This window comes from Pyrus communis, chromosome 13 (genome assembly GCF_963583255.1).
Source record: "Pyrus communis chromosome 13, drPyrComm1.1, whole genome shotgun sequence".
Lineage (NCBI taxonomy): Eukaryota > Viridiplantae > Streptophyta > Magnoliopsida > Rosales > Rosaceae > Pyrus > Pyrus communis.
This window is the reverse complement of record NC_084815.1, coordinates 7208466-7279865: the sequence shown is the minus strand read 5'-3', so window position 1 is coordinate 7279865 and position 71400 is coordinate 7208466. Positions and strand designations below refer to the sequence as shown.

Sequence of the window (71400 nt, the reverse complement as noted above, 5' to 3'; positions counted from 1 at the left end):
TTTCAAGTTTAAAATGGTGTTAAGTGGGAAATTAGGCCATAAGTTAGACCACTTCAAGTTTAAAATGGTATTAAGTGGGAAATTAGGCCATAAGTTACACCACTTCAATTTCAATATTGCATTAAGTGGGAAAATTAGGCAATGGTGCTTGGAAAGGAAAAAAATATTTTGTGGTGGTGATTCATTCTCAAAGCCTATAAATAGGCTTCTCCATCAAGGTATCAAGCATCAAGGAATTCACAAATACAATTCTCTACTCCAAAATTAGAAGAGAAGTCCCCAAATCCTTGAAGCTTTGAAACTCCAAAGCTTCCAACCATCCAAATTCCCAAGAATTCCGAAGGATCAAGAAAGCTCTCTTCGTTCTTCGTTAAATCCTCTTTCAAGATCAAGCCCCGACGGCCCTTGAAGAAAGTGTTCATCCGTTCATCCTAAGCATAAGCCCCCAACGGCCCTTTGGATCAACAACCTCAACAAATCCACACATCCAATCGTTCTTCAAGATTAAGCCCAAAAGCCCTTGAAGATCCGCTTATCCATCAACCTTCAAGATTAAGCCCAAAAGCCCTTGAAGAAATCCACACAACCATTATTCAAGATCAAGCCCCGACGGCCCTTGAAGAAAGTGTTCATCGTTCATCCTAAGATCAAGCCCCAACGGCCCCTTGGATCAACAGCACAAACAAATCCACACATCCAATCGTTCTTCAAGATTAAGCCCAAAAGCCCTTGAAGATCCGCTCATCCATCAACCTTCAAGATCAAGCCCCGACGGCCCTTGAAGAAAGTGTTCATCGTTCATCCTAAGATCAAGCCCCAACGGCCCCTTGGATCAACAGCACAAACAAATCCACACATCCAATCGTTCTTCAAGACTAAGCCCAAAAGCCCTTGAAGATCTGCTCATCCATCAACCTTCAAGATCAAGCCCAAAAGCCCTTGAAGAAATCCACACAACCATTCTTCAAGATCAAGCCCCGACGGCCCTTGAAGAAAGTGTTCATCGTTCATCCTAAGATCAAGCCCTAACGACCCCTTGGATCAACAGCACAAACAAATCCACACATCCAATCGTTCTTCAAGATTAAGCCCAAAAGCCCTTGAAGATCCGCTCATCCATCAACCTTCAAGATCAAGCCCAAAAGTCCTTGAAGAAATCCACACAACCATTATTCAAGATCAAGCCCTGACGGCCCTTGAAGAAAGTGTTCATCGTTCATCCTAAGATCAAGCCCCAACGGCCCCTTGGATCAACAGCACAAACAAATCCACACATCCAATCGTTCTTCAAGACTAAGCCCAAAAGCCCTTGAAGATCTGCTCATCCATCAACCTTCAAAATCAAGCCCAAAAGCCCTTGAAGAAATCCATACACCCATTCTTCAAGATCAAGCCCAACGCCCCTTGAAAATCCGTTCATCAACTGTTCATCCTTAGATCAAGCCCCGACGGCCCTTTGGATCAACAACTCATCCACAAACCTACACCCTACGAAGATAGAATCAGAGGACCAAATTTGAGAGAGATCGTAACCCCAAAATCATAAACACAAAAATATTATTTTGTACACGTTATTCTGGTTTCTTGTTTCAAGGAATCTTTCGTGTTCACAAATTTGGCACGCCCAGTGGGACAATCTCTACCTCTCATCTCTGTCTCCGTTCAAGATATTCAAGCACAGTCCATGGCTTCAAACAAAGAACAAGTCATGACTATCAGCACTACCTCCATTGAAAAACAGTTGGTTCAGATGAAGGAAACAGTTGCAAGGCTGATAAAGACTGCAGAGGAGAAAAACTTGCAAACCGCCGAACTCATCAACCGTCTGGAGGCACAGCATGGCGTCAAAGTGAAACCAAGCTCTCTTCCAACTAAGAAGACTGAAGAAGGCTTTAACCCAAATGCCTACGAACTCATGTCAAAGGCTACGCATGACTTTGCCTCATCTTCAAATCTTGGAAAGAAGGTTTCAAACACCGTCAACGACAAAGATCGCGACCTCACCGAGACTCAAAAGAAGTTGAAGGAGCATGGTTACGGAGTTGACAACAACCAAAGCACACCTCCAAAATCAATGGCATCAAGCAAGGGACAAGCCGTTCTTGTAACCACCAAGGGAAGAAACATAAGCACTTCCGCCACAAATGGAGCATCCATTGGTGCCACAACCACTTCTCAACATGCCGCTGCAAAGTTGGTACTGCTAAGCAAGCAAGAGCAGCATCAAAGGCGCGAGTCGGTCATCCACCTGACCTTGATGGGGGCACCAAAGCATGCTATTGAGGCACACAAGATGACACCCCAAAATGGCCAATGGGGTTCTTCATCAGCACTATGGATGTCTGAAGGAAAGTCATGTCTATTGGTTGCACAAGTCATGACCATCGGCGTCACCTCTGTTGAAGAACAACTGGCTCAGATGAGCGAAGCAATTGCAAAGCTTACACAGACTGTGGAAGAGAAGGACTTGCAGATTGCCGCACTTGTCAACCAACTAGATGCGCTGCCCGACATGAAAGTCGACCCAAATGTTGGCCTATTAAAGAAAGAAGTCGACGAAGAAGAGGAGCCTCCAGTGGGGAAAGTCGAAGAGAAGCTGAAGCTAGACCAAGCAACGGCGTTCATGGAATCTCTCTCTATCCAGCAGCTACAGGAGATGATCGCAAGCACTATCAAGACATAGTACGAAGGAAGCTCGCATGACTCCGTACTGTACTCAAAGCCTTACTCCAAGAAGATTGATGCTTTGAAGATGCCAAGGGGTTATCAACCCCCAAAATTCATGCAGTTCGATGGAAAAGGCAACCCGAAGCAACATGTCGCCCATTTCATTGAAACTTGCAACAATGCTGGGACAGAGGGAGACTACCTTGTCAAACAGTTCGTACGTTCGCTGAAAAGTAACGCTTTTGACTGGTACACCGACCTCGAACCCGAGTCTATCAACAGTTGAGACCAGCTAGAAAGGGAATTCCTCAACCGTTTCTACAGCACTCGTCGTACTGTAAGCATGCTAGAGCTGACCGGTACGAAACAGTGGAGAGATGAACCTGTCATCAACTACATAAATAGATGGCGCTCCTTAAGTCTGGATTGTAAAGATCGGCTTTCTGAAACCTCTGCCATTGAGATGTGCGATCAAGGCATGCAGTGGGGACTACACTACATCCTTCAAGGCATCAAACCATGAACATTTGAGGAGTTAGCCACCCGCGCCCATGATATGGAGTTAAGCATCACCCGTCATGGGAAGAAAGAACAGATCGCCGACTACAAGAATGACAAAGTTTTGGGGCCCAAGGTGGATAAGGCTGCGTGGAAACCCACCAAGGAAGCAATGACGGTCAACACAACTCCAGTCAAAACCTATACACGAGGCAAGGCGATTCAAACCGAAGCTTTTCGTGATCAATAGATACGTAGACGCACTTTGAAGGAGCTTGAGGAGAAGACTTATCCATTCCCCGACTCTGATGTGGTTGCCATGTTGAAAGACTTGCTTGACAAAAAGGTGATCGACCTACCTGAGTGCAAACGGTCGAAAGAGATGAACCGTACTGACAGTCCAAGGTACTGTAAATTCCACCGCTTCATTGGTCATCCGACGGAAAAGTGCTTTGTGCTAAAAGATCTCATCATGAAGTTAGCTCAGAAAGGGATCATCGAGCTAGATCTTAATGATGTGGTGAAGTCAAACTATACCACCGTCACTTCTGGCTCTTTGAACTCAAAATCTTCACCTCAACCGCTGGGGGCATGCTCCAAAACCATGTCAGTCACGTCAAGTGAAGTTGAAGGATGGACTTATGTCACTCCAAAGAAAATGCACAAGAAACATAGGTCTCCTCCACAAGTTCACCAATCGGAAAGGGGGCAAAGCAGCTACCGTCAACCTTCAAAGCTACATGAAAGTGTTGAGGATGAGGAAGTTATGACACAAAGATCGTCCGTTGCCATCACAATGCGTGATTTCTTCCCCAAAGACTTCTTCAATCACTCGGTCAAGACTCCTTGCTATGAAGATTGCAAGGAATGCCTCTCTAAGATCGTTTGACAAATTCAAACACGCTCCTCGTTCGCACGAGCCTAAAAGGCGACAACCAAAGCTCCTCGTTCGCACGAGCCTAAAAGGTGACAACAAACGCTCCTTGCCTGCAAGAGCTGAAACTGCAAACGGCACCAAACGCTCCTTGCCTGCACGAGCTGAAACTGCAAACGGCACCAAACGCTCCTGGCCCGCAAGAGCATAAACTGTGTACGGCAAAATCATCAAAAAAAAAAAAAAAAACCATCACTCATTTGAACTACGTCATGACTTGATCCCTCCTCAACCAAGGGTACGTAGGCAACTTGAAACTTCAAAACTTCAAAACTTCAAGTACAGTCACATCATCAAAAAAAAAAATAAAAAGAAAGGGAAATAACACATCTTGGTGATGTATATGTTTTATCTGTATTTAGCACAATACACTAAATAAAATAAAGCATGTTCATTGATCTCCGAGAAATTACAAGTGCGTACAAAAAAAAAAAAAAAAAAAAGAAAAAAAAAAAAAAGAAAGAGAGATGGAGCTTTCATAAAGGTTGTTCACGTGAAGCCCCACTACTTGGGAAAACTACAAAAGCGGGAGGCATCAAAGAAGAGGCCTCAATACTTGGTGGAACGCTAGATGAGCCAGGAAAAAGGTGCCTCTGGAAGAAAGCAGCAAGTCTTTGACGGTCACTTTGAATTCGACCACTGGATTCTTGCAGCTCATCAAGCTTCCTCTTCATGCCCGTCGAATAGTTATTTGCAAGCACATGCAAACTTCTATTCTCGTGCTTAAGCTGTTTGATCTCTTGCTTAAGAGTTTCCACCTCCGCCATCAATGATTCCACTTGGCGGGATCGAGCAAGTAGGCGTTGGCCCATGTTGGACACAGAGCCTGCGCACTGAACACTGAGAGTTAGGGACTCTTGAACGGCCAACTCATCGGACCGTTCTGAAAGCAGCCTACTATCTTTTGGAGTGAGGAAGTTCCTAGCTACTATCGTAGCTGTTGTTGCGTCCTTCATCACAGAATCTTCACCTGTCAAAGGGCCATTAGAAGATAAGAAAGAAGGGCACCATACATTTACCTGACGCGGCGCACTCGGATCACTGCTGAGACTCAAATCTAAGCAAATGTTAGACGGGTTAGCCATTGTCAAAAGGTTAAAAGAGAAAGGTGGATGGAGTAAAATCAGAAAGGGCCGAAGACGATTTTCACAAACGGGCGATCTTCAAAGTGTGCATGTTGGAGGTGATCGATACCTCTATAAAAAGCCAAGGCGACACGACCACCGATTCAAAAAAATCGGATTTTCCTGCGTGAAGTTCGGCGACGCTTTCGCGGCTTTTCAGATAACGCGTTCAACTTTGTCAAAAGATCTCTGACAAAGTTGAAAACACGTGAAGGTTATCATCCCAACTACGCGCCTTTGTCAACAAGCGTGGTGACAGAGCCGCACCCGTGACTACTTTTTCGAAGAGGCGCTCACTCAGAAATCGAAGAGACGCTTGTTAAAAAAATCGAAGAGACGTTTGTCGACAAGGGTAAAAGAACATAACCACCACTTGCTATTGGGAAATCCCTATATATGTCGACCTTCATCTTTTATGGCAAGGCAGACCTGAAAAACAAAATGCCCAACTCTTCCTCACCTCTGAGGGCGCACTCCCAGCAAAGCCTCTCGAAATACTCAATTTTTTTCTTCTTCCCCAAAGAAGATACCAGATGCCTGGAGTACAGATGAGGCAGGAGGAAACGGTAAATCGAAGCATGTGGAGACAAGCACAACAAATATATGTGCTGATTCATTCGCTGCTTCTTCAAAAGCAAAAGTATCTCATATCATCAAGGGCGAAAGCAAAGGTATCTCATATCATGCTTTTTCCCTTTCTTTTCATTTGCCCTTGTTCTCACCTGCCAAGACAAGGACAGAGAAAGCAATATGTCGGAACCTCCACTCAAACTTGCGCTGCCACCAAGAAGTGAGGGTCCATTCAAATGCAAGGTTTGCATTCAACTCCTGCATCAGAGGACAAATACTACAAGAGAAGATGCCACACCTGCATAAGGAAATACCACTTCTGCAAAGGGGAGCAAGTAAGGCAAGTAAAAATGATACATCGAAGCATGTGGAGACAAGCACAACAAATATATGTGCTGATTCATTCGCTGCTTCTTCAAAAGCAAAGGTATCTCATATCATGCCTTCTCCATGTCCTTTCCTTTGTCCTTGTTCTTACTCGCATGGCAAAGTGAAGAAGCAATCAGCCGGCACTTGGAGTCAGTCTTCCGATCTGGAACCAACTGCCTGGAATCTATTCCCTGGTTGCTTACCTAGCGTTGCTCTCGAGTAGTCATCTTCAACGGTTGATACACTTCCAGAGAAGGGACCACTTATGCAAAGGGGAGCAAGTAAGGCAAGTGAAAATGATACATTGAAGCATGTGGAGACAAGCAACAACTGCATATGCTGAGCTATCCTCTAACCCTCTTCAATACGAATTGGAGAGATTGAACAAAGAAACAGAAAAAAGGAGTAAAGCTCAGACCTTCGGAGGAGACCAAAAGAATCCTGCTGCCCAGTTCAAGAGTAGCACAAAGGAAAATCAACGATTGGAGGAAACCAGAAAATCTTCCAGTCGAACTCAAGATCAAGCCTCGATGGCCCTTGAAGAAATTTCCTGCTGCCCAGTTCAAGAGTAGCACAAAGGAAAATCAACGATTGGAGGAAACCAGAAAATCTTCCAGTCGAACTCAAGATCAAGCCTCAATGGCCCTTGAAAAAATTTCCAGCCCAGTTCAAGACTAAGCCTGTGGAAAATCAACGATTGGAGGAAACCAGAAAATCTTCCAGTCAAACTCAAGATCAAGCCTCAATGGCCCTTGAAGAAATTTCCAGCCCAATTCAAGATCAAGCCTCGACGGCCCTTGGGTTGACATCTACATTAAGGGACTTCAAAACGCATCTTATACACGTGACAAGCACATGTCTACGACGCGCCTTGAAGTGGGGGCATTTGTAGACATCGAAATTTCAGTAAAAAACAAATGTTCACCAATGCATTAAAGTTTTGACGTGTCAAGGCATACATGGCATACGCCACGTGTTGTACAAATTGTACACATGGCGTGTGACTCAACAAAATAGGAAGAAATACCCTTGAAGGATTAAACAAGTTTTTCTTCTCATTTTGGGCAATGACAAGGCAAGTACATTTCAATCCATTGAGGATCAAAACAAGTTTTTCTTCTCATGTTGGGCAATGACAAGGCAAGCACACTTCAATCCATTACGGATCAAAGCAAGTTTTTCTCATTTGGGCAATGACAAAGCATACACATTTCAAGTTTAAAATGGTGTTAAGTGGGAAATTAGGCCATAAGTTAGACCACTTCAAGTTTAAAATGGTATTAAGTGGGAAATTAGGCCATAAGTTACACCACTTCAAGTTTAAAATGGTATTAAGTGGGAAATTAGGCCATAAGTTACACCACTTCAATTTCAATATTGCATTAAGTGGGAAAATTAGGCAATGGTGCTTGGAAAGGAAAAAAATATTTTGTGGTGGTGATTCATTCTCAAAGCCTATAAATAGGCTTCTCCATCAAGGTATCAAGCATCAAGGAATTCACAAATACAATTCTCTACTCCAAAATTAGAAGAGAAGTCCCCAAATCCTTGAAGCTTTGAAACTCCAAAGCTTCCAACCATCCAAATTCCCAAGAATTCCGAAGGATCAAGAAAGCTCTCTTCGTTCTTCGTTAAATCCTCTTTCAAGATCAAGCCCCGACGGCCCTTGAAGAAAGTGTTCATCCGTTCATCCTAAGCATAAGCCCCCAACGGCCCTTTGGATCAACAACCTCAACAAATCCACACATCCAATCGTTCTTCAAGATTAAGCCCAAAAGCCCTTGAAGATCCGCTCATCCATCAACCTTCAAGATCAAGCCCAAAAGCCCTTGAAGAAATCCACACAACCATTATTCAAGATCAAGCCCCGACGGCCCTTGAAGAAAGTGTTCATCGTTCATCCTAAGATCAAGCCCCAACGGCCCCTTGGATCAACAGCACAAACAAATCCACACATCCAATCGTTCTTCAAGATTAAGCCCAAAAGCCCTTGAAGATCCGCTCATCCATCAACCTTCAAGATCAAGCCCAAAAACCCTTGAAGAAATCCACACAACCATTATTCAAGATCAAGCCCCGACGGCCCTTGAAGAAAGTGTTCATCGTTCATCCTAAGATCAAGCCCCAACGGCCCCTTGGATCAACAGCACAAACAAATCCACACATCCAATCGTTCTTCAAGACTAAGCCCAAAAGCCCTTGAAGATCTGCTCATCCATCAACCTTCAAGATCAAGCCCAAAAGCCCTTGAAGAAATCCACACAACCATTCTTCAAGATCAAGCCCCGACGGCCCTTGAAGAAAGTGTTCATCGTTCATCCTAAGATCAAGCCCTAACGGCCCCTTGGATCAACAGCACAAACAAATCCACACATCCAATCGTTCTTCAAGATTAAGCCCAAAAGCCCTTGAAGATCCGCTCATCCATCAACCTTCAAGATCAAGCCCAAAAGTCCTTGAAGAAATCCACACAACCATTATTCAAGATCAAGCCCCGACGGCCCTTGAAGAAAGTGTTCATCGTTCATCCTAAGATCAAGCCCCAACGGCCCCTTGGATCAACAGCACAAACAAATCCACACATCCAATCGTTTTTCAAGACTAAGCCCAAAAGCCCTTGAAGATCTGCTCATCCATCAACCTTCAAAATCAAGCCCAAAAGCCCTTGAAGAAATCCATACACCCATTCTTCAAGATCAAGCCTAACGCCCCTTGAAAATCCGTTCATCAACTGTTCATCCTTAGATCAAGCCCCGACGGCCCTTTGGATCAACAACTCATCCACAAACCTACACCCTACGAAGATAGAATCAGAGGACCAAATTTGAGAGAGATCGTAACCCCAAAATCATAAACACAAAAATATTATTTTGTACACATTATTCTGGTTTCTTGTTTCAAGGAATCTTTCGTGTTCACACCAAAATTGCAAATAAACATACCAATTAATGATTTTTGTAAATTCAAACGTACTCGCAGACAATATATACATAATGTATTGTACCTAATAACAATTCGTCAACAACTATACTTAAAAAGCAGCAACAAAAAATATAATTTCACAAAAAAATTGAAAAAATTACACTAAGCTTTTGTGTTGATCACCAACTATTTGAAAAAAAAAAAAAAGAACTATGATTGAAAAAAATAACTGGAATAAGAGAAAATATAGTCTAATTACTAATATCTCTACTAAATAAGGAAAATATAGATAAAAGGATAAATTCAAAAATTATTTTAATTTAAAAAAAATGTAATAATGACATGTAATTTAGCTTGAGGCTGTTATTGGTCAAACCACTTTAATCAAATTTTAAAAAAGCACAGATGTTTGATCTAAATAATATAAAAAAATTGTACAGAATTCTAATTTTTTTTTTTTTTAAGTCGTGCGTTTTCTTTAATTAAGCAGGCAACAAAAAGAATCTTTTGCCGTTTAGAAATTTTTTTGAACAATTGCCGGTTAGAATTAAAATTGCTAATCTTCAAATTCCTAAACCTAATTAATTAAAAAATTAGTGCCGGGATAACTCTCTTCTATCACTTTGCTCCTTCTCTCTCATTTCTCACATATCTGTTGCCGCCACTTCTGTCTCGCTCCGTCATCTTGAATCTGCGCTCCTATTCTACAACGTCGTCGATGCGACTTCCTACTCCAACTTTGAAATTACCTTGCAGTCATCACCCTCTGGGCTTTAGATTGGTTTCTCATCCCGATCATCTGGTTAAAACGGCCTTGCAGTCACCGCCCTATCAATTCAAACACGAAAACCCCAAATCTCCACAAATACCGAGTTGTTTCTCTCGCAGCCCCCCTCCTTCAGCCTCGATCCGCTCTGGCTCTCTCTCCTTCGGCCCGTCTGTTCAATTCCTAATCACAAACCCGCAACGCACCAAAGGTATATCGGTTTAGTTATTTTCTTTTTATTTAATATAATTTTTAATTAACTAGATGCCATTTTTTGTGATATTGGTTTGATGTTGATTTCCATTCCATTTAGATTTTGGGGTTGCCTTGAATGATTTCATGTTTTGTGTTTGGATATTTAACTTGGGTTTAAATTGTCTTAGAAGCAACGAGATTTTTATGTGCAGGGTCAATGTTTGGTTCTTGTAATTGTTTAATTTGGGTATGTTTGAAAGATTTTTATGGTGCTGGGTCAATGCTTGGTTCTTGTAATTTTTCAAAAGTACCAGTTGAAGGGAATTGAATAGGTTGTCAAACAAGGTTAGAAAATGGCTTCATATTTTTTATTTGCTCGTGTTTGTTAACACTGATGTTAATGCTACTTTTCATTTAGTGATATATGTGTTTTCTAAAGTGAGTTACAGCAAAGAAACCTACCATGGGCAAAGAAACCTTCCAATGTTGTCCAAGAAGCAAGTCTTTTTGGCACCTTGCTTCACATTCAGCAGGTAACCATGTAGATATTACTATGCTAGTATCATTTGGTTCTGAACAGTGGCAGTGGTTTGAATTTATTGTATATTGCATTTTAGGATCTTGTTCTGGAGTGCAATTGGACTTGGATTGAATGTCAACACAGAAAATTCGAGACTTGTACATGGAGTTCTTATGCTAAAAACAGTTGTTGTATGGCATCAGTCATCTCTTAATCTTAATTATGTTACATTGACACTACATGTTTTATTGAAAGAATCCTCTTTGTTAGATTTCTCACGTTTGTGTAAACTCTAATAAAGCTCTGTAGTTTGTGGTTTAATCAGATGTTTGATATACCTCAATTGGATGAAAATAACTGAGTACTTTAGTCAGCTATTACATAAGAGACTAAAAGCAAACCTCTCAGTACTTGAGGGCTACTAATTAATCCCAGATTTGAATTGCTATTAAATATTATTGTGTAACTTATTGTACCTTCTTTCATTCATTTTGATTTGCATCTTATTAAGGGACTAAAGAAAACCTCTCAATTGGCAGGTGGTTTGAAATGTTAATTACAAGGTTGGATGAACCATTGTCCTGGCCTCTAAGAATCTATGTATGGTAAACGTCCGATGCTTAATCAAACTTACTCTATGTTGATACTAATATGATGTTAAGTTTTCATTTTTTATTATACTACTATGGTGTTATTGTGCTGTGCCTCATTGTCTACTATGGTGCTATATCGTCCAAGGTTTAAGGTCGCAATCGATGCTCTTCAGTAACCACCTCTTGCTTGATGACAAATGCTCACATTTATGATATTGCTAGTATTAAACAAGAAATATATAATTGCACTCATAATATAATCTTTTTAAATGTTTGAGTTTGCATATGTCACTAGTAGAAAAAACAACTTGCGCGACGAACAATATTTTGTCGCACAAGACGTACTTGCACGACGGAAAAAATGTTTCGTTGCGCAAAATAGATAGGATAGGGAAAAAAAATTGCGCGATGAAAATGTTCGTCGCGCAAGAATACTTCGCATGACAAATACTTCTTGTCATCGCGTAAAGTTAGGAAGAAAACGCGGGGTAATTTTCTTTTGGTGCGAAAAACTTTTGCGACGAAAAAGGGACAATTGCACGACCAAAGGTTCGTCGCGCAAGTTCCTATTAGTTTAGACCATTCACTGCAAGTGAATCAAAGGAATCAATACAGCATTTAATATAGATGTTTGCGCGACAAAACCTTCGTCGTGCAAAGACCCTAACCTTCCTATAAATATGCGGTTCTGCATCCTTATTCTTAACAATTTTGTTCTCCTTATTCTTTAAGAACAGATGGAGGATAAAAATAGGGATCAGAGTGTGCCCGTCGCCAACTCGAATGATTTGAGGCAACATTTTGAGTTCGCGCATGCGATTGTTGTAGCCATAGGGGATAATTGTCCCACTGCTGAGTGGTGTTCTTGGAAAGATGTGCCCCAAAATGTGAAGAAGGCTGTGATGGATGAACTATTAGTAAGTATATAGTTGATGGATCAATAATTAAGTTTGTAAAATTTTTAGTTATATGTTGGAATTAATTATTTGCATATATGTTTAATAGTGTAAGTATACTCTTGATGATCATATGAACGAATAGTTGATGAAGTTAATGGAGGATGCGTTGGAGGGAGGTTACAATCGGTGGCATTATGAAGTCTTACGGAATGGACCAGGACCATCGCAATAGTAGTTTTAAATTTATGTTTTGTATGACAATATTTAAATTTAAGGTTTTTTTTTTTTTTGTATAAGTTATGTATTTGGACTTAACTAGGTTTTAATTCCTGTTTGATTTTCTTTATTGAGGCCTAATGTAAGCATCTTATCTTTGGTTTGTATGTGTTTTCAATCTTCAATGAATATCGTACTTATGCTCAAAATAATTGTATGGATTAAAGCATTAATTATTTATAGAATAAATATTTAAGGTATTAATTATTTATAGAATAAATATTTTAGGTACTAATTATTTATAGAATAAATATTTAAGGTATTAAATATTTTTAGAAAAAGAATATTTAACTGAATATTTGTTTGTAATTATAAAGTTTACGTAAACATAGATATATATGTTTACGTAAACTTTATATTTCCAATCATTCTATTCGTCGCTAAATATATTGCACGACACTATGTTCGTCATGTAAGATTACTTTGCGCAACAAATAGCACATTTTTGTGCGCAAAGCACGATCAAATTGCGTTCAAACCTTTCCATTTATTGCGCATTTATGATGCATTTTGTGCGACGAACATGTAGTTTTGTGCAACGAATGGTTTCGTCGCGCAAAGGTATCCTAGCGCTATATAAACACAGTTTTAGAACCCTAGTTTTCAAAAAAAAAAAAATTGAAGGTTCTGCCAAAAAGAAACTTGTAGTGCGATCAGAAAGGCATCGACGGAAACAAGTGCCGAACTTTGAAGGTAAAAATATGGTTTAGGCGTATGTCAAATTTAGGTATGACATTGGGAATTTGGTGCGGAGGGATTGTTCTACCGAGTTTTAGTCTTGGAAAAAGTCCCTAAGGAGTTGAAGAAGTCCATGCTGAGAGAGTTATCGGTAAGTTTGTAGTAAATAATGAACAATTATTTGTTAAAACGTAATATTTTTTAAATTACTAATTTATTCTTATTGGCATTAATATAGGTTCATTGGGATGTTGATGAAACTGAAGAGAAGCAATGGATTTATGTGGATGGGCTTTTCAAGCAGAGTTTCCGATAGTGGAAGTTTGATGTGTTGAGCGCGAGGGAGGATTGAAGTTGAGGAGGGTTGTTTTTTTTTTTTTTCTTTTCAACAAGATTTTGTGGACTTTATATTTAATTTAATTAATTAATTTATGTTATGTGGATGAGTATTAATATTTACATTAATTATAATTTCTATTTGGGATAGTAAATTAGTTTTATTAATTAATTTAATGTTTAATTAGGTTTGAGTTTTTAATTTATAATAAAATAAAAATTTACAATACATACAAATAAAACGGAAAAACATAAAAAAATATATATATATAAAATATGCATTGTGCGACGATACATGTTTTTGTTGCGCAATTTGTTGAAAGAATAAATTATAAAATAAATAAAATAAAATAAAAAAATGGTAAACTTGCTCGACGAATGTTTTATTTTTATTTTGTCACGTAAATATTATTTACTCGACGAATGATATGTTAGTCGCGCAAAGGACATTTGCGCGACAAAGACCTTGTTCGTCGAGCAAAATCATTCGTCCAAAAGTGAACTTTATAATCTGGATTCAGGTTGTGCAGAGGCAAACTGCACAAAAATTGCAAATTTAGCTTCTGCACTTATCCCCTTCGATTTTGCTCAATCCGGCATCCATCATTTCCATTTTCTCTGAATTTTATCATCTAATACTCCCTCCATCTTCTTCTCTAGGTTGATCGAGCTATCTGGGTGTGTCCGGTAAGCCCTGTTTTTTTTTTTTTTTTTTTAGGGTAAAAGTATTAATGTAAATTCATACTAACACCATTAATTTCATTGTCTATAGGGATATTGTGTGTGATTAGCGATTGGTGGAGAATAATTGAGAAGGTATTTTCTTTGTTTTATTTTAAAAAATATCAAATTAATTAAATTATGTTGAACTTAGTTTGTTATGTTTATATTGTGTTGTGAAATTATATTTATATTATTTGTTAAATTTGCACATCACGTACAAATATGTGTTGTGATGTACGGTTAATTGAAATTAACTTTGTACTTGTTTTTTATTTTTAGTAAAACTTAGTTTCCTGTTCAAGGATTAGTTAGATTTCGCACATGGATGCGAAAGCATAATTGTGGTCCAATTAATTCTTAAATTGTCCTATTATTTGGACAGTTTGGGAATGCACAATTATGGCGCATAGTTGATGGTTGAAGGATTAGGTTTCGGTTGTGGAGATTTTCAGTGTCATCTATGTACGTTCTTCGGGTGGCACATAGGTATTTTATATCTACGTCGTACACCTGAAGAACTATACCGAGATGCTGCAGAAATTCATCCACATCGAAATCTAATCTGATGTAGTTGTAAATTACATGACGACTATGCATCCCGAATAGGATAGGGCCCTTACCGAAGGCATAAAGTGACATTATCATTTTGTATGAAGTTGTTGTGATTGTTGTATTGTTATTGTGGTTCCAAGAATTATGGACATGACGTGGATCCAAAACCCGAATGGATACGCGGAAGAATACTTGGATGGAATCGAGGATTATATTGACTTTGTACGTACACACAACCCGGGTGCAACTAGAATCTGGTGTCCTTGTAGGAGGTGTAACAACGCGTTAAGGGAGACAATTGAAAATGTTCGATTTTATTTAGTAAAGAATGGAATGATTGAGACATATAATACTTGGAACCATCATGGGGAACAATTAGACAATGCTTCGTCTTCAAACGCCACAAGCATGGACAATGTTAAACTTATTATGGATTCTAATGAACAAGTCATGGATATTATGAATGATGCTTTTCCATTTGCATTGACAAACACCAATTAGGAAGGAGAAGATGACGTGCCTACACCAATGGACAGTGCAGAGTTCAAACAATATGAAAAACTATTAAAAAATGCCAACCAAGAGTTATACCCTGGGTGTGAGAGCTTTTCCGTTCTCACGGCCATTGTGGAACTAATGCACGGAAAAAAAAAGTATCGTATGTTAAACCAGTGTTTCGATTACTTTTTGGGGGTTTTCAAGGGAATGCTTCTGAAGGACAATTGTTTGTCGAAAGACTATAGACATGCGCAAAAGGTGTTGAATGGTCTTGGATTAGGTTATGAAAAAATTCACACTTACAAAAGCAATTGTATTTTATTTTACAATGGGTCGAGGTTCAACATGACATCTCAGAATAGAACAACTAAGATCCCTAAAAAATTCATGCCTTATCTGGCCCTAAAACCTAGGTTGCAGCGATTGTATATGTCGATGCATACTGCCACAGACATGAGATGGCATAAGGAAAAACGGGTAGACGACGATGTGATGAGGCATCCTGCAAATGGGGAGGCATGAAAAGTGTTCGATCGAACGTTCCCCTAGTTTGCTGCTGATCCTTGGAATGTTAGATTAGGACTTGCCACTAACGGATTCAATCCGTTTGGGGTTCTAAACCAACACCACATCACTTGGTTGATTTTCATATTCCCATATAATTTGCCGCCTTGGAAATGCATGAAAAAAGAATACATGATGATGACTATTTTGATAACTGAGGATACTGGTAGGTAAATTGATGTTTACTTAAGGCTATTGGTTGATGAGCTAAATGATTTATGGATAAATGGTGTGCGCACGTACGACAAGTCCACTGGGAAGATGTTCAGTTTGCGAGTAGTAGTTATGTGGATTGTTAACGATTTTCTCGCATATGCATTGGTTTCTGGGTGGAGCACTAAGGGTTATATGGCATGCCCTGTATGCAAGGATAATATAACATCTGGTTGGCACACCGGAAAAGTTTGTTATCTTGGTCATCGGAGATGGTTGCCATGGGACCACGAGTGACGGGAAAAGGATAAAGAGTTCGACGGGAACACAGAGCATCGCCTCAGACCTAGAGAATGGTTAGGTGATTAGATTTTGGAACAGCTTAACCGTTTAGATTTTGCTCCTTTCGGGAAAACAGTGAGTATGACCAGACCTTTTACACATATGAATTGGACGCACAAGCCTATGTTTTTTGAGCTCCCGTGTTGGTCGAAACTAAAATTGAGACACTACCTCGACGTTATGCATGTTGAGAAAAATGTCTTTGACACATTGGTGGGCACCATTCTAGATATCGAGGGCAAGACAAAGGACACGATCAAAGCTCGTCTTGATTCAGAAAGAATGGGCATATAGAGGGGTTTATAGATGAATAGGGATAGTGATAAAGCCAGAAGGGATCTTGCGTTTTTTTCCATGAAACCGAATGACAAAAAAGAGTTTTTAAAGTTTGTATCGTCAGTAAAGTTTCAAGAAGGGTATGCTAATAATATCACGCATTGCGTGAATGTTGACGGGGTAAAATTTGCTGGACTAAAGAGCCATGACTTCCATGTGTTTATGCAACGCCTACTTCCTATGGGTATTCGACACCTATTGCTGTAAGATGTAGTGAAGCCAATCATGTTTGTTGTCCAGATTTTTTCCCAACTGACGGCAAGAACGTTGCAAAAGACGGATGTTAATCAGTTGTGCCACGACATTGTCCAAGTCCTATGCAAGTTTGAGTTGATATTCCCTCCAGCTTTCTTCACAAGTATAATCCACGTGATGGTTCACTTGCCCAAAGAGGCATTGCTTGCTGGTCCTGTCAATTATTGTTGGATATATCCAATAGAAAGGTATATAATCGTCATCATTTGTTTATGCATCATTAGCCCACGCTTACTAATTTGTATCGTATCGTTTTGTTTTGGCAGGCTTCTCAGGGAGTTGAAAAAAAGTGTACGCAAAAGAGCGAAGCCCGAATGATCAATTATAGAGGCTTAGGTTTAATATGAGTTGCTTACTTTCTGTGGAACGTATTTAAAAGATGTGGAGACGACTTTCAATCGTCCTCAGCGCAATAATCATGGGGGTGTGAGAAATGAAAACTTTCTATTTTTGCCCAAAGCGCACGACCATTTGGGGATCATGCACGTGGCGAGTCATTTTCCAAAAATGACATGGAGGTAGCGCATTGGTTTGTATTGAACAATTGTGAAGAGATAATGTCATACTTAGATGAGCATGAAGAGATGATGAAGTGAGAACATCTATCACATTTGTATGCCACGAAACACCGAAAATTGTTTCCACAGTGGTTTCTCGAATATGTAAGTTATAAGTATTTTGTATTTGTGATATATACTATAGTATTTAATTTTCTCAAGTTAATATGCGTATGTTTTTGTATACTATTACGCAGTGTTCTAAAACGCGGTCTGGGTGGCCGCCTAGGCGCTGGGCGTTGGGCCGCCCTTGCGATTATTTCAAAAAGGTTCAAGAAATCGGCATGGGTATTAGGCAGTGCCTAAGCGGCTGACTAGGCGAGCTAGGCGCCGAGCTAAGCGGCCTCCGCGGCGGTTTTGTTCAAATTTTTCGTCTCACTACACCACGATGGTGACGAAAGAGAAATCGAGAGAGCGTGAGGGAAGAGCAAACGTGAGAGAGATATGTAGAAGGAATCAGAATAACAGTGCAATTGCAGGAAAAAAAACGAGAACTTTGACCTGGAAGCCCAGATTTCTTCGCCGAAGAGGATTTCTTCACTGTGCTTTAGGAAATTGACTGGAGTCATGATTAGGTTTTGGAAAATTATACAGAGCAAGAAGATGGAAATTAGGCGGAAAGATAGGGAATCAGGCAGAACAATTGAAGAAGAATGAAGGGAGAGGAAACAAGAAACTTAATTAGGTGGAGAAGATAGGGAATCGGGCGGAGCAATTGAAGAAAAAAAGGAGAATTAACAGAAGGAAAATGGAAAAAAGAAGAAGAAGAAGAAGAGGGAACCGAAAGAAAACGATAAGGATGAGGAAAAGGAAAGAATAAAAAAGAATAGAAGATTCCGGTTTTCAAGGCGTCAAAATGGACTCCTTGGTTTGGGAGTCTCTGATTGTCTTGGTTGATGTAAGGCATGGGTCTTGGGAACTAGGGTTGGAGGGAAGGGGTCACACCACACATGTGGTGCTTTATGAAATGGGAAAGGATGCATATGCACCTTTTCAGAATTCTTTTTATTATTAACCACCTAACCAGATTTTTACTTTTAATTTTTAAAAATTAGATACAGTCATTTAAAATGTCTTAAGTTATATGGTATATATGCTTAATATGTGTTTAAATTCTAGACTTGCTAGATATTTTATTTGCATTTTATCATTCTTTTATTATTTTATTCATATATTTCATACAAGTATAATTTTTTGTAAGTGTCAATATGCACTTATTTACAAGATATACAAGAAATTTACCTAAAACCGCCTAGACCGCCTAGGCGTCCACCTAGATCCTGCCTAGCCGCCTAGGCACTAGGCGCTAGCCCGCCGCCCGACTAGCGCCTAGCGTTTTTTAGAACCTTGCTATTAGGTGAATAAATTGAAAGCATCAAATTGCCCCACTTACAGTGAAGAGTTATATAACTTGACGTTCGGCCCGATTCGCGTTGAATTGTTCTCGGGTTGCCATGTTAACGACGTCAAGTTTTTGGGGACTGCACGAGATGACAAGTTGTGTACGCAAAACAGCGGTGTCCAAGTCCCAAGTGGAGGTAAAAGTACGGACATTGATTTCTATGGCAAATTAACAACTGTCGTGCAATTGCTTTACAAAGACCGATACCAAGTGATCATGTTTTAGTGTCGATGGTTTGATACAAACCCAGATAGGCAGGGAAATGTTAAAATCAACCATGGCTTACTATATGTGAACATTAACAGAACTTGGTATGATGACGACTCCTACATTTTGGCAAAACATGGCAAAACAAATTGTGTATCTAGATAACCCTAAAGCCGGGAGAGGTTGGAAAGTTGTTCAAAAGATGGATCAGAGGAACGTGTATGCTATACCAAAACAAGACCCAATTGACGATGATGTCGACACCGTCACTAATCAACATTTAAAATCTTCAATAGAAAATGATGCGGAAATACTTCGAGATACAAATCTTACCCAAGAACCATTTCAGTTACAAGAAGTGTCTTCAATCGAAATACCGATTCAGTCAATTACATTTGACCTCAGTGATCTTCCACGATACGATGTTGCAATGGGCCCGAACGACGATAGTGACGTAGTTATCGAGGAGGAGGATTGGGAGACCGAAAATGATGATAGTGATGATAGCAAAAGTTATTATAGTTTGGATGATGAATAATGCAATTTATTTGCGACTTGCCATGTAAAACAAAGTGAATGATTTTTTTTGTAATTTAATTATCTTATGTTATAAATAAATTGGTTTTATTTGAATAAATATAAATTTTAAAAAATTTACCCAGGTAAATTTAATTTTCACCTCATTGTGTGACGAACAAAATATTATTCGTCGCGCGAATGTCATTTGCACAACAATTAATTACTCTTCATCGTGCAATGAGCTGGAAACTGGGCGTGCAAAAAGATAATTTGGTGAAAATTTGATTTTATTGCACGACGAATATCTTCTGTTCGTCGCCCAATAACCTCGAGATTAAACTGAAATCGCAAACACCTTCCCACTTTCCCCTCACCTCTCCTCTCTGTAAACTCTCCCTCCGACATCCATCTCCCTCGCACTCTCTCTTCGTCCTCCAACAACCCTCTCTCTTCCTCCTTCGGCGCCCCCTATCTATTCCTCCTTCGGCACCCCCTTTCTCTTCCTCTTTTGACAACCCTCTCTTCCTCCTCCGACAGTGCTCTCCCTCTGAGGTAAATTTCAATTCACTTAACTCTAGTCAAAATAGGAATTAGGGTTCTACAATTAGGGTTCTAATGTTTGAATAATTGCTTTGATTCGATAATTACTTTGAATTAGGGTTGTAGAACTAGGGTTCTAATCTGACCAAGAAGAATGGATTTTAAAATTCACATCTATAACGCACATGCAAACACAAAGTGAAGTTTAAAACTCCAATTTAGAAAGAAAAAAAAAATTTAATCCTCAATTCGAGCCATAAAACCCTAACTTCAGGAAGCCCTCATTTCAAAATTCCAAACAATAACATAGATATTAGAAAGATACACAAAATAATTACCTTTGATGCTCGCTGCTTCTACCTCCCGGGTGTCGCCCTTCTCAGAAGGTCAACACCTTTAACTCTCTCTCTCTCTCTCTCTCTCTCTCTCTCTCTCTCTCTCTCTCTCTCTCTCTCTCTCTCTCTCTCTATATATATATATATATATATATATATGTATGTATGTATATCTATATGTATATTTGTATATGACTAAACTTTTGTGTATAATTGAATGTAGGTATGCCATGACAGTTTTTTGTATATTTTTGTAAATCTCTGTTGGTTTCTTATATTGCATGGAATGCAGATTGCAATAATGCAATATTTGCATGAACATTTGTCAGTTTTTCTTTTCTCTTTCATTCGATAGTGTTAGATCTTGTGTTGTCATATAATAGAGGCTATTTTTAGGTTCAGTTTTCATCCTAGTAGGAAGAATAGGAAATCTGCTTGATTTAATATTTCTATTAAAATTATTTCTCTTAAGTGGTGTTTTAATTAGGAATTATGTTGTCATTTAGTAATAGTCATTTACTATGATATATTGGGCTAGCAACTTGTGTTTCTAGTTCTTATGGTTGCTGGCTAGGCTCTGTAAATTTTTGAACTATCTAGTCCAAAAGATTGTTTCTTTTGCGAATGCTTCACTAGTTTTCTTGCCATTCCGACTTTTGGTATTCCTTTCGGACTAGATAATTTGTGTTTGCATAATTTTGTGGTTGCCAATATTTGTTTATGGTACTTTATGTCAAAGTATCAAACTTGTTTACATTAACGTGGTATTTAATTGTAAGTCACTTAGGTGTGAATCTGACACAATATTAATTGTGAGGTGTGTGTTGTATCAACCATTGTGCCTTTATTTATAGTAGTAGGATAGGTTAAATCATTACCCTCTTAGGATTACAACTCTAATAGGATATTAACTACTAAAGGGAATATTCAAAGATATCCCTAGATACTCTAGGATTTACACAATCACAATCCTATTCTAAATATGACTAACACTCTCCCTTGAGTGTGTAAATACTCAAACAAAACATCACATCAGATCTTCAGCAGATAAGGTAGAATAGTTGATAATGTCAGTGGCATAACGGGCGAATGCGAGTCTCAAATTTAAAGAAAGTATGCATTGGTAGTAAAACTCAAAAAACCTCGCTATCGTAAAACCTAAGGCAAGTGAAAACCAATAAACTAAGGAGAAAAGTGAGAAGTATGCATAATGTCTATAACAAACATCAAACAGGATGAAAGTAGTGAACTCAACAGAGTATGATCATCCCTGGATGGGTACCTCATGAAACAAAGCTTCATCAATGGAGAGCAACTACAATTCTCAAAAGCTTCACACACTCTTGATCAAGATAGTGTGAAGCAAAATCAATTTATGGTGCCCAACAAAGCTTCAACACAAAAGCTTCACCTACAAAAGCTTCAAAACAAGAGCTTCACCTACAAAGCTTCAATACAAAAGCTTCAACACAAAAGCTTCACCTACAAAGTTTCATCTACAAAGCTTCAACACAATAACTTCACCTACAAAGCTTCAACACAAAAACTTCAACACAAAAACTTCACCTACAAAACTTCAACACAAAAGCTTCAACACAAAAACTTCACCTACAAAGCTTCACCTACAAACCTTCAATACAAAAGCTTCAACACAAAAACTTCACCTACAAAGCTTTAACACAAAAACTTTACCTACAAAGCTTCAAGATGTCACTACAAAGCTTTATTATGAATTCATACTTATAATGTGCATCAACACATGTCACTAAACTCAATGGTCCAGGGTTTAAGATGAAAAATTTGCCCACGAATGTACCATGACTGATTTTGCATCACAAAATTAAAATCATCTCCATTTGTGAGTCCAACATCAAACCACTTCCTACCATAATGATTCACATAAAACGTGTTCTTGACTTTATTATTCTAGAAAAGACGAAACTTCCACTTCATAATCCTAGCCTTGAAGTGTTGACCGAACATTCAAGGATAAACAATGAAGTACTCACCTTGGTAACACCACGTTCCATGGTGAACATACCAAAAGCCTTCTCTATAGCACTAAGTTCATGCACAAGTTGTGGACCAGGGAAGGGTTCACCCACCTGGAATGTGATGCTCAGTACAAATCCTAAGCGTCTTAGGGTAGGATAAGCTTAAAGCAAGAGCTTTAGAATTGGCCATAAAGGTAAAGTTAGGAAATAGATAGTAGACAGAAAGGCAAGAGAGATAGATGGAATTAGAGACAACAAACAAGGTTAGAGCAACCCAAAATAAATACACCAGCTTAGGGGGAAGCCAACCGTCATACAGGCACAAAAATGAAACAAAACGAAACAAAATAATTATAAAAAATCCAAAGGGAAACCAACCGTAATAGTCATGATTGCCTACAAAGATCGAGGATTGGGTTTAGGATAGCTAGGTTGGTAAGGAAGAGTAATAATGATTAAAACCTAGCTTGAATAGTAACGTGTGGAGAACGAGGCCCAAAAATCTTGACAACCCAACCGCCCCACCTAACCCTAGTAGAACCATGTGCATTTTTGTTCATGCCCTCTGCATGCACATAATATGGACGTCATGCACATGTCTTATGAAATTTACAATTTATCCACAAATTCCTAATTAATTATCTTAATACAGGGCTTTTAAATTGGAGTAAGTAAACTTTTGATATTTTGCTATGTTATTTTAAGCATAACTAAAAGGTGGTGAACTAATGCATGAATGCCTAGCAAAGTGGGCCATAAAGTGGTGCCGAAACTTGTTATCTTGGCTTATACAAGGAAGGGCAAAATTGTGGCAAAAAGGACAATTGGAATTATGTGTTGTGGGCCTAGGAATTCTTTTAAGCACTTGTTGCCAAAAGGGACAAGACTTACCCCAATTTTTAAAGGTTTTTTATCTTGGAAAAAGCACCAACCACATCTTAGCGTAAATCCCAAACTAAAAACTACTACTTGCTTAGCAATTTTTGGCTTCCATGGTTTGTTACTAAATGAATTGGTTGGCTTCATAATCTTAGTGATAAGACAAAGTAGATATAAGGTTTTGTAAAATTTACTATATCATTTTCCTTTGTCATTTGGGTTCCCATAATATTTTGGGATGAGCTCTTAATAATTTGATTTGCACTCTCTTACATGGTAATGATAAGACCTTGGGTGCCGTCTATTACTACCATTCATTGCTGGTAATGATGAGACCTTAGATTGTCCACAAAGATTGAAGATTCGCTTAAAGTGTAAACAACCTTACCGAAATCAGGAATCAACCTTACCGAAACAATGACAATCAAAGAGCAATATGCAAAAATTGGTCAATTTCAAAAGGTTATGTTGGAATTTAAACAGTATTATTACAAGAAAAGTAAAGGAAAAGAAACAAATTTACTCTACCTATCTTCACCACATAATATATCACAAAACATACTTACTTCATGATGCCATTTGCACGAATTACAGCTACTGAATTTGTCATAGTCAAAGAAATCCCAATGTGATCAGAACGTGAAAGAACCATGTGGACTTCCACATTCGTTGCATGCTTTCAGGGTAGCATTTTCATCACAAACTTTTATAATTCTAGCTCTTACCTCCCTATCCACCCAAAATGTCGAAAAACACCGTTGAACCATCTCTTCACATTCCACTACGCTCAACCATCCCAATCTGTGATGGTTGAGAGAATACAAAAGCTTGAGGCCTTCTTACTTCGAATCCCCACCGTAGCACACCAAGATCACACCATACACGTACATTGCTACTTCATGACCCTTTGAGATCGCCATCTTTAGAGACTCAATTTCGGATTCTATTATATTGTCTTGGAAGTAGTATCGCATCCCTAGCCTATACAAGACCTCGGAATTGCCAAAATCCCTGCATCTTTTCAGGAACATGGACACATTTTCATAGCTGCTCCATGAATTAAGCAGATTGAAACTTTCAAATTTGCTAATGTCGAGTGTTCAAATATGCGATCGTCTTGGGCGATTTGGTTGAACTTTTTGCAACTTATCTTTGCTGAAAACAGGTCATTAAAATAGCGTGAAGCAAACTTCATGAGTATTTGGACAAGAAGCTTGTCCAAAAGAGATTATACGAACGATGAGGTGGTTATGGCTTTCTTCATGTTCTGGTTTTGGATTAAAACACAATTTTTACAAGAAAACTTAAATAGATGGTTTATACTTCGACAAGAAGCGGAAGATTTGTATGGACCCAATAAGGCGTTAACATTGCCTTCAAATGAAGTAAATAGTAAATACAAATTCATGGATATTAACAAATACATTTACATATGGGTTTCTGTTATTGATTACAAGTCCATGTAAACCCAATGCATGAATTAATAACAAATAAGTTTTAAAGATGGGTTTATGCTATTAATTACAAATCCATAGTCCAAATACATGAATTATACAGTCACTAATTCTAGAAATACTGGCCAATTGTTAGTTATATGTTATTGATTACAAATCCATGTACAAATACATTGATTATAAGGTCAGTAATTCTAGAATAATGGCCAATTGTTAGTTATATATTACAGACCTTCATTGTTCCGAAAACATCACTACCAAAAGCAAGTATCAAATATGAAAAGCATCACTACAAAACGCAAGTAGTACGTGATCTAAGAAAATGGCATCAAAGCTAGCAACTTCTGCTCCAGCTTCCGCTGTTACTTATGCACACGATATGCACACTACATGCACTCATATGTACACTATATTCATGATCTACAAAAAACTGGAGATTGGGCAGGGAGCTGCTTCTGGCATTTATAAAATACGGCATGTTATTCATATACTGGATACAATTACAACATAATCCACAACGATCACATATATAAGGTTAGAGTGATGGTCAAATATATGTGAAGAATTACCAGGACATCAGAAGAATCATATGGTCACATATAAAATTAGAATGTAATCCACAATGATGGCATACATAATCCACAACAATCACATACACAATTATAATATAATCTACAACAATCACATAACAAAATAAATATTAGTGGGACATCGGAAGAATCATGTGGTCTCAAGGATTGTAACAAGTTCCCTGCAAGTTCTCTCATTATGGCCAAGCTTCCAGCAACTCCTTTCTCTTCACCGCTTATGTAATCCTTTTCATTATCGCATGTAACCTACCTCCCACTATAACAAACCATTACAGGTACTTCCCCTGTGTTATGTTGCACAAACTTGAAATTACATATAACATACATGCATCAAAACTAGTGAACATTCCCGCTTGAAATTACATATAACATACAGCCATGCACACCATGCACAGCATATGAACATAATGGGAAATTTTCCCTAAAATTCCCAAATTTGTGTAATTGAATACTTGAACAGAAATTGGAACATACCCAGCATTCTAGCATGTCAAAAATAGAGTGTTTTTCCACAACCTAGCCCTAACATGAAACACTGACCCTAATTGACCTTATAAGTATTAGTTCATCTTACAAACAACCCACATATCCCATAAATCATTGATATAGGACTTGGAATTGAACACCCTACCTTACTAGCCTCCAAAATCGAGCAAATGCTTGGGGTGCCGAAATATGTCTATCGAAGCTTCAGTCGTCGAAAAAAATAGCGGTCAAAACAGAAAATATAGTACAAACGTGTTATCTTTAAGGATGGAAGACTTTGTTGTGTTTGGTTATGGAAGAATAACACACATAGCTCACAAATCTGAGCTCAACCAACCCCAACCTCACTGTTCTCACCTCACTCTCGACATCCATGTGTTCGAAATCATGGCTTAAAAGTTTCAAGCTAAACCTAAAACGCACGAGTTCACTCCTTTGTGCTCTCTCTCGACTTCCCTCTCTTCAAAATTAGAGCTCAATAATCTACTCAACCCAAAAACTCAGAGTTCACAATTTTCTCTCAACATCCCTTTCTTTGAAATCAAACATATGACTCCATCATCTGTGAGTTTTTACAATTTACATGTGCGTATTTTCATCATTTCACTATTATGCATGGTGAGCATGGAGTGTACATGGTAGGTTTGTCCTATTTTGGTTCCAAGAACAACAAAATGGCCAATTTGCATAAATTTCCCTTTTTATATGAGTTCTTAGATTAATCTCACGGTATATTAAGCTATCAACTTAAATATTTTTTGTTACACACAAATAAAATATTAATTGATAAAAACTAAAAAAATAAGAAGAAAAAATAATGTTTCACATCATATATCGAATCTTTTCCATCTACAAAACCTATTCACCTCATCAAATATCTAAACCCTCCAATTTAATAACTTTACATCCAATTTCATCCATTCTCTTATCAATCATATTCAAACCCATTTAGTTACAAAGTACCCAAAAATTGAGATTGTGTGGTTTCAAAAATTGGGATATCTTTTTCTTGAACGCGTGAACCCTTTTTCATATGAAATTTTCTGAAGACGGTGAAAATTTTGAAACATATACATCTCCCTTTTTCATGCATGAAAAGGTAAAAAACAAAAAGCTCAAGAGGAGAGAAGGAGAGTGAACAATTAAGAGAGAGATGGATAAAAGAAAGGGATGTGGTGGAGAGAGAAGATAAGAGAAGAACACGGAAAGTTTCATGTGGTAATTTTTTTTTTTTTAAATTCAACTACTTCACAAATTATTGTGTTTCAATATAATTGGATTCAAGTTGATAACTTAATATATCATAAAATTAATCTAAGGGCTCATATGAACTACATCATCCATCTTTTCCCATTAAAAAATGTAACAAGTAGGCTACTTCCGTGTATAGACATCAACAATGTGAACTCAAGTCTTCATTAGATATCATTTCTTTATTAACTAGTTAATTGATGCAGACATGATGGCTAGTTCATTTATGGATCCTTGGGATAAATTGAATTCTTAACATTATTAAGTAGGACTAAATAAACTCAATAATAGCTTAGGGGCCTTTTTTTGGCTACTCATAACAGCTAAGACGTTTTTTATGGCTGATAATAGCCTTTCTTTATGTAATTTTCAATTTTCAGTGTTATTAAGTTTGAGGCCCTTTCAAATACTAAATGTAAGTTACAAATTAGTGATAAAACCCACTTCTTGCTGGAAGGTGGGGATGTTGAACGTTTTAGTTGATGAATGAAATATTCAGAGAGATTTCTATCTCATATTTGTGTCTTTCTCTTTGTAAGAGGTTGCTGCTTAGTTCTTTCTAGTGTCTATGTTGTCTCCTTGCACTAAGAGATAGTGGACCCTATCTATTAGTTTTCCTTTTTGTTTTGTTTTTTTTTTTTTTCTAGCTGCTGCACCCTGCATCATTAGTACTTAATGCTACATTGGATGCTGAAATTATGAGATTATATCTCATTTCTTAAACAAATTGTAACAACTAGACTACTTGCATGTATAAATTTATTCCATAGTGGCCCTATATATAAATTATGCATGATCATAAAAATAAAATAACAATTGTTTGTGTGGGATGCTTCATATTGAATTCATAATTAGGTTAATATATTTTATAGTCAGAAAATTGATATTTTTTATTCATCGATGTTCTCATCAGAAAAATTAAAATAAAATGAGCACACTATTCTAATCAAAGTCAAGTGCAAAAGGAAAGAATAGGTTTAGTCTCATTTCAAAAAAAAAATTAAGATGGAGCCAATTACTCTACATTTCATGTCATCCAATCGCTAATATATATATAAATCGATGAACTGGAAAAAGTAGCAAATGATCGAGCGATGGTGAAAGAAATGAAGGTCGAGATCATTTCAAGAAAAACAATTAGGCCATCCTCCCCAACTCCTCATCATCACAAAAACTTCAAGCTCTCTCTTTTGGACCAAAGATATAGTCCTAATTTGTATGGCAATATGATCTTCTTCTACTCATCTACCAGCAACTATGATCATACTTATGGTGACTTCAATCCCCATGCATTGAAAATGTCAAGCCACCTTCAGAAGTCGTTGTCCAAAACCTTGGTTCATTTCTATCCACTTGCCGGGCGGCTCAAAGACGCTGCTACCATTGAGTGCAATGACCAAGGGGTTTATTTTGTAGAAGCCCGAATGGATTGCCACCTCTTGAATTTTCTCTCCCAACCTGATTCCACCTTATTCCAGCACTTTATTCCCACCTCCAGTGCTGAAAACGAAGATGTTATTGTTCTGCTTGTTCAACTCACTCTCTTTAACTGTGGAGGAATTGCTATTGCAGTCTCTCTTTTACACAAGATCGCGGACGCTTCATCCTTGTGCACTTTTGTCCAAAGTTGGACGGCAGCCAGTACTGCTCTTGATCAATCAGAATTCATTGGTCATGACCAGAGATTAGGTCAAGTGCTTCCTTTGTTCATTGGAACGACGTTGCTGCCGCCTTCAGAGATGTTGATCACACGCACCGTGGACATCCCAGACCCACTTCAAAATTTCACCTCAAAGATGGCCAGTCTCAAGGCAAAAGCAGCTATTACAACTAACAACCCTACAAATGTGGAACTAGTATCTGCAGTTGTGGTCAAATGTGCTATTGCTGCTGCACAGTCCATATCAACATCGTCATCAAGGCCATCAGTGTTGTTCCACGCCGTGAACTTGCACAAAAGAATGGTCTCTCCACTGCCGGCCAATACTGTAGGTAATCTCGTTTGGGCGTTTCCAGTGCTGATTGAAGAAAGTGATATAAAATTACATGAGGTTGTTGTCAAGTTGAGGAAAGGCTTAACGGACTTCTGCAACGACAAGGCTAATAGGTTTAAAGGCGAAGATGGTTTCACCGTGGTTTCCGAATATCATAAAAAGGAGGTTGAATTCAGCTCAAGAGGAGTTAATATTTTTCGTTGTACAAGTTTGTGCAAATTTCCAATATATGAAATGGATTTTGGGTGGGGGAAACCCACTTGGGTTGCTACTTCTATGGGCTTTAAAAACTTCATAGTTTTGATTGATAGTAAACTTGGTGAAAATATTGAAGCGTGGGTGACACTGGCAGAACAAGAGATGGCTATATTTCAAAGGGATGAGATGCTTCTTTCATTTGCTTCCTTAAACCCCAGTGCAGCTGTCCATGAAAGCCGTATGTGATAGAAGCATATGTTGAATTTATGGTTGTAATAAGATTGTTCATCCTATATGTATCTTTGTGTCATCATAACTCTATAATTTATAGTTCTATATAAATGTCGAAACCAATTTCGATAGTTTTGTTAAGCAATGGAGAAGCAGCTTCTGGCTTTTCAAAACCAATTTATATTTCTAGTCCAATAGGTTATTCTACTGTTTTGCAGGTAGAGGCTATGGCGTTAAAAGCAAGCTCTAAATTGGCGACTTTCCTCACTCATTAATGATATATGGTGCTTAATGATCTAATTTCCTAATGGTACCATATATATGCTACATACATTGAGAAGCTAATATGATTGCAGAAGGATTTGCTAATATCGGACATCTTCAATCAGTCTTGTATTTGGTTTAGCAATTTCCTGTTAACATCATAACTAAGATACATTTCTATTTGTATGGTTGAGGAATCTACAGAGGATCCTCTTTGTAATATTCTTTAGTTTGTGCACAATTACAAGCTACTCCTTGGAACGAAGGACAATTTCGAATTCACTTTATTTACAAACAAGGAAGCTATAAGCAATAGAACTTTGAATCTCCAATTCTCCATATTCGGAGGAAAATTACCATCCAAGAAAAGGGAAAGAAAAGGGGGACTTTTTACTACCTTAATTTAATAAGCAGTTGAATATTTTCCATAAACATCTGTAAACAACATATTTGATGTAACATGCAGAATTTTAAGTCTAATCAAATTTAAGTACACAGTTTAAAACGCTGACATAAGCAATTATAATTTGAAAGATAATTGTAATTAACACTAAAAAAATCAACATGAACTTCGTCCTTTTTTATTTATTTCACTAAGGTGTACATAATGACATTTTTTGTGTGGAATGGCTGGTTCAAGGACATTTGGGGCCTCCTCTCTTGGTCTTCCAGTTGTTGTAGCAAGGGCAGAATTGCTTGTTCCCATATGTGCCTGGAGGGACGCACAAGCACTTGGCACAGCACTTTTGGCAGAAAAACAAACATGGCTTCTTGTACTGTGTGTTTGAGCATCTGGTGGTGCAACGAGGACCGCACTCTACAATGTTTATCACTTAATCAGCTTCAATACAAAAAAAATATTTAATCTACCTTTTTTTTTTTTTTTCATTTTTCCCTTTTTTTTGGTTAAAAGGCATTTAATTTTTAGAAAATTGCACGTAAAGTTACATTATACAACTATAGTTTTTAGAGAGAGAGAAAGTTTTTTATTTATTGCATAAAGGGGCAAATTCTATCCACGTGGCAAGTAATGTCATATACCTTTTTTATTTTAATTGTAAATTGTCTTTACATTGAAAATTTTACTCCTCTACGTTTCAAGATGAGTTTTTATTTTCTTATTCTCTCTCTCCTCTTTTTTTCTTCTCCACTCTTCTCTCTTCTTCTCTCCTCCTTCGTCTTCTCTCTTCTACTTCTTCTTCATACTTCTCTCTGCTCCTCTTCTTCGAATCGTTCCCTAGATATATGGGTGTTTTTTTCCTTACATGAAAACTATTGGGATTTTTTATTTTGTTTTTTTTATTGTAGTATTTTCTGAAAGTATTTGATTTTGAGATTTTGATGATTTTGAGATTTTTTTTATTGTAGTCTTACAAAAATGCTGAAAGTTTGAAACTAATCTTGCAGAATTGTAGAATTTTGAAACTGATCTTGCAAAAGTGCAAGAATATCGAAACTGATCTTGCAAAAGTGCAAGAATTTTGAAACTAATCTTGCAGAAGTGCAAAAATTTTGAAATTAATCTTGCAGAAGTCCAAAAAATTTTGAAACCGATCTTGCAAAAGTGCATGAATTGTGAAACTAATCTTGCATAAATTAGTTTTTACAGATCTAAAATCAATTTGAAGTTTTTATTAATAGTGTAGTTTTGGACAAGTATATTAGGGGCATAGCTGGGATTTTAAAATTTTGGTTTGCTTGTTTTTTAGGTAGATTTGTTGGGGTTTGGGCTTTTGTCTCTCCTTAAACTGATTCAAAACTAGTAAAATTGTATGAAATGTATTTTGTGTTTTTGTCTCTCTAGGTAAAGTTTCCTTAATATTCTAAATATTGCTAATACGATTGTAATGTATACATGCTTAATTAGCATCCTTACCTTGAGGTTGAAGACTGCCTTCAGTGATTCCATTCTGAATTTCATAAGAGCAAGAGATAATTATAAACTTGAGATTTCATTTAATTAACAATCTAATATTGTAAAAAATGTATCTAAAACTGAGGCAGAAAAATCAGATAATTTAAAAAAGTTGCAGTCTGAAAAATATATAAATTTCACCATGGTATGGTTGTTACTGCTTTGGGGCTGCGGTGCTGGAGCTTCAGTGCCAGTGGTAGTAGCCTGCGACATTTTCAAGTATACTGTTAAAATTCAAGCAAAGGAATAATCTACATGCATGTACTCAATAATTTTAGTTTAGTTTTTTTTTTTTTTTCAATTTAAATTTAACACCCAATTTCTTTGCGAGTGTCTCGGGATATAATAATGTACATGCATGCACTCCATAGCAGTACTACTGAACAAAATATATACTTTCTTGTTTTCTGAATAAAACATTCTGCTTTGTTTTTACAATCCTACTGCAATGAAATTATCTCTGTTTCAAGTATACTGTTAGAATTCAAGCCAAGGAACTAACGGCAGGTTAAGATGGTCAACATGCAAAGAATTTTCATCTGACTACAACTCGCAGATCTTGCTAGTAGAAAGCAGGCATGTTATACAAATTTATAAATTTTTTTAATACAAGCGATATTTCTACTCTAAACTATATTAAGTGAGTTCAAATTTGAAATGCAGTGGGGCCGACAACAACCCCACACTTGCATGACGAGGTGTATACATATGTGTGTGTATGTACAATGATGCATATTTATCTCTAGAGGGAGAGAGATGAAAGATGGCTTACATGGTTCTCTACTGTTAGAGCAAAGAACAGCATAACAAGGAAGAACATCACAAAATTTAAAGCCTTTGCCATTGGCGGCTGTACCAGAAAAATAAAATTCTTGAACTCAAGAAGCAACTAGCTGCAGAGATAGAGAAGAGTGAGAATTATATGTTTTCCTGAACTGTGGCCCTGTGGGTGGAGGTAGTCATATATATAGGGCTATTTATATAAAAGAGAGAATTCTATGTATGCCCTTTGTATAGAAGGGGATGTAAAAACAGAAATGTTTAGTAATAACAGAAATGCCACATGGTACTATTTCAGTAGTGGAGTTTGTTAGTATAGTAGGGGTATTATTGTAATTATGATATATGACTATATAAGGGGTTATATAGCTATCATTTTCTTAAGTTCAGTTGCATACATTTTGTCTAATCAATCAATACAATCTCACTTGTTTCTCTCTACCAATTCATTCTCTTTCTCTGTACCAATTCTTCATCTTTTGCAATGTAATAAATATGGTATCAGAGCCACCAAGGCTCACGCCATGGATCTTGGTGGTCAATTCCTCTTCTATCTTTCTTCATTACTTTCTTTTGTTTCCACGTATTTCCGTATTCGTAGTTCATATTTTTTTAGTCTCTGGATTTTTCTTTTGTAGTTGCTTGGGGATTTTGTTTTCGCTCTTCCACCGCATGATTTGTAGTTGCTTGGTTCTTGTGGATGATTTGCTATTCTTGGTGGAGTTTCTTGGTGCTAGAATTATAGGGTTTCAGTAGAGCAAAGGTTTGTGCATTCTACCTGTTTGTTGATTTGCGTCAGTGAGAATTTCTTTCTGTTTGATGAATTCCAAGGCCGATTGTCATCGTCAACTAGTTTGCTTGTCGGTTTCTTGAAGAATTGTTGATTGTGGAGGCTTAAAGATTTGGTTTTGGTTCAATTTCTGGTGCATATCAGGTGATTCGGTTCTTCGAATTCATGCATATGTCTATAATATTGTTGAGACGATTTACTGTGTTCTGGGTAGTGCAATTTTTGTGATGCTTTCGATTTATGCAAAATCAGGGGTTTTTGTGATAGTTGTAATCTTGAAATTTTCATATGCTGAAGTGTAGTCTGGTGATATGATGTATATTCATCCCAAGAAAGTGTTATTCCTTATTGGTTAAGTAAGTGTAAATTATGCATAGTGCACAGGAGTATCAATCTCTTGTTATATCAGATTTTTTTTACTGTCAAAGAAAGTGTCAGTCTTTCTTGGTAGAAATCAGTATAATTTTTTGTTAAGTTTCATGTCAGTGAAGTGAAAATGAGTGTGATTCTCCTTGGTTGATTTGGGTTCTTGGAGTGTTATTCTCCATTTGGTTTATTGGAGTGTCATTCTCCTTGGTAGATTTAGTTTCTTGGAGTGTCATTCTCCTTAGTTGATTTGGTACCAGTCTCTGTCAAGATTTAGGAGGGATAATTTGCATACACAGTGAGTGTGTTACTATGGCTTCTCAGTTCACAGTCAAAAACTTGTTGGGTACGTTCAGACCAAGATCAGATTTGATTGTATTGCTAAGCTCATTAATAATCAGGAAAGCCTTGCAATCTTGCAGATTCACATACAGTGAGAATTCGGTCCTGCTCCAGATGTAATACTACCTGGTTGTGACAATTTGGGAAAGTAAGCACAGTGGGCACTGTCTCATCCCACCATAACCTCGCAAACGGTCTTTTCCAGCTGAAGAACCCGTTTCTGAAGCGGATTCACTGGATACTGCTCTTCACCACAACCTTTGTCATACATTCAAAACGTCTTGCAGTTCCCGATCAATTTCAAAGCTCTAGCTAGCTCAAACTTCACTTGGCTACACCAAGTTCAGTTTGAGGGGGGAGTAATAACATAATTGTTTAGTAATAACAGAAATGCCACATGGTACTATTTCAGTAGTGGAGTTTGTTAGTATAGTTAAAAGGGTATTATTGTAATTAGGATATATGGCTATATAAGGGATTGTATAGCTCTCATTTTCTTAAGTTCAGTAGCATACATTTTGTCTAATCAATCAATACAATATCTCTTGTTTTTCTCTACCAATTCATTCTCTTTCTCTATACCAATTCTTCATCTTTTGCAATGTAGTTAATAGGATGTGTGTGTGTCATATATATTGCCATGCATGCAAGTAAGTTCTAGGGATCAACATTATTTTTATACAACTTAGTTGTTTTCAACATGTAAGACGCATAAAGTCTAGGCCGCGTACTGACAGAAACGACCAACTTACCACTTACAGTTTAATAATTACTTTACATATAAAACGGCCTTCTTTTGGTAAATAAGAAAAACGCTTTAGTTATTACCCGAACAAAGACGAGGTCAAGAAGTAATTGCATGTTCAAGTTTTGTAGTTGAGAATTATTGTGAGAACTAGCAAACACTATATGATGAGTCCAAGAAATGAGAAGAGACAAAAAATAAATAAAAAATTCTCTTTGAATCCACGAGATCTCAAGTCACATGTGATGAAAGTCGAGAACCACATGATTCTGTAAGCAACAGATTGCAAGTTTTCTTTTCCATATAAGTTACCTAAAAAACTAGACCAAAAGTTTACTTAATTAATTAGAACTGCATGACAACTATTAATATTAGTGAAAAACGTTTCAAGATATCAAATATTTGAAAGAAAAAAAAAAAACTACATTTATTCTGATAGGATCTTGAATATATATCATTGATCGGTATATGTTGCTTTCCTCAAGTTTTAGTGATTCTTCTCATGCATGTGAATAATAGTATTGTGAAAGCGATAGGGAATATAGGATGCCACCTCACACATGTGTACCCTCACATGTCCCTGCTACTGTTAGGCCGGTTTCTAATGGCCAACATATATACAACTGATGAAATCAACAGAATCGTTAGAGAGTGAAACATGCAAGAACATAAAACTATTATATATAACAACCATGCATGCACTCACCTCTCATACCCGCTTCTCTGTTTGTCCTCACAGGAAGGCATTGCCAGTACCGTAGAGCCCTTTCGATTGGTCTAGCTTAACTCAATGCCCGTGACCAATTTTGTTTGCTCCCTCCCTATATCTTTTTCTTTCTGTTTTTTAATTAATTCTTGGAAATGTGTATGCGTGTGTGTGTGTGAGCGAGAGAGAGAGCCAACATGAACCGTATGGGAACTAGAGTTTAGGTGTTGAAATCAGTTATGTTAGTTTGATCTCGTGAACCATTCACGTATGATAGTTATGAATTGTTGTCGTTGCTTAGACAGCATCCAAGGAAAAAATCCACAAGAAAACCAAAAAAATGTTGCCAGGCGTTACACTATATGGTGTTGAAATCAGTTACTTTAGTTTGATCTCGTGAACCATTCATGTATGATAGTTATGAATTGTTGTCGTTGTTTAGACAGCATCCAAGGAAAAAATCCACAAGACCAGGTGTTACACTATAGGATGTGCATTTAGTGACGAAGTCAGAATTTTATGTGAAGATGAGTCTTTTCACAAATGTAAAAAAATGGCGGGTAATAATTACAAAACTATTAACCACATCATAACACTACTACAATAAACAGTTTTTGCTACAAACAAAAGTTCATCACATAAAGTCAATTTCCGTCGCATAAACATTGGCTCGACGAAAACTTTGTCACCCAGACATCGTCGCGCAAGGTTCTTTCTGTCACATCCTGGCCCGGGGCGGATCACTTCCCGGGCCCGCTCCACCACCGTAGCACGATATTGTCTGCTTTGGGCTTACCATTCCCTCACGGTTTTGTTTTTGGGAACTCATGAGCAACTTCCCAGTGGGTCACCCATCATGGGATTGCTCTAGCGCCCTTCTCGCTTAACTTCAGAGTTCCCACGGAACCCGAAGCCAGTGAGCTCCCAAAAGGCCTCGTGCTAGGTAGGGATGGGAATATACATTTAAGGATCACTCCCCTGAGCGATGTGGGATGTCACAATCCACCCCCCCTTAAGGGCCCAACGTCCTCGTCGGCACACTCGCGGCCAGGGTTAGGCTCTGATACCAAATTGTCACATCCCGGCCTGGGGGGGACCACTTCCCGGGCCCGCTCCACCACCGTAGCACGATATTGTCCGCTTTGGGCTTACCATTCCCTCACGGTTTTGTTTTTGGGAACTCATGAGCAACTTCCCAGTGGGTCACCCATCATGGGATTGCTCAAGCGCCCTTCTCGCTTAACTTCGGAGTTCCCACGGAACCCGAAGCCAGTGAGCTCCCAAAAGGCCTCGTGCTAGGTAGGGATGGGAATATACATTTAAGGATCACTCCCCTGGACGATGTGCGATGTCACACTTTCCATGACAAATAATGCGTTCGTCACCTCAAAGATAGGGGAATGAAGCGTACCGTGGCACCAAACTAAAAGGTACGACAGCTTGTTGCCCCGTTGAGTTTACGGCAACAACTAGTCGTTAGGTAAGACCCAGTGTGACAAATTTTTTCATTGAGTAAACAAGGATGCTACAAAATTTGTCCCATAAAATTTGGGTTTCAAGTACTTTAATATTTTTGAAGTACGAAATTTTCGTTGTTCAAGGTGCTGCGCGACGAAAGGCTTCCTTTTAATCATATGCAACGAAGGTCTTTCGTCGCGCAAAGGTATTTTTTTTTTAATTTGTTTTCCTTTATTTATGATTTAACTAAATTACATATTATTTTTTTTTGGGTAATTATTTTAATTAAAATAAACAATAATTAAAAACAAAAAAAAAATTATTTGTTTATAATATATATGAAAATGTATGTACATGCCGAAATATTTCTATAATACCCGAATATAACAAAAAATACCAAAAATGACGTCAAGATCTGCTGGGTGGAGCAACTACGAAACAATTTTATAATACCAACAATTCTACTGTTGCGTCTCTGATTTTGACTTTGTTTGTCTTTCGTACTTGTTTTTTTACGCCCTTTTTCTTTTAACTTGAATAGGATCTTTAAGCACCTTGGTTTGAGAACTCCTACCTCCCTTTTCAGTTTGTTTTCTTTTCCGACCACGGTTACCATCTAGGGGTGGGTACGGGCTAGGCCGGGCCCAAATTTGATGGAATTGGACTGGATTGTTTTAAAATGCAATGGGACAAGCCAGGCCGGTTATAGGAAATTTGAGTTTCGGAACTAGACCTAACTCGACCCGTTTAAAACAGGCTGAATTGGGACGGATCCAATCCATTTTTTTTCCAGGATAGTTGGATTCAATCAACAGCTTCGTCAAACAGTCAGATTCAACAATTATCACATTCTCCAATTATCAAAATCACAAAAACGCAATATTGTGGATACATAATTTCATCAATTAGTTAAAAACAAATAAAATTTCCAAATTTTTCAATCACAAAAAGTGTTCTTCCTCAACACTGCAACAATGAACACACATATTGATAAACATGTCAGTATTAAGCCACCCCAATATTTGCCCACCGATCCCCAATGCCCTAAATCTAAAAATTCTCATAATTCCAATCTCATTTAAAAACAAAAAACAAAAAACAAAAAATAAAATAAAATAAAATGCAAAGCTTCAAAATTAGAAAACTAATCAGTCGATTCCATCATCAGATAACTAGAAATTATTAGGTCCACACCCTCAAAATTCCTATATCTAGAAAACCCTAAATCCTAAATCTCTAACAATCAATACCTTAGAAAACTTCAAACAGAATAGCAGAGTGGTGGTCGAGGTTAAGAAGATATGATGGTGGTGGTCAGAGTAGGGAGAGAGAAAGACCTTGAGGTCGTGTCTCAAGTTTGGTAAATTGGAGGATAGAGTTGACAGAGGAGAGACCGAGAGACCGAGAGACGAGGGACGGCCGAACGAAGTAATACGTAGCTGCTGCCGTTGCGAATTCGAGTCAAGAAACAAGTTCGATACTTTGATTTGAGTCTTCGAGGAATCGAGAGAGGCGGAGAGACTCAAAAAGAATGAAAACGATGGAGAGAGAGTAATCTAATATTTAATAAATACATGGTGGAGATTTAATCTCATATAATGGACAATTGAATCGGTCCTGCCCGGTGGCCCATTTTCTCATATATTGGGATCCGCCCCCACCCCACCCCATTTTGAGTTTACAATATTTGGACCCACCATGTACCCGCCCCGAACTGCATGGACCCACCCCGACCCGCGGGTACAAGGCCCGTTTGCCTACCCCTATTACCACCACCTAAAAAGTTGAGCTTCGTATCCTAGGATTTCAAAGCCCGAGACAAAAGTTGGGTATCTTCCTCTGACATCACAGCCTTGTGAATTAAATCAAAAGCTTCTATTGAAAACTGAGCTCTTTTGGACAAGGTAGAATTGTCGACATGTTTGCCGACTTCTTTCCCTTCTGTGTCAAACATAATGTTGGATTTGGCGGTTTGAAGCCACCTTTTTAGTATGTAACATTCCGGTAACAACTCTATTTGTTCCATTCTCAAATCGACCAATATATATCGACAAGGAAGTCCCCAAAACTTCATCTCTTTGCAGCTGCATTTGGCATATCCCGAGATCATATCAACCACCAACCTCTTCATCTTTGTCACCCTACAGCACTCTCAAGTACTTTGTACAATGCCTTATTGCCATCCCACCACTGTTCCCTTAAGAAACAATTCAAACTCTTCAATTCCTCACTTAAAAAATTTCAAACATAAATCGTGTGTACAATTTGGCCAGTTGAGTTTCCATTGAGGTGCAAAGCTGCAATGGAGGGGCATGGTTTTCATCATTAGGTTCACCAACCACCTCTTTCTGAAATTGCCGTCTAAAAGCTCGATTTAACGGAATGATGAATTCAATCAAAGAGTGCTTCATATGCACATATTGCTTGAAAAAAGAATGACAACTCTCGGCATGTTGACTGCTTGACATTCCGACTAAAAAGCGTGCTTACAAAATGCCGGAACCTTCCACACAACTTATAAATGTTCTTAAGCCACGTTTTATTAACCTGCTCATGTTCTTCTACCAACACCTTGCACCTTCCCTCAAATTCTTCTTTGCTTTCAATATCTCATATGCAAGCATGCAAATCCTTGAAAATCCTTGAAAATCCTTGAAAATGTCCTTAACCCAACCCTTGTCATTGAACTTATTAATAATGTCATATGCACTACTGATGAAATGTGGTTGGTAGTTTGTTGACAATAGCCTTTGCTATAACTCCATCTTGATCTATAGTTATACTTTTGGCGACTCACTCGGTTGAGCTTTAAGCATTTCTTCAAACAACCACTTAAAGATCGTGGTTTTTTAATTTTTCAAGAATGCACAACCCAATAATACCATGGTTTAACCGTCGTTATTAACTCGTAACAAGTGAGCAAATATCATCACGTACACATTGGTATTGCAAGTGGTGTCAAACACAATCTCATCACCAAAATGGCAATAAACACGTCATGACTTAGCATCCACCCAAAAGGAATTCTTTAAGTGTCCCGCCTTCGTCAATCTCTATCTTGAAATAAAATAAATCATTCTTCTCTTTCTCATCCTCAAAATGCTCTTTCAACATTTTCGTATCATGCCCGATTAGATGAGTTTGTAATTGTTGTTCAACGTAATACATATTCTTAGGATGCAACCAATATTTCTAATTCCTCCATTTTGCACCTCCAACAAACCTACTTGTTTACTTATGGGAGTATTGTCCTATGCACATTGTTCTGGGAGTATTGTCCTATGCACATTGTTCAATCATCACCTTCATTGCCTTTGAAACTCAACGAAGTGATCTAAATAAGTGCGATGCACTTGACATAGGGTGATTGTGTCAATCATTGAAAACTGTTACACCAAATGTTTCACAATCAATTCCCTTATTCAACGCAAGTTTCGCCTTTGCACTCAGTTCTAGCATCTCCCCTCCTACCTTTCATATTAGGTATAGGATTAGTATCCACCCTCTACTTGCCTTGTTTGTAACAAACAATTTCTTAACCAACTTTCACCATACCTGGACTTTTTACTACTATGCTTATGAATCTCAAACCCCGTTACAAGTGCATAATTGTTGTAAAAAGCATACCCTTCATCCAATGACTAAAACTCCATTTCTAATTTCGATTTCAACTCATCGTCTACCGTTTTGAAAAACTAATTCAACCCTCCCTGCACAACATTGATCCCCCACATCTACATCCTCTCTTTCCATCATAATTTTGTCTGTTTCTAACTCATCCCCATCGAATTGCACTTCTATGTCTACCTGTTACCAATCTACACAACTTATCACAACCCAGCACAAGTGGTGCACATATGTATCTAAAATCCAATTTCACAATTTCAACCAAGTAAAATCCCAGAATTATACAAACCAAAATGGAATGGAAATTGGTTATACCAGAGGTTCTGAAATTCTTCAAAAAGTCACCTTCACAATCTTGGTTTCTTCACAACTTCTGGATGAACCACCATTGTCAACTTCAACACAAGCACAGCTTTACATGAAATCGAACCTTGACATTCTTCACCACCTCCCTCTCTCTGCCTCTCTTTCCCGACGAAGACAACCCTAATATCTCCCTCTCTCAATGACAAAAAAAAAACCCAGTAAACCAAAAAAACTAAAGGTATAAGATTACCTGGTCACTGCCACAATGCAATTTCAATCCAACTAAAATTGGTTCTTCAGCTCAACTCCCTCTCAGCCTCTTTTTCCCTCTTCAGCGCGCCAATATTACCTCAACTATCCGCCTACCCCTTTCTCTTTGGCAACAAGATGCCCAATGAAGAAAAAAAACATTAAAGGTATAACATGATTGGGTCACAGTCGCAACACATCTTCAATCCACCTCAAATACAATCCTCACCCCAGCTCACACTTTGCGTCTGTTTCCCTCTTAAACATGCGAACTCTCAGCCCCCCCCCCCCCCAACCTTTTTCTCTCCAAATAAAAGATACATAGTGAAGAAAAAATAATTTAATTCCAACAGATCACACCAATCCAGTTCTACCGTGAGATTAGCAAATCAAGATCGTCTGATTCTCGTCTGCACGCAAGGTCCGTTTCTAAGGTCTGCACCTTAGAAATGGCCAAAGGTCCATATAGATTCATTAAGTTCATTTTGGACTTTTCAAATTGGGTGGACAAGTCCAGTAACTTTTGACTTAAAAGCATAAAAGAGCATATCTAATGGAGATCCCAAAAGATAAATGTCAAATGTTAATCTGATGGCTGATGTGGCAATATCAGATTTTCTGTACTCTAACCCATATGTTTTTTTTTCACAAAGATATTATATACACTAAGGGGAAGGAATGGGCTTAGCCTCATAATGGGCTAGCCTAACCCATATGTTTTTTGTTATAAATAATATTTGTATGACCTATTTTAAAAAAGAAGTCGATTAAAATAACTTTTCAAGAATTATAACTGTAGCATTAATGGGATCCACAATAAAATAGTTAAATAATTAATTGACAGCACTTTTTCGTATGTTAAATTTGACAGCAAACGACTCATATGTCAATCCACGAAGGTTAACATATCGGTTGAAGCTTCTTTCTACCTTCAAATTTGATTGTGTGACATTCCACTTAGAATTTGACATATCCTTTTGAGATGGTCTAAACATAAGTGAGGTCGTCATTTAGCATAGGTTCTTGTATAAGGAAAAACAAATGGAACGTCGTTGTTTGGCTTAGGTTCTTTTGTAAGAAGGCTATTCATCGTCTTCTTCTCTTCTCGGGTGCTGCCATATTTGTTTTTCATTGTAGTTGCCTAGGAGCTCAGAAGATATCGTTCCAATTTTTCCATTAAAAACTCAGCAAGGCTGCAGCCCGCCAAGCACTGTCCTGCCAGCCTAGGCTACTGCAGCCTAGCTGCCAATTGAGTTTTCCAATTTTTCTGGAGTTTTAGCCTTAATCAGAGCGGCTAACCGCTGTCTAACACCTAGGCGGCCGCCTAGGCTGATTTTTAGAACACTCATATCTATCACAAGCACGAAAGTCAACAAAAAGTCAATAATTACCTTAAGAGGCATTTTTGTCATTTCACAATTTCAAAAACTAAAATACACAAAAATTGGAGATTTAAGCACACGTCCAGCCATCTTTTGATTTAGAGCATAGTAAGCTTTTCACACATGGAAACAAAACAAGAATAAATGTAGGTCGGCATCAGCTCAGTTTTATGCAGCAATCATAGCTTTGAAACGTGTGGGCTTTGCTTCTTTACAAAAGTACTGGTCTACACTTGAGATCTGCAACTTAGGCAGAACATGAAGCTTCCAAGTTTAATACCATTTCGTAACGTTTCTGTCTGCTTTTCAGTTAGCTCTCTGCCGGCTGAATTGTGACCTAACCAAGCCCAACAATAGCTCTGTCACTCGATTTAGTGCAATGGAAATTCTCCCCCGCACATTTTAATTCTCGACCGAACCGTTCACACCTGTTATCAATTATCTTTGTACGGGCATATGGGCGTCAGCCCGTGACTTGCAGTTGCAGGTGACGATCCCACTGAAAGGAGACAAGCAGTGTTATAGCTCGATTCATCCCAGTTGAACCCTCCACACCTGTTATTAATTATCTTTGGTCAGAATCAACTGGGATCTATCACCAAGAGCACACTTCCGATCGCCTGAGACTTGAATCACGTCAATTACGCAACAGAGCAGACAGTTTAGATGAAACAGATGAATTAACTATAACAAATTTAAAAAATAACTTGGTTTTCATTTACCAAAAAAAACCTTCATCCTACAATCCTTCAAAATTGAATCGGATATGTTGCCTGTACGGTCCTAAACATCGATGAACAACAAAATTGGTTTACATGGAAGAACAAAATTTCAGGTTAGGTTAAATAAATGCAGTTAGGTGTTAACTGGCAGCAGCAAGACTGGTTACATGTCACGCTCTATAGCATACAAGAACTGCATCGCGGCAGAGACGCCAATACTCTTTGTAGGAGATCAGCATCCACGGAAATTTTGGAAGATCAGTTCCAATTGAAGATGGAATCCTGGAATCAATTTATTAAAAATTTAAAATTAAAACAGCCATGAAAACGATCAAATTTGAATTCAATTTTCAACTCACCGTCTGCCAGTGAGTACTCCATAAGCTGCAGTGGCAACCAATGTCCGAGGTTTCCCAGAAAGAACCTTCTTGTAGTGAGGCATGACTATTTGTCCTGGTATATATATTCCATCAATATAGTTACGAGAAAAGCCAAGCCCGAGTAATTAACATGTGAAACTTTCAGACTTAATATACAGCAAACTACAGAAATATCACTAATGCACTAAACAAAGATCAAGCTCTCACCTACAGTCAAGAAGTTACTATGAAGAAATGAAACCACCATAGATGATTTTTCTCCAGTGAGGCCCTTTCCGGGCTGCAGTTTCTCTGACGGTGAATTAATATCCCTATGAGAATCAATTCCACCACTCCAAACAGATACAATTTCAAACCATATCCCAGATGGAAATCTTCTCGGCCTCACCAACCAAAGGAAAATTTTGATATATGGTGTGGCATGAATGAAAGATATAGTGACTTCAATCAGTATACACATAAGGCTGATAGTTGTGTTCATAATGGTAAAAAAGATGTAAAAAACAGAAGTTGTCGGTAATAGAAGTAGGAGTGGTGTGAACAGAAGAGATCCAACGATGTGTTGCTTGACAGTGTAGTCATAGCTATCTAATCTCTGACGAAGAGGATTCCACTTTCGGCCCCTGAAAAACATCCAGTAAGTACATGAGCACCTAGATGTAGTAAAACAGCAAAACAATTACTGATAAAGGACATATTTTACTTATACCTTCAGCTATATACAATTGAAATTCTAAATTTATAATTGAATTTTGGCCAGGTGTGTGATAAAAAGGGAGCTTTTCTCAGAACACATACAGACGTAACATACATATATGAGTATATCAACAGATAAATGGATATAAAAAGCACAGCAATCTCTTCTAGAAACAGGATGTTACGCGTACTTTTATTATAAAGGGAAACATACACAAAGTTAGTGGATCCAAATATTTAACATTTTAGCTTACACGAACATGACTCTGCTACGGGAACCAAGAGGTGATATTAATAAAGTGACTGCAGTTTTGAGTGCACGCTAGTTGTTAGGTCGATATGTTGTAATAAAGTGCGAACAGAGTAAAGCGCCTAAATGCAATGCACTTGAAAGTAACATGCTGTCGGACTGATGCAAGAGATAGTACTGTGGTAAAATTTGACTGCATACATAAAAACATATATTATGCTTCAAAGCACAATTGTTACGGGGTTTCCAATTTCATTTTTTAGCATTATGGGCATTCTTATTGCAGATGGCAGCTGCATATATGGAAATCTAATACTACCGTACAATCAAATCCGCATATAAAAGCACAGTAGCAACTAGCTTGACAAATAAAAAGGTCAAGGTTAAACCAACGAGTAAAGTTCCATAACGACAGTAATCAGGAACAGAGGTGCCTCTTTATTGGAAGGTTGGCTAATAGCAGAACCAGGTCAAGTCACACTTTCCTTGTAGTTTAGCCTGCTTTCCACATAAATCCCTGTGCTTCTAAATCTTTTCAATTTCATGCCTATCCCTTTGCTACATTTGCAAATTGAGGACAAAACAACTGCATCTAATAAATTAACGGAGTGGTGATGTAGCAAGGAGGTAGATGTCTCTAAACATACGTATCATATAATTTTCACGTTGCCAGACTGATCTACATTTAGTCCTGGATTGCAAATGTAATCAAAATACCAGTGTTCAATTAAAACATATTTCAAGTACAGGGAATTGCAAAATGAGCAAAACTGCAGGAACTACAAGTGTAATTTGACTGAAGAACTATGTATTAAAGACCTACAAGTCCAACCAGCAGGTCCTGAATAAGCATATGACATGTCTTAAGGGATAGAAAATAGGTTGGTTAGAAAAATGACCCTATCGCATGTATACAATAACCAAAAAAAGTAAAAACGGCCTGTATTTTGTTACTGCAGCTGGTGTCGTGTGAAGTTTTAAAAACTGAAAAAGGAAGAACAAGACATCACAAAATAATACCTGAAAAGGCGCCACAGAGCTGCTAATGCCTGTATCTGAGTTGAATATAAAAGCGATATCAACCAATGAAGAGTAGACACATGCAACGTTGCTAGTGCAATCAAGTCGATTATCAAAGCAGCAGGTATAGTGACCCCAAAAATGATTCCTGATATGGCAAGTCCTCTAATGAAATAAAGAAAGTGGGACACCAAAAAGATCCAAATGGTAGACCAAATCTGGATAGCAGTTAAAGAAATCATCCCAAGAACTTCTGCCAATTCATTGTTTAACTTAAAACCTGCAGGTACCCCCATCAACCACACACAGCCTGAGCGCAATAACTCATTTGTAATGTCACTGGAAAATTTTAATATCCATATGCAAGCAGATTCTGCATGATACAACAGTACCAAACCAAACAAGTTTCCCAGAAGTACATCAACAGCTAAACTTGACCACATGGAATGCTTATGCAATGCAGCTTTCTCCGCGTATTCCACACTTGATAGTGACCTTTCAAATCCAGAATAAGGTGATGAAATAATTGCAGTTTATTCAGGAAAGAAATAAGAGGAGCCTACTACCACAACAACAACAAAGTCTTATCCTACTAAGTGAAGTTAGCTATATGAATCCTAGAACACCACCGCGCTCAGTTTTGGGCCAAGTCATCCTTTAGCTCCATGTCTTTTCTTAAGTCATGGCGATGGAACTACCAGAAAGAAAGAAAGAAACGGCGACGGAACACAAGAATGGTGATGAAAAAATACGAAACAAACTCTTCAGTAAATGTCTATTGGATATAAAAGGTTACATGTAACACAAGAGAAGTTGAAAGGGTTATTGTTAATGCAGTAAAGTAGTTGATGGAAGAGATCAGGTAAACGGGTCAATCATGGTCTTAAACAAACCTAAATTTCAGCCAACAAAGTACAGATAAAAAACCCTGAACACTTGCAGGGTAGAAAATTTATAAATAGGAAAAATTTCTTATAAACCAAACTGAAGCGAAATCTAATAACATGTTTGGATTTATAAATTTTATCCAAAATTAGAATGCAAATGAAAGGGAATTTAATGCCCAACTTATCAGTCAGACAACTCCACAGGATTCAAAACATATTCCATATTTGCAGTTAACATTTTCGTCTTACCTCATTCCATTATATTGAAGAAAGATTGGCCAATACAAGATCTGAGAACCACGGATTCTGATATTTATCCTTGAGCTGCTGAATACCTTTACTAATATAAGGTTTATCCATGAGTCTGATGCATAATTCAGAAGGCTATAGAGAAACTGAAGAACGACATAGAACAAAGTGGATATTGAAGCCACAGACATGGCGAATAGTTGCCATGCGAAGCCCAGAAACCTGAAAAGCCACAGAATGGGCATTTAAATACTGCAGATAATGCCGGGCATAAAAAGGAAAAGTAGTTGAGAGGCTGAATGTGTGAACAGATACATGTAAACAGTAGAAAAGCACACAAAAGACGTCTTGGGACCTATGCATTTTTCAAAAACAATTTCAGCGGTAGCGGAGCTATTAATTGCCAGAATGACTGTATCCTGCATTTAAAGAATATAAATAGCATATCAGTGTATTAACAAAGAAAAGTCCTAATCTACAAAAGAATTCTTACAATACTCTTACCAAATCAAGGAGTGGTTGCTTTTGGTGAAGTTCATCAACCCATTTGGGTTTTCTCATAGGCGCACTCACTTGCTCAAATGAATTCCAAGGATGTAATGAGAAATGGTGGGCACCATAGGTAGGAGTCTCATATAATATTAGCTAAATTTGATCAAATCAAAAACAGGATATTAATCACCAAAAAATAAACATGATGATCAACTATAAAAGATAACAGTTAAATTAAGTCCGACACATGCCATTGAAGCATTCACGACTTACATACGTGGACATCACATCGAGACACGAACTTCCCATTCCAGTGAACGTGATGCAGTTTAGGAATCCAAGTAAGGTCCTTTCCAATATGTTCTTGAGGATCACATAACATCCGAATCCAATAACCATTTCCCTCGAAATTTTCCCTACGTTGTCCTACCGATCCACTGAGCTTGTGGCACCCACAAGAAGAAAGAGATTGATCTTCTTCTATTTCGTCCTCAAAAATTTGACCCAATACACACATCATAGACTTATCCTGAAGCAACACAGGCATCCTTCCATTCGTGTCGCGAAGAATTCCCTGAAAACAATATATGATTTCAATATACCAATTTCCCAAACCCTACAAAATAAGCAAAAATTCATTGCATCCCAAAATTCAATCAACAAAGAAGCAGATTGAAACCAAGCCACATAAATTGCAGATATAAATTATCGAAATCTGATTAGCATTGATTATTTGAAGACGTTTATGTACCTGGAGGGTTGATTGGATACCAGAAAGCGCAAGCTCATTGCAGGCGAAAGCGACGACGACGTCGAGAGAAGACGGAGAGGAAGAAACGAACCAACCAAGCAAGAAATTGGAGGATGATGACGACGGTTTCCTCAATGAGAGTTGCTTTGGCCACCAAACCCTACATCTCCTTCCCATCATCATTGTGAGTATGGTTGCTGATTTCTGGGAGAATAGGAGACAACACAGGGATCTGGCTGGAGATGAAGACGAAGTGACCAAGAAGCTGTTTTCCAAATTTTTGATCTAAAAATAATAATAACACAAAACAAAATTAGAGGAAACTTTTTTTGGTAAAATAATAAAAACACAAAGCAAAATTAGAGGTATTTTCTTTTGTTTTTTGTATTTATTTCTCATTTGAGAATGCTTGTCTACGGAGGGAAAAAAGGATTGTTTGGAAGTATTTTAAAAATGATTGAAATTTCCTTTTGTGAAAGCGTTTTTAGGTTTTACTTGCATCTTTACTAAGTATTGATTTCAAAAATATTTTTATTAAAAGTTTTTTCAGTTATTTCAAAAACACTTCCAAACACACTCGTAATTACTCACAAGTGCTTATAGTAAAACTTGTAAAAGTACTTTCATTATAATCACGTTGAAGTCCTATTAAAAATTCGATTGCATCTAGCAAGTGTTTTGATGACCCTGAAATGCTTATAACTTTGTTTTAGTCAGTCATTTAATACTACGATCTAAATTATTTACCCTTTAATGTAACCACATTGTTTTATTTCAATAAAGAAAAAGTTTTGTTAAACTAAATTAGGCTTAAGTATAAAGTGTCCTTTGTTATGTGGTATTGTGCTCTCTCATTTGTATCTAGTTTTGAGTTCCTTTCTGGATAGTTCAGATTAATCTAAACTATATATTAATATAACCTTCTTTGTCAATCAAGAGAGGGTAAAAAAATTATTTAATCTTCCATCACAACAGCATTAAGGGCAGTAATGTAATTTTACAAAACAAAATTTTGCTAGTTTTTTGTTTAAGCATCACTTATAAGTGATTTTAACATCTCAATTTAAAAAAAAATAAAAAAAAACATAAACTTCTCTCTCTCCCCACTCTCACGTTCTCTTTCACTCTCTTCCTCTCTTCTTCAATTTTAAAAACAAAAACAAAAAATTTCACACACACTTTGTGTGGGCATATACTAGTTTGATGTAAAAAAACACAAATCTCCATGAGTTATCCTTTTTCATATTTTGTTTACTTTGAAGCTTCTTATTATATATTTAAATTTATTTCTCCACTCCTTAACGTAAATATATTGTATAAAAAAATTCTCACTTTATTACACCTAGCTGCAATATTATACATATTAAAAGTCGATTGAGCCAGGCACAGTTCAGCAATAGTGAAAGGGCATAAATGCCCTTGAATTTTTTGGACTTTTGGCCCTGCTGACTTGGTTTTCTACAATGAAATGTCATTTTTGCCCCCGCTAGGCGGGTTGTTTTCAGCTGGCCGAAAAGCCCTTCGCCTTTTTTATGGTTTATGATTGTGTCATGTGTTGCAGGGAGAAGGTGAGAATTGACTGTGTCACATGTTGGTCATTGTGTTGTGTTCTTTTTGGGCTTTATTTTGGTTCCTTTTCATTTTGTTTGCTTTCTTATTCCCGTTCCCACTTCTCTGTTGCTCTCCGTTTGTTTTTCCTTTTGTTCTCTACTCTCTACTTCCCTTTGCCGCACTTTTGTGGTTTCGTCTTCTCAACCATGCTTTTCTTGCTTCACAGCTATTTCCTTCATCAGACAACTCTGTGGTACGTGATTTTCTTTGCATTTTTATCTTCGTTTGTAGATTTTTGTGTTAGTTTGCAAAACGAGTTTTTTTTCTGTTGTGTTTAGAAAGATCTAGACTTTGTTGGTTTTTTGGTTCGTGGTTTAAATTTTTTGATGTTTGTTTGGGTAATTTTTGCGTTTTAAGCTCTAGGAGGAGTCGCTGCTTGTGGCGAAAGAGGTCTCGATTTCAGTTTTTGAACCAGGGGAGAAAATGGAAAATTTAGATAGGGGTTTGTCAAAAATTGAGAAATCAAAAAGGCTTTCAGGGGTTTCAGGTTGTATTTCTTAATGATCATGTCTTGTACTCATAATCAGCAACATCATCCATGGCTGCTTGCTAGAGGTTTTCAAAAAGTTGGGGCGAGAAAGAGAGTTTAATTATTTTGTTAGGGGGTCACAGGAAGATGAGAGACTAAACTGGGAAGAGAGAGAAATGATTTTTGTGTTTTTGTGTTTGATTGTCTAAATTGAGAAATCAAAGAGGCTTTTAGGGGTTTTAGGTCATATTTCTTAGTGACCATGTCTTTTACTCAGAATTGGCAACATTTTCCATGGCTGATTGCTAGAGGTATTCAGAAAGTTAGAGAGAGAGAGAGAGAGAGAGAGAGAGAGACTCTGGTTATTCTGTTATGCTCTCTTAATTTTATTATGTAATTTGCTTCTATGATACGATGATCTCTTCACTTGCTTTTGCAGATCTTCTTTGGTTCCTATGCTAGCTCTGTGTGTCTCCCATATCCAAATAATTTAGTTGAAAATCATTAATACACATGGAAATCTGAAAGGGTTTTGGTCTTTGGATGGGTTTAAAATGTTTGTTGGTGATTGGTTGTATTGTTGTCAAATATTTGTTGGATAGTTTGGAATGGAGAAGCTGGTTGATTTAGAGAAACTGCATACACATGGAACTTTGAAAGAGTTTAGGTCTTTGGATTGGTTTAAACTACTTTCTTGACAATCAAGAGTACTGTGGGGAACTTTGGGTGTTCCGTTGAACAATTTTTGTCATATTTTATCAATGTAAATGACACAATATTTCTTAACTTTTTTTGCATGTAAACAACCCAACGTTTCGTAATCTTTTGCATATAAGTACTGTTGTTGATGTTAAAACCAGGGTATCCCATTGTTTTCATGAAAATGTTTGTTATTTGCCGGTGTGATTGGAGGGATTTGCAATCCACCTATGTGTTTTGTGTTGTATATTGCATTTGAAGGTGTTCAATTTATGCAATTCTTATGTAGTTATCGAATATGTGCCATCTACATCTTTCGTTTGAAGTTTTTTTCCCCTTTTTTTACATCGTTTGCTTTAAATTTTTCTCTTTTTTGGCCATCATGTTAGCTGTTTTGGTTATGTGTTTGGGTTGTTATTTTCTATTTGTAGCTTCTGCAGCCCTTTTTTTTAATCAATTTTGGGTTCATACCGTCTGTTTTGTAATTTTGGTAGATACTGGTGGTTGCTCAACTTTTTGTCTCTTTTTTTCACAACATGGATAAGTAAATTGCACATCATTTCTAACTTTTATTGTTTTTTCTTTCTGTGGTTTTATGGGAATTTCTAGTGTGTCGTTACAATTTCTTCTTCATAGGATAAATGGAGAACATTCATCCGACTCCTGTTGATTAGTTAAGACCATACACAAAGGCGGACAAATCAAAGTTCGGATATGCAGAATTTGGAAATCAACGATTCTAGGAACTGTTTAGAAGTACACTGCCCTGCATTGTATATTGGTTGATGAAGCAGTGAAAAATAATTGTTTGATTAGTTTAATCAAAAGTACAGACAATGACAATTAACTAAGCAAATAATGTTCTTGTTGGGATAGTTTTTTACATGTCACATGATTAAAATTAGTTGTCTTATGGTAAGCGAAATGTGTGCATTGACTGTCTGTTTTTTCTCTTTGTTTTTTTTTTTTCTCAGTTTTTCGGCTTCTTCGCTTATGTTTAACAAGCGGTGTTTTTTTCTCTCAAATTTTTGTGCAGCCTTGGATTTTCTTTCCATCTTGCCTGAAATAATTTAACTGTTCCAATTCGTTGTGTTTCATTGTGGTAACAATTTGATTGATACAATGTGAAGCAACATGCAGTGGAGGGATGTACATCAAATGTTGATTTTGAGGTTGTGGCTTTCAAAATTGAAGCTGGTGGATGCTATGAAATAACTGATTTTCAGACTATAAGAATTAGGGGACAATACAGGGTAGTGCTACATGAAATCCAAGTTTTGTTCAACTCGAAAACAATATTCCGAAAATTAGCGACTGTATTCCCACATATCCATTGCCATCGATTTTTTCTGCAAGATTATAACACACTGTACCCTCGCTTGAACAGGGTTGACATTCTCACGGGTGGTGTTAATATGTATGTGCATATGCATGTGCATGGGTTAAATTGTTTTTATATTTGTTTTCCAAAATGGTCTTTTAACGATCTGCCTCTATTTATGTTTTAAATAATAAGATGTCATTGGTCATATAAGCGATATACAACCTCTCGAACCCAAACAGATTAATTAGAGGATTGCATACAAGTGTGATGTCTGTATTGAAAATATAAGGTTATTTTTTGTTTCGTATGGATGTTGTCTGCAGTTGTTTTCAATATTTATCAATTTGCTGCTATAAAAAAAAGTGATGAATTTATTTGTTGTTCCCTTTGTCAACAGGAAAGAACAATTGATGGTCATGTTGTGGGCAGATGTTGGAGAAGAGTTTTCTTCTTTGTCAACAGACACGTTTTCTTTGCCAGTTGTTGTTGTTTTCACAAGTCTGAAAATGAAGCTCTACTTGGGTATTTTGTTTTCTTAAAAACTTATTTTTCACTATTTATTTTCATCTGTGCAAATGTTGTTTCGTTTAAATTCTTTAAATGTTGTATCGTTCTGCAATTTTATTATCTGTCTTTGGTCTGATTTGTCATTATATGTTTTCCTTCTTCTTTGTCAATTAATTTACAAATATCTTAATATATCAGTCATTACTGATTGGTGCTAATCGCTTTCTTACTTTCTTTTCTTTTTAATTCAACCATGTCTGTTAAGTAGATATCAGGATTGGTTTTTCATTAACAGTTAGAAAACAATGAATATTGTGTTAGGAATGAGTCAGTTGGTTTGAAATGCACCACATCAAAAAATTCATTGTACCACGATTTTGTGAAAACTTTTTAAAAAGTTGAGTATTTGCGTATTATTGATTATCTCTATTGTGTAGTTTTTGTCACAAAATGTACTGAGCTACCTTTATTAATATTTTCTCTTTGTTTTCTACATTATCATTCCAATGTGCAGATAAGATCGTTTTGAACAGTACTGGTTCGTCCTTTTTTTAATGGAAAATTAATAAAAATGGCTTGAAAACTTTGAGTTTTAACGAAAATGACAAAATAAAGGATAAATTTAAATAGTACCAGGATTGACTTTTTAATGTAAAATTGTGGTTTTTCGTTAAAGTGAACAATACCGAGAGCTTTTCGTTAAAATTCCCTTTTTTTTATTGATCCAGACATCCCGGAAGTGAATGCGTATAAGTCAATGTGAGTGTATTTCTCATTGTTAAAACAAAAAAACGCTCTGTTGGTTATTTTTGTAAAGAATGGTTTGTTTTTTTTTTTTAAATTGTTAAACTCATTAAATGTTTTGATGCCTACAGGTTTTTTGATTGCAAAGAACCTTTGAAAGTACTCCCCCCTTTCAAAAGAAGCAAATGAAGCTGCAGTTTTGCAAATTGCTAGAAAGGTTATGATTGATGAATTGGCGTTTTTGGATCCAGAGTTGCACAAGGTATCAAAATTTCACAATTCAAGTTTAACATTTTCAACAAAACTAATTATGTTGTTGTTCTGACTGTTACAAATGTGTTAAAAAAATATATTACAGGACGACACATTTCTGTGCAAAGCATCTATTAAGCGTTTTGACATGCGCTTTGATTAGTGGTACAGTGCTTGCCCAAACTGTGTAAAATAGATGCACAATGATTTAACCACTGGCCAACTCATTTGCCAAAAGCATCCCAACCAGATTCCAACGCCTTGGTAATGTTACATTAAATATTTAAACTGAAGCTAACCAAAAATTTGCTCTTTCTTGTTGTCGTGTAGTTTGTTGTTTAACCAATTGGAACAAATAAATACAGAGAAAATTATTGACATCTAGTACGGAATATACAATTTAGTTTGATGCTTTATATAATCACACTTTACACAATTTATAATTCTGGATTGCCAACCATTTGAACAATGGATGTACATAATGGTTCATAAACATGTTAGAAAAATTATTTTTGTTATCATTGTATTCTCTTTGGTTTTTTTTTTTGTTTTCTTTTTTTATCCCACTTAAGTCATATAAATTAAATCTTATAGTTTTTTTTTTCCTGCTGTGGCAAAGCCTTTTTTTTCCTGTTAGTTTCCTTTTTCTTTCTCTTTTTTCTTATATTTGGTTGGCTAAATAGCCAAAATGGTTCATGAGATTTGCATAACACATCACTTTGATCCCTGAGATTTCAAATCAATAGAAGTGGTCCCTGAGAGTGTCCACCATCCATCATTTTGGTCATTCCGTTAAAAACTCCGTTAAGTGTCCCAGAGCTCTTGGCCGGAAGTTTGGGCAATTTTCAAAGTTTCGTAACTCAATTGTTTTTTAACTAAATTCGACCCGTAATATATCAAAATGTAGATAGGAAAGTGTAGAATAAGATTATACCTATTTGGAAGCCTAATAGTTGCTGGAGATGGTCGGAAAATAGCTTCAAAGTTGATTGGTCCGAGGGAAAACTGAAAAACTCGCCGGAAACTAGATAAACTTTAAACGTTCATAACTTCTTCAATACTCAAAGAAATCAAGTGATTCAAAAATAAAAATCATACTTCTCAACGAGACGAAGAGAATGTTACCTTTTTTTATTGCTAATTCACCATGATTTGGTCGGAAAACGGCTTGAAAGTGGCTAACTAGAGACCAAGACAGCCACTTTTGAGCCATTTTCCGGCCAAACAACGGCGATTTAGCCATCTAAAAAGGCACCATTCTCTTCGTCTTGTTAAGAAGTATGATTTTTGTTTTTAAATCACTTGATTTCATTGAGTATTGAAGAAGTTATGAACGATTAAAGTTTATCCAATTCCCGGTGAGTATTCTAGTTTTTCCGGGGACCAGTCACATTTCATGCTATTTTCCGGCTATCTCAGGCAACCATTGAGCTTCCAAATAGATATAATTTTATTCTACACTTTCTTATCTTCATTTTGATATATTATGGGTTGAATTTGGTTAAGAAATGATTGAGTTACGAAGTTTTGAAAATTGCCCAAACTTCCGGCCAAGAGCTCCGAGACACTTAACGGAATGATGGATAGTGGACAATCTCAGGGGCCAGTTCTATTGATTTGAAATCTCAGGAACCAAAGTGATGTGTTATGCAAATGTCATGGACCATTTTGGCTATTTAGCCTATTTGGTTACATATGATTGTTATATTACTACATATGTGTAATTTATTTTCATTCTACTTTTTTACTTATTGAGTCAATCTCATTCTCGAAGATGAAATGAATGTTTTAATAATTTAGTAAATGTGGCGAGGAACTCTTTGGCATGCCCTGCAAATACCTAGTAATGAATTCAGCGACTGGTGGAGCAACTACCAAATGAGTTTCTCAAGCTTATTAGACATAAGAAGATTTTTCACCTGCTATTTGGCAACATGAGGAATACTTTAATTCAAACGATGTGCTCATTCATAATGTGACTGAGGATATGACTATGCAACCAATGACTCCGCAGCCTTTGTCAAGAGAAATCACAGTGTCCTCCACCGTTGTTTCATCTTCTACTTCAACAGCTGAAATTACCGAGCAATCATATAAATAGAAGAAGGAATCAATTATGAGAGCTCTTTTCACTGCTAGTGAACAAAGGTTTATGCCGTAACTGCTTTTACAACTATCAATTTCAAATTTCCATATATTCATACTATTTAAAGTTGAAAACCTGTTTAAAATAAGGAAAACTAATGAAAAGAGATTGAAACTTTTGAGTTTTAATGATAAGGACAAAATAAAAGGTAAAGTGAATAGTACCAGGATTGACTTTTTAGTGTAAAAATGTGGTTTTTCATTAAAGTGAATAGTACCGTGAACTTTGCGTTAAAACTTCCTTTAAAATAGTAGAGTTGAGGAAATTTCAAACACAAATCCAAGAGAATTGGATGCAGTACCGATCAAAATGCTTAAGAAAAAGTCATCCCCAACTGGAAAGTTGGACTCCACTCCTCCAAAAAGAACCTAGGTCACTATATTTTAATGTTGGTAATTTTTATTTTTTTTTTTTTGGCTAAACTTATTCCAACGTATATTTAATAGCCATTTGACCGTTTTAATTTCTTTTGTTTCTCTAGGTTGGTTTTTCAAAAATGGACAGTGCAGTAGCAGAAGTTGATCCCAACACTAAACAAATGCTGATGCTTTTTTGTTAATGTGTATGAAACAATATTTATCCTATTTGTTTGCCATGTAAATTTCTCTCTAATTTGAACTTCGTAATATTTTTTGCCTATACATAGACCAACACTTACCAATTTTTTGTATCCGAATGATGGATGCACTTGAAGGGTGCTTCCAAGTGCTAAAATCCAACACATATCTGTAATATTTTTTATCTGTATGTAAATAAACAACTTTTAATATTTTTTGCCTATACATAGACCAGCACTTACCAATTTTTTGTATCCGAATGATGGATGCACTTGAAGGGTGTTTCCAAGTGCTAAAATCTAACACATGTCTGTAATATTTTTTGTCTGTATGTAAATAAACAACTTTTAGCCTTTTGTATCTACATTCTACAACTTAAACATTTTGTTTATAACCCTTTTGTGAGCTCTCTATTTTCGATGCTGTTATTATTAAACCATACCATTTCTACATCTTCTCAACATGGTGTTAAGTATAGTTTCCTAGCTGCAATCGTTTTGAAGTGGCGTTCAACCAGGCTGTGGTAAGGCCCCTTTTCTGGATGTGTCTCTTTTTTCATTTATTGTTCTTTTTTCAATTTCTAATTTACAGATAAAGTTTACGTTTAAATTCTCATTTTGCCATGCGACAGATTTTGTCTTCGTAATCAGATGCTTCATATTGTTGTTTGGTATTGTTCTTCTTCACTTTCAAGAGCCACCACTGTTTATTCAAGGTATATAATCCATTCAGTCATTTAGTTTTCAATGTATCAAATATTTTGCCTTGTTAATTTTCTATTACTTTCATTGCTGCCTCCCTTTTTTTCCTATTTTTTCCCCTTTTTATCCACTTCTCTTTCGTTTTTGATCGATCCATTGTCCTCAGTTTGTAATCTTTCATTGGGTAAATTTTATAACCCGATCTATTCTCAAGCGATATTTTTCGTTTTAAACTATTTTAACCGGTTTGATCTTAAAGTCTTTCGTGTTAACCCCAACATATTATTTTCGTTTTCTGCACATTGGAACCAAACTCAATTGGTAGTTAAAACATATAAAACCTTGAACTACACCATGTATCCAATGTTAGTCAATAAATAATTACAAAAGTAACTTTACCATGGGCTACAATCATATCCAGCATCGTTCCGTAATTGTTACCAACCTTTAGAACCAAATTTAGCATCAATATGTTTTATCTCTTTGTCTCAAACTTAACCACTAGCAGTTACAATTTTGTATTAATGACCGTCATCTTTTGCCTATCTTATCATATGTGAAACGATTATATTTACACTCATTGCTATTCATTGGAAACAGTATTTGTGTCTCTCCATATCCAATCATTAGTTTTTTTCCTAATGGAATTTGTTGTTTGGTCATTGCTCTAATTCGCCTTGATGATTTTGGTTTCCAAAATAACTAATTGAATTGGCCGTAATTTGTTTTCATCTTGTAATCCCCCCGTTTCGTCCATAGCATGGATTGCGACAAGTATTTATCAGGGAGGTGAGTGGAAGATAACAGTTGAGCTACCAGATGCTTATCCCCATAAAACTGCTTACTGTAGCACACATATATATATATATATATATATATATATATATATATAATGCATGCTTGCTAAAGGTTTAGAAATTAAGTAAGGCCGGAAAGTATTGCCTTATTCTTCTGTTTTTTTCCACCGAAGAGAATCTGTATACTATCTCTTCTCCTGTTAGGTCACTATAAAAGTTTGTCTTTATCCTTTTCTTCTGGCCAGTACTATTAAGATATAAACGTTTCAGTTGTAAAGTTTATGTCAATACTCACTATCATAAACTCCTATTCTTCTAAATTGTGTAGCGCTATTAATTGAGCCAAACAACGAATACTATCAAATTCTAATTATATCACCCTGTGTTTCCATATCTTGCAAGCATAATTGAAGTGATCTCACCACAACTTCTACTATATCCCAATCCCTCTGACCCTTTAAACAGAGAGGTTGCAACTTTAATGATGCTTTACATTCGTGTCTCCTTGTCATCATACATCTGTTTTCCGTTGTTCTTCACTTAACTTTCGACTTTAGTGTACTCGTGTCAGGATTAGTGCTAATTAGAACATGGATTCTTCAACTACAATCTTTTGAGTAGTCTTAAGTGCATTATAGTGCTACTCTTACTCCTGCAGATGTTGACTTAAGTGTGTTTGAGTTGAGAACCTTGCATTATGTTAAATGGTGGAGAACAGATTAAGTCACTGCTAGAAAGTAAGGTGCCATATGTCATAGGTACTAACTTAGTTTTCTGCATTTGCATCTTTTTGATTTTTCCTTATGCTGAGTCCTGCAACACCAACTTTGTTATCCAAGTAACGTTTACAATTACCTTCGGTGGTTCTATACAAAACTAGAGGAAACAAGGCAATCCTTCAAGTTATCAATCACTTAATCATATTCTCACAATCCTACTCCATTCAGTCTGTTGGTTGGAATGGTGGTAGTATCTGAGTTATTTTTGACAAGTTACTACAACTATCATGCTCCATATGATTGGAAACAAGGCACCACAGGCGTATTTTGATGCTGCCAACAACTGTTTTACCAAAAATTGCACGCTGTTTTACACTTCTTACTTTGTTAGTCTACCGAAAGCTTATAAAAAATCGATGTCAAGTATCTTCACTAATATGTAGTCTAAACATGCATTTCTACTGCGATTAATTAAGTTGGCACTGCATTATGATAATTCTGCTTCACTGTACTCAGCTGTTATTTGATGGTTTATCTCTCCGGACCAGAATGAGGCAAGAGTTTATTTCCAAAGGGCATCTGATGAGGTACTTTCATTGAAAAATCTCAAAGAAATTGTATTGTTTTTCAACTTTTGCTGTGTAATAAGTATTATATGTTCTTATCTGAATATCCGATAATTGTTTTTCAACTTTGCCGTTTGTAATTCTTAGATCTTGATTCAAATATTGCTTATGAAAAAATAAAATTGCATAATATTTCATACATTTTTCAATCTCGCAGCAACGCGTGGCTCAAATTTCTAGTTTATTTTCTATACCATAAACTTATCGTATCAGTTAGGCATGTAACTTGGGTCAAGCCAGGTCGGCTTAGGCCCGAAAAGTAACAACCAAGGTCTCCCCGCCCTCAATGTTTTGGGCCTAAAGGTTTAACTGCCCCTCGGCCCTATTTTGGGCCAGTCTCTCTATATTTAACTTATAAATTTATTTTGTTAATGTTGAGAACGAAACTTAAGACATTTTACTCAATTATTATCAATTACTACTTGAACTAATAAGAATCCATCGAATTGTATAAATATGATAATTAAGTCTAGACCAAATTAATAAATTTTAATTAAATCAGGCCCGACCCTTTGGGCTTAGTCATGGGCTGTTGATGAGTCAATATTTTACTATATATTTTACCCTAATATTAGTAATAATTTATTGGTTTATTTTGATGAATTTTGATACTTTGTTATGTATTTTTAATGTAGGATATTTGACTTCCTCTTGAGTGAAAAGTAATCAAACGGACAAATTTTGGAGTGATTTTAATTGGAGGATGTTAGTGAGTCTTTCAAGATGATTGTGTCAAAGTTTCAGATTTTTATCCTTAGCTGTTTGAGCGTGGCAATGAAATAAAGGCCCAGCGCGCAGTTTTCCCAGATTGACGTTTCTGGACATTTTGGGTATTTTGGAGGTCAATATAACATATTTTGAAGAAGATTCCTTCTTAGGATTTGTAGATGACAACTTAAGCTTTCAAAAGAGACCTTTTAGGACCAAATCGGAGTTAATTTGGTCAGTCAAAAGACTGATTTTCTGAGAAGTCCGAATTTTAGTTCAAATAGGAAACCTTTTATTTTCTGTTTTATTATTTTATTATGTTTCCTAGTTTTATTCTAAGACCTTTTAGGAAGTGTATACCAATCCGTAATCGGAATAAAAAAAGAGAGTCTGATTCTGATTACGGTTCATACATGTGTTTACTAAAATTTGAAGGAATTAACAAAAATAATGGAATTCAATTCCTGGAATTGAAGGAATTGGACTCCCTCTATGGATGTGGCAATTGAATTCCGGGAGGGTGAGGGAATCCGGAATTCATTTGCTCTTCCTATTATGCCCTCTTCTCTTATCAATATGTCATTCAACCTAACAAATTAATCTCACGAGGTTGAATTCTGGTAGGGTGAGGGAATCGAAAATCCGATAGGTTCAAGAGATCTACAGGTCGCATACGAGATCTTGTTCTCGAACACTGGATCACCGTCGTTCAAGAGGTGATGAACCAACCGCTTTGACACCGCTGACATGCACGCGTGGATGTAGCTCTGAGACGATGACGTCAACGTCAGTATCTTGCGGACGTGCTTCTCGCTTGCCTGCTCATCCTTCTGCAACATCGCTTTGGCAACCGCGACCTCGAGGTCTAGTTTCTAGGTTTTTTCTTCGGCGGAGGGAAGATGATTGTGGCTGGGCTCTTACTTTAGCTTTTGCACAATAGTGAACTTTAACTCTTTAGGAAAAGAAAAAAAAAAAATTAGTTTAAGTAAAAATAACTAGTTTAAATGTTTCTAAAAATAAATATAGAATAAAATTTTAAAAAATGACATTTTAGTAATCATATTGATTTTTATTTTGACTCAGTTGATTTAGTAAACAACTTATATGGATTTAGTTTCATTCCTATTTCGATTCCTAAACATTTAAGTAAACAGTCTTAACAAGAATTCGATTCTAATTCCTCCTCAATTCAATTCCTCTTCAACCCAATTCCTCCTATTTACGGTTACGTAAATGAGCCCTTAGAGTTTTATTTTGTAGCAGTATAAATAAAGATATTTAGCCATTAGGGTTTTAAGAAGGAGGAGGGGAGAACACATGCACTACTTAGAGAGCTTTCAACAATTGAAGTTTATTTTCAAGGTGTTTTATTTCCATGTTCTCAATAATATTTTGTTTTATGATTGTTCGTAACTATTTTTTTTTTGCTAGGGCGAGACCTCGAGCCTTAGTAAGAATATGTAGTTTCTTTTCAATTTACTTATAATATTATGCATGCATGTTTTGAATTATTAATCACCATTTTAAACTATCTAATTGTCTTCGCGACCATCCATTAGGATATTTAGAAAAGTAATTTGATGCAATTTTGGTCGGAAGGTTTCCTGAATTGGCTCTGGCTTCTTCTGGTTAATAATTGTAATTTCACTTAACACCACGTCTTAAGGGTTACATGGTTTTTCAAAGAGTTTTCATAAAACTTAATGAGTCTTGCATGTTCATATTTGATCTGAACGTTCGAACGGGTTGCATGTTAGATATACGTTCTATGTTAGAGGTTCCAAGTAGAATATATATTAAGAAAACCTAACCTTCAAAGTATGCATGGATAATTCATAAATAATTGGAAGAACTACGTAGGATTGTTTAGATGACGGCTGAACCCTAGGACTTTTACAAAATTTTCTTTAAATTGGTTTCTAGTTGATTTATATAATTGTTCTTTATTTAAATTTGTTTTTATTATTTTAAATTCTAAAATCAATATTTTTCAAACTATGTTTTAAATAATTAATTAAGAGTTGGTTTTAAATACAAATGATTCATTCAATCCTGTGGAAAACGACATTGCGTGAACTAGTATATTACGACAATCTTGTCCTCTTGCAAATATTTTTATCTTTACTTTTGTAAGTATTTTTATCTTTACTTTTACAGGTAGTAAAAATCATATCAGTCGTCCCAGGCCCAAGCATGTCCATACCCAAGTAAAATTGTACATGGAGGATCGAATTTTCTCTTTTGCACAAAGAACAATTAGATTGAAATGAACGGATGAGATGGGGAATTTGGTTTGAGTTACAAGGGGTCAAATGAACCTGATTTGGAACCCAATTAAGTTGAAGATCCAGTAGAAAATGATGGTCTCTCTTGGCAAAAGCCAAAATTAGAAGGAGGCAGATTGTCTCTTCTCTTGTTTGGGTGTTCTTTCCATCTCTTTCTATTTGTGCGGTCACGATTACGCCATATCAACATTTTATATTCTTATTATTTTTTGTTTTATTATCTCTATAAAAAAAATCAATATAAAATGTTAACGTGGCTTAATCGTGATCACACAAAATAGGAGGGGATGAGAAAGGCACCCAAACAAGAGGGCAAACAATCTGCCTCCAAATTAGAAAAATGAAGAAGCAAGGAGAGGAGCATGTGGTCAAGTATTTTAGTAGATAGAATGTTGGATTTCCACCCATGCATCCAGGATCGAAATCCTCTTTCTCGTAAATTATTGTAATAGTTTGGGAGAATCTAATAATATTAAATTTATTTTAAAAAAAAAAAAAAAAAAAGGCAACGAGAGGAGGGAAGCATTTGCAGAGTTTTTTTTTTCATAATGTTTGTAATCTGATTACATTTCTTGTCTCCCCTTATGCCATTTTTATTTGTCATTCTTCTCTCCCTTTATGCCAGTTTCACTTCTCTTTTCTTCAGGCGATTTTTTCACTTCACTTTCTCCTTTAAATGTTCATGTTTATTCAAGTGGAGCCACTCTCAAAGAGCTACAGGACTTGCGTAATTTTGATTTTGAGATGATTTCTTCTCTTTTCACTCTTCCCCCTTTCTCTTTAATTCCTAGGGTTCATTTTTTGATTTACTTCAGCTCAATCTTTCACAAAATCAGCTCATATCGTTAATTTCTTGAACACGTAGTTAAGTACTATTATTTCTACCAAATAATGGATTAAAAAAAAAAAGTATTTCCAAACAATGCCATTTTTAGTCGTTATACCAACATGATTCTTTTGGTCAGAATCATGGTGATTCGTGAATCGTGTTCGTTCATCATACATCATGGGATCAGTTTTTATCAAGTACTATTAGTATTTAATTTTAAATAAAATAACGAAGATCCGGATTCGTCGTTATACACATCTCCCAACACTTCAAATTTTTAATTTTTATAATTACGCACATAGTGTCCATCTAAGTATAAACTAGTAGAGTCATTTTCTAGTAATTGGGAGGGTATGATTGCGACGTATGCCCTTTTGCCTGGCAGGAATCACACTTTGCAGGATATGTGTCACGTCCCTCCCATCCGATCATATCCAGTAATATACCTAACCGACCGCCGGCCAACCGCCCATGTGCTGATACGCGCATGATGCGGAGCGGAGAAATCAGAACCCCCGGTGGGGTCCACCTCGAAAAGACACGTCACCAATTCTTCAAAACAATTGAATATTAGCCTTTCGATTAAATAAGCATGCATCTTTTTTTATACAAGGATGCTTTCCACCGGTTATTCCTTTCTTATCATTTCTTATGGATCCGGATAAGTTATGAGAAATTTTATCCTGTTTATAACAATAGTTAAAAAGACTCACTAATTCAAAGTATCGAGCTCAAGATCTTTTGTATTTTTTTTTATTAAAAAATCGCAACCTACGTCTTTACCATTAAGGTACTTGTTGTGGTTCTATAGGTGTTTGGGTTGGAAAGTCTAAACCAGGCTCACATGGAGGGGTCCCACCCCGACCTTCCGAAGTATTAATTAAAGTCATTGACGAATCCTAATGTGTATTACGACACATATACAAGTTTCCAGAACTTTTGGTGATGACTGGAGGACGGTGTACAATCATGACCGTTCAAATATCCTACATACATCTCGGATGGCTCATGGGCCCTGATGAGGCGTGGGCCTTAGTTGGAAGGAACGACTGTGATTGAATAGTGGCAACCATCAGGATGGACCCTCGCGCAATAGAAAGGACCTCTTTTGTCGTTATCGATAAAGGTATTATGCCATTGCCACGCACGCACTATCACCTTGGCAGGCCTAGAAGATATAAAACAAGGGATCACATCACATCCATTCCTAATAATAATATAATTCCAAGGCATATATTTTATTCAAATGCGATTTATTATTCTTTTACTTTCAAATAATAATTGTCCTTGCACCGAATGTGTAAATGATCCATTTTCTTGAACATGCTAAAGCATGTGGAAGGTACACCTTTTCATTTTAAACAGTACTAGCTTTCATGCACACGCTCATAAGTGTGCAAAAAACATTTTTTGAATCACGATATGCTATACTCGACTTACACGTTTTAAATATACTTATATGCGTGAATTGCTTCATTAATTTTTTATGACAAAAAAAAAGTCAAATATTTGAAGTAAATGAATAATATTCGACCATGCAAGAATAAACCCCTCATAAACCAATCAAAGTAGCTGAATCTACATAATAAAATTGGTTTTTTAATTTTCATATACTTTCTATTGAATTTACATTAAGAATAGAGAAAATAATATTTAATAAACAACTGATTAAATTACATTATTGCTAGCACATCGTTTGTTCAAAAAAAAAAAAAAAAAAAGAAGGGATCATTTGACAACTAATTGAATCATATTATTATGTGTGTGCGGCTAATCCTACCCCATCCCCCTTAGTGTAAAAAACATCATTTGTTCAAAAAAAAAAAAAAAAAAAACGATCATTTGACAACTAATTGAATCATATTATTATGCGCTTGCAAAATGTCTTTTTTATAATTGGCACTACGTGCCTCTTAAGCGTTTACAAATAGAGAAAATAATATAACTAATTGAATCACATTATTTTGCTCATGTGAAAGACTTTTTTTATCACCAACGGTACACTGCTCTTAAGATGTTTGGACATGTTTAATGTAACATCCCACATCGCCCAGGGGAGTGGATCATGTAAGCCTTATATGTATATTTCTATCTCTACCTAGCACGATGCCTTTTGGGAGTTCACTGGCTTCGGGTTTCGTAGGAACTCCGAAGTTAAGTGAGTTCACGCGAGAGCAATCCCAGGATGGGTGACCCACTGGGAAGTTCTGTGTGAGTTCTTAGAAACAAAACCTTAAGGGCGTGGTCGGGACCCAAAGCGAACAAATATCGTGCTACGGCGGAGTCAAACCTGGGATGTGGTGGGGGCCCAGGGCGGGATGTGACATTTAAAAATAGAGAAAATAAAATTTAATAAACAATTGATTGAATCACATTATTGATAAACCAATGTGAGGCTAAACCCACCCCTTCTCCTTAGTCTAGATAATATCGTTTGTTCGAAAAGAAAAAAAAGACAATAATTTGACAACTAATCGAATCACATTATTATCCGCGTACGAATGACCTTTTTTATAACTAGCATTATGCGCATCTTAAGATGTTTTGAAAATGTTTAAAAATAGATAAAATAATATTTAATAAACAACTATATGAATCTTATTATTGCTAGGCCATTGTGAGGCTAAACTCATCCCCTTCCCTTTAGTGTACATAATATCGTTTGTTCGAAGAAAAAAAAAATCATTTGACAACTAATTGAATCACATTACTATGTGTGTGTAAAAGACCTTTTTTTATAACCGGCACTACAAGCCTCTTAAGGTGTTTTGAATGTGTTTAAAAATAGAGAAAATAATATTTAATAAGCAGTTGATTGAATCACAATATTGATAGTTCATTGTGAGGCTAAGCCCACTCCCTTCCCCTTAGTGTAGATAACATTGTTTGTTTGAAAAGAAAAAAAACAATCATTTGACAACTAATTGAATCACATTATTATGTACGTGCGAATGATCTTTTTTATAACCGGCACTACGCGCTTCTTAAGATGTTTTGAACGTGTTTAAAAATAGAGAAAATAATATTTAATAAATAACTGATTGAATCACATTATTGCTAGCCTGTTGTGAAGAACTAATTATAAAAAAATAAATAAAATTAAAAAAAAAAACTGTACAAAAACAATTAATTATTAAAAAAAATAATATTTATATGACAAAAATACCCCTGCATTATTTTGGTTTGCTTTTGAAGTTTTTTGTTTGAGGGGCATTTCTGTTCAATTATTTTTGGTGAAGCTTGTGACCCCAATAAACACTCTTCACGGGGCTGTTGGCTTTATATATAAGAAGATTATGTTATATTGTAAACGTTGTGGTTTCATTAAATTGGATGGATAAGTTATTGTTCAAATTAAATAAAAACAGTTGTGCTTAATTTGAAAGTTCAAGTTGAATTGGTTAAGAAGAAAATTTTAATATTGTCTCAACTTAATTACTTATTATTATGTATTGAGTTTTTATGACCTCGGTAATATTAAAAGTTAACTCCCAACTAATAAGTGGCATCTTATACTATATCTCTCGGATATGGAGTTTATTCTCCAGCACGCATCTTCACGAATGGCCCCATACAGTCACATGATAAACCAATTCTCACATAAAAAATGGTCAATTCATCATGTCGGAGCTAACAAAACATTTCGATAGCTCGATCATAATTCATTCAGTAGAGCTAACGCAGCTTTTTGAAGGTCCAATTATTCAATACCCTTAAGTTGGAACTAGTTGTAACTTTTTGAAAGTCCAACTTAAGAAAGCAAGTTCAAACCCACTAAATCAGACTCATGACATTTCTAAGGAATAATTTACCCTGACACCATAATAAAACTATTAGCTCATTATGATCTAGAACTGCATTTGTTGTTTGTTATTATTAGTATAATTTATTCAATTCACAAAATTATATTTTTCTCTGTAACTAGTATAACTTATTCAATTCAAAGAGAATAATAGAAAAAATTGTGTAACAGCAAAAAATTGGTGTGAAATTTTTTTATAGTACAACAATATATCATAAACATTAAGCTTGAATGTTCAAGTCAAAAGAGTTTCTCACATGACAACACACACTAATAAGAAGCTCCCAAGTACATTTAGCCTTTTTATAGTTCTTGGGAATATGGAGAATAGACTTAGTTTTAGGCAATGTTCTAAAAAACGGCCAAGGCGCTGGGCGGTGGTGACCCGAGGTGTTTTCTTACAAATTGGTTGGAAAAATCGGCTTGGCTCTAGGCGGGCTAGGCGGCTCTAGGCAGTGCTAGGTGGCTAGGAGGTTTTTTTTTTTTTTTTTTTTTTTTGAAATTAAATTTAAAAAAAAAATCCTATCTACATTACTACATTTCCTTGTTTTCCTCATATTTTGCATTTTATGTGGTTTTAAATTGTGAACTTATTGTACATGTGTCAACCTACAATACTCCTCACTATGGTTATATGGCATATATGCTTAATGTGTTTTTAAATTTTGGACTTGTTGGATACTCTTTTTGCATTTTATTATTCGTTTATTATCTTATCCATGGATTTCATACAAGTTTAATTTTTTGTAAGTGTCAATATGTACTTATTTACAAGATATACAAGAAATTTACCTAAATCCGCCTACGCACCCGTCTAGACCCCGCCTAACCGCCTAGCTGCTAGGCGCCAGCCCACCCCCCGACTAGCGCCTAGCGTTTTTTAGAACCTTGGTTTTAGGTTCAAATCTCGTGGATAGAGTATTTGCTATCAAATTAGATTGCCCATTGTGTAACTTAGTCGAACTTCCCTTTCCATTAGTATAAAATATATCGTTATACTTTAAAAAATAAGTAAAAAAAACATTGAACCACATTAAAAAAAATTTGTAGTTAGTCGAAATACTCCTCCTATGATTTAGTGGTATTCCTCATCACTTATAAGTAAAAGGTCTTATGTTCGATTATGATCAAATTCGAATTTGAATCACATTATTATTAACTCATTGTGAAATTAAATCCATCATTTTTCTTTAAAATAAATAACATCATTTGTTAAAAAAAAAAATTAAATAAATAAAATTCATCAATAAAAGTAAGTAAAAGGGCACATTAAAAGGGATATTTGCATTATCCCGTGTGGGAAACGTGGCACGGTTTTAATTGGTGTTATCTCAAACCAGTCAAAGTCAAACAACTACAGCTTACTACCGCGTGACACCGATCAGGAAAATCAACGGCTGATAACTGCGCAATATCCAGGAGTCCGTACAGCGCAAACATCAGGTCGAACCTCAGGTTCGTAACTCCAAACCAGCTAGGCTCGTATTTCCTTCACTATATAAACCCCCCCTTACCCTCTCTCGCATTCACACGTATTTCTCGCTCTCTGGTCGATCCCATTGGCTGATATTTCGCACCCAGATATTTTCTCGTTCGCTCGAAGCCTCGAAGGTATTGAAAATCTTTCGATTTTTTTATCTATTTATTGAATTTATTTTCGTTAATTAATGGATCTGATTATTTGTTAAAAAAAAAAAAAAATTGTAAACATCTGTTTGGTTGCTGAGAAAATGGAGGAAAAAAAACCAAATTGCAATCTTGATTCTTTGAATTCAGGTTCTAGTGTCCGAAAAAAATTTAAGATTAGAAGGTTCAGGTGATTAGGTAAAATTGAGCGAATGATTTGGCTGTGAGGGTATGGTTTGTTTTTAATTTCTGATTGGTAGATCTGGTTCTGTTTGGTTGTCGAGAAAATTTGGGAAAACGAGAAAAGAAAAGAAAGAATATAGAAAATTTAGAAAATCTGATTTATTTATTTATGTGTTTAATCTGCTGTTTTGATGGCTATGATTTTGTTTTTGGTTTTTATTTTTAAGAAAAGCTTCGTATTTATTTCTAAAGAATATATTTTCTTTTTCAATTCAAGCTTTTTCAAATCCGCCAAATTGTCTTCATTCAAATCGACTAGGTTTTTACGGTTTTCGTTGATCCTAAATTCTGGTCATGTGAACTTTGAAATGTGAAAGTTTGCGAGTTCATTGATCAATTGAAAATCATAGTTTATAACTGCTGATGAATTGATTTAGTCAGATTTGGATGAAATTGCGTCATATAAAACGTCTTCCATGGATTATTGCATTTGTTACTGATTGACTCTGTTTTTCGGATGTAGTTGACTTGCGCTTAGCCAAAGATGGCACTGGTTTCCAGAGGATCAAGATTGAATCCCAACGCCCCTCTCTTTATCCCTGCGGCTCTCCGGCAGGTGGAGGATTTCTCCCCTGAATGGTGGCAACTGGTCACAACCTCCACATGGTACCACGACTACTGGCTCAGTCAGCAGGGTGACGATGGCTTCTATGATGATACCCACAATGAAGTTGACAATGTCGCCGATTTGCTTCCAGAGACCTTTGATCTCGATGTTGGTGATGAGTTCTCCGGTCTAGAAGCTCAGTTTGAAGAGTTCCTTCAGATGTCTCAGACCGAAGGTAAAGATGGTAAGAACAGATACTCTGAAAGATTGTAGACTGTTGGAAACTGGGATGAAGAACTTTAATGCAGTTTCCGAATACGCTGTTCGATTGTTGGACTCAAATTTTGTATTGGAACAACAGCAGGGTTGGAGAAGGGCTCCGCGGTCTTGAAGAATTTGAAGTCACTGGAGGACAGACGTCCGAAGTCCCTGGTGGAGCCAAGGAGGTATGCTGAGAAGCCAGCAAAGCATGTGAGCCCGAAATGCAGCCCCCGTTTCATCCAGCAGCCTCGTTGAACCTTGAAAGCAGCTAGCTTCCCTTATGTAGTTTATCCGGTGTCAAAACCGAGTAATTTGTAGTTTCTGTAATTTCTGTATTCTAATGCAGCTTTTGTTCAGTTCACTAAAAATACCCTTGGGGGTAAGAAAGCTGTAAAAAAAGTGTAAAATTTCAACAAAACAAGTAAAAAGGAGAGTTTTCTAGTTCCTCAGGTGTATCGAAACACAATTGTTAACAGTCTCGCTCTTAAGATTACGCTTTGTAGCCTAAGCTTTCTGTGATCCACCACGGGCAGTTCAGTCGGAATTTGATTCTGCAAGCTAAACACGTAACGCAATGCTAGTCTCAACGAGCTGTCGTAAAACCCTCTGAAAAGCCAAGCTGACTTGCAGAGCAAGCTGTCGTAAAACCCTCAGAAAAGTCAAGCTGACTTGCAGAGCAAGGAGAACGAGGTGAATCATGTTGCCGGTCGAAAATGAGGTAGAACAATCACGCTTCCCTTCTCTTCAAATGGGGACCTCGGAAAGGGAATCTGCTCTCTCCATTTGAAGCTATTTCCCGTGAGCTTTAACTTTACTCTGGTTACCAATTGCCTCAGATATTGCTTTCGGTAGCCAAAACCCGGTTCTCCCAAGCATATGTCCACAATGCCAACTTTGCTTCCCCTTTTGAGACCCAAGGAAAACCAACCTAAACCAGCTACTGCAATATCGATGCTATTCACATCCCAACTTGCTCCAGACACTTTGATTTCCCTCTCTTCCCGTTTTCTCATCTCGGCAGCATGATCAGCGCCAATTGGAGGCTGCAAAAGCGTAAGGCGCAGTCCAGTCAGTAAAAGGTAAGGAGCCGTTGCATTTGCAAGAACACAAAGACTAGTTCCGTCCTATAACTGCTGACCAAATTTTAAAGGATGAATCCCACTCAATATTGTTCATATGCAAAATGCATACATAAAATAAAATTTCAGTCAGAATCATTTTACAACACTTGCAGATATCAAGACTATGATATCATTAAGAATTCGTATCCAGAATCAAATCGAATTGAACTATGCGATAAAATGCAAAATAATGACAAAAATGTAACCAACTGGGATAAAGAATTACCTGCAACCTAAGACCACCATGCGTCTTCCATGTCTCATCAGCATTTTCTATCTTCTCCATATGTAAAGAAATATTAGGCGAAGCCCAAGCTGTCAAATAAATTGTTTCGACAGAAGCTTGAACAAGATCTAGTCTCGCTAAACCACCAACATGTATGGTTTGATCATTAGTCCATTCTCATGCATCGAAAAATTACACATGCATGGAGGGTTTACAAGGACTTTCTTGTCCACTTCAAAGTAGAATCTCAATAGATTATTGAACTCATAACCTCCAACAGAAATTATAAGCTAGAATCTACGGCGTTATTAAAAAGCATCTGTGTGGAATTTGAGCCAAGAAATAAGCATGTTCTACCAACTTACCTTTTAAGATAATTTGAGCATACATAAATCAAACGAGGCTCCAAAAACCATTCATATCTGCAACTTAAAATAAGAAACCCGAATAAGCAAGTGCTTACAAATATGGATGCAGAAGTCCTGGAGTGTCAAACAACACTGCCTTAGCTGACAAGATCCCTCCGACTCTCCATATTCCTAATGTTATCCCAGGAACTGGAGCTTCCGTGAGCTTTGTGACCTTTACTCCTTCTTTCTTTGCGAGTGCATTTATGAGTGTGGACTTGCCCGCATTTTGAGCCCCGATAACCATACATTCCCTCGAGGACCAGCCAATTCTTTGAGGAAGGACAACAGATTCCTGACATTCAAATCCTTACGAGAACTAACCATATACACCCCACTTAGTTTGGGTCCCCCTCCAGCCTTAGCACGATGGCAGACCCATCTATCCAATCTAGCAGGCCAAACTTGT

At 36.7% G+C, this 71400-nt stretch overlaps 5 protein-coding genes and 2 pseudogenes across 13 annotated transcripts; 3 read left to right on the top strand and 4 right to left on the bottom strand.

Moving 5' to 3' along the window:
* Window positions 1-9688: 9688 nt before the first annotated feature.
* Window positions 9689-12462, top strand: LOC137713467 (uncharacterized). Of its 4 annotated transcripts, none has more exons than XM_068452765.1 (5): window positions 9689-10061; window positions 10485-10578; window positions 11105-11165; window positions 11896-12075; window positions 12164-12462. In XM_068452765.1, exons 1-5 carry the CDS (start codon window positions 9803-9805, stop codon window positions 12197-12199), a joined length of 630 nt encoding a protein of 209 aa, XP_068308866.1. In that variant the 5' UTR covers window positions 9689-9802; the 3' UTR covers window positions 12200-12462. The 4 variants fall into 4 exon arrangements, 2 of the variants coding, with proteins under 2 accessions (XP_068308866.1, XP_068308868.1); XM_068452767.1 differs by having other exon boundaries at window positions 9689-10390; XR_011065302.1 differs by having other exon boundaries at window positions 9689-10578; window positions 11105-11170.
* Window positions 12463-23727: 11265 nt separating this feature from the next.
* LOC137712173 (putative F-box protein At1g67623) lies at window positions 23728-24467 on the bottom strand (annotated as a pseudogene).
* A 3611-nt stretch (window positions 24468-28078) lies between these two features.
* On the top strand, window positions 28079-29422 carry LOC137712172 (acyltransferase Pun1-like). The gene has a single exon (XM_068451296.1). The coding sequence runs from the start codon at window positions 28079-28081 to the stop codon at window positions 29420-29422; it is 1344 nt and encodes a 447-aa protein (XP_068307397.1).
* An 884-nt stretch (window positions 29423-30306) lies between these two features.
* On the bottom strand, window positions 30307-32430 carry LOC137712171 (protein GAST1-like). The gene is made up of 4 exons (XM_068451295.1): window positions 32359-32430; window positions 31728-31790; window positions 31548-31581; window positions 30307-30488 (listed from the first exon to the last, which is right to left on the bottom strand). The coding sequence occupies exons 1-4, from the start codon at window positions 32428-32430 to the stop codon at window positions 30307-30309; spliced, it is 351 nt and encodes a 116-aa protein (XP_068307396.1).
* A 10601-nt stretch (window positions 32431-43031) lies between these two features.
* LOC137713091 (N-acetylglucosaminyl-phosphatidylinositol biosynthetic protein gpi1-like) lies at window positions 43032-48032 on the bottom strand. 3 transcript variants are annotated; one of them, XM_068452344.1, is made up of 9 exons: window positions 47785-48032; window positions 47311-47607; window positions 47046-47186; window positions 46857-46960; window positions 46542-46763; window positions 45406-45900; window positions 43647-44062; window positions 43419-43512; window positions 43032-43341 (listed from the first exon to the last, which is right to left on the bottom strand). In XM_068452344.1, the coding sequence occupies exons 1-9, from the start codon at window positions 47965-47967 to the stop codon at window positions 43230-43232; spliced, it is 2064 nt and encodes a 687-aa protein (XP_068308445.1). In that variant the 5' UTR covers window positions 47968-48032; the 3' UTR covers window positions 43032-43229. The 3 variants fall into 3 exon arrangements, with proteins under 3 accessions (XP_068308445.1, XP_068308446.1, XP_068308447.1); XM_068452345.1 differs by lacking the exon at window positions 47785-48032 and having other exon boundaries at window positions 47307-47569; XM_068452346.1 differs by lacking the exons at window positions 43032-43341; window positions 43419-43512; window positions 43647-44062 and having other exon boundaries at window positions 44071-45900.
* Window positions 48033-68011: 19979 nt separating this feature from the next.
* Window positions 68012-69682, top strand: LOC137712601 (protein EARLY RESPONSIVE TO DEHYDRATION 15-like). 4 transcript variants are annotated; one of them, XM_068451702.1, is made up of 3 exons: window positions 68012-68171; window positions 68893-69211; window positions 69341-69682. In XM_068451702.1, the coding sequence occupies exons 2-3, from the start codon at window positions 68914-68916 to the stop codon at window positions 69490-69492; spliced, it is 450 nt and encodes a 149-aa protein (XP_068307803.1). In that variant the 5' UTR covers window positions 68012-68171; window positions 68893-68913; the 3' UTR covers window positions 69493-69682. The 4 variants fall into 4 exon arrangements, with proteins under 4 accessions (XP_068307803.1, XP_068307802.1, XP_068307801.1 ...); XM_068451701.1 differs by having other exon boundaries at window positions 69338-69682; XM_068451700.1 differs by having other exon boundaries at window positions 68893-69220.
* A 143-nt stretch (window positions 69683-69825) lies between these two features.
* LOC137712169 (GTP-binding protein BRASSINAZOLE INSENSITIVE PALE GREEN 2, chloroplastic-like) overlaps window positions 69826-71400 on the bottom strand; it is a 2186-nt pseudogene continuing 611 nt past the window's right edge.

What these genes read in the sequence shown, in the direction of transcription:
- LOC137712171 (XM_068451295.1), bottom strand. Translation starts at nt 32,430, where the DNA reads ATGGCAAAGGCTTTAAATTTTGTGATGTTCTTCCTTGTTATGCTGTTC. An exon ending in CTCTAACAGTAGAGAACCAT is followed by an intron (nt 31,791 to 32,358) that starts GTAAGCCATCTT and finishes AAAATGTCGCAG; the next exon opens with GCTACTACCACTGGCACTGA. An exon ending in GCAGTAACAACCATACCATG is followed by an intron (nt 31,582 to 31,727) that starts GTGAAATTTATA and finishes TATGAAATTCAG; the next exon opens with AATGGAATCACTGAAGGCAG.
- LOC137713467 (XM_068452765.1), top strand. Translation starts at nt 9,803, where the DNA reads ATGCGACTTCCTACTCCAACTTTGAAATTACCTTGCAGTCATCACCCT. An exon ending in AAACCCGCAACGCACCAAAG is followed by an intron (nt 10,062 to 10,484) that starts GTATATCGGTTT and finishes TGTTTTCTAAAG; the next exon opens with TGAGTTACAGCAAAGAAACC. An exon ending in CTGTGATGGATGAACTATTA is followed by an intron (nt 12,076 to 12,163) that starts GTAAGTATATAG and finishes TATGTTTAATAG; the next exon opens with TGTAAGTATACTCTTGATGA.
- LOC137712601 (XM_068451699.1), top strand. Translation starts at nt 68,914, where the DNA reads ATGGCACTGGTTTCCAGAGGATCAAGATTGAATCCCAACGCCCCTCTC. An exon ending in TCAGACCGAAGGTAAAGATG is followed by an intron (nt 69,221 to 69,337) that starts GTAAGAACAGAT and finishes TTGGAACAACAG; the next exon opens with CAGGGTTGGAGAAGGGCTCC.
- LOC137713091 (XM_068452344.1), bottom strand. Translation starts at nt 47,967, where the DNA reads ATGATGATGGGAAGGAGATGTAGGGTTTGGTGGCCAAAGCAACTCTCA. An exon ending in TGTCTCGATGTGATGTCCAC is followed by an intron (nt 47,187 to 47,310) that starts GTATGTAAGTCG and finishes GATCAAATTTAG; the next exon opens with CTAATATTATATGAGACTCC. An exon ending in TAGTAACTTCTTGACTGTAG is followed by an intron (nt 43,513 to 43,646) that starts GTGAGAGCTTGA and finishes TATATATACCAG; the next exon opens with GACAAATAGTCATGCCTCAC.
- LOC137712172 (XM_068451296.1), top strand. Translation starts at nt 28,079, where the DNA reads ATGGTGAAAGAAATGAAGGTCGAGATCATTTCAAGAAAAACAATTAGG.